The sequence below is a fragment of the Mixophyes fleayi genome, chromosome 7 (genome assembly GCF_038048845.1).
Source record: "Mixophyes fleayi isolate aMixFle1 chromosome 7, aMixFle1.hap1, whole genome shotgun sequence".
Taxonomy (NCBI): Eukaryota; Metazoa; Chordata; class Amphibia; order Anura; family Limnodynastidae; genus Mixophyes; species Mixophyes fleayi.
The window spans coordinates 8,238,875-8,310,963 of NC_134408.1; the positions used below are offsets into that span (position 1 = coordinate 8,238,875).

The 72,089-nt window shown below is 44.6% G+C and overlaps 4 protein-coding genes across 6 annotated transcripts in view; 1 reads left to right on the forward strand and 3 right to left on the reverse strand.

Moving 5' to 3' along the window:
- The first annotated feature begins 7,915 nt into the window (after positions 1-7,915).
- LOC142097231 (beta-2-microglobulin-like) lies at positions 7,916-14,487 on the forward strand. The gene is made up of 4 exons (XM_075178898.1): positions 7,916-8,049; positions 11,845-12,120; positions 12,541-12,566; positions 13,261-14,487. The coding sequence occupies exons 1-3, from the start codon at positions 7,980-7,982 to the stop codon at positions 12,552-12,554; spliced, it is 360 nt and encodes a 119-aa protein (XP_075034999.1). The 5' UTR covers positions 7,916-7,979; the 3' UTR covers positions 12,555-12,566; positions 13,261-14,487.
- Positions 14,488-26,471: 11,984 nt separating this feature from the next.
- TNFRSF12A (TNF receptor superfamily member 12A) lies at positions 26,472-35,832 on the reverse strand. Of its 3 annotated transcripts, none has more exons than XM_075178900.1 (6): positions 35,578-35,832; positions 34,863-35,426; positions 28,498-28,596; positions 27,912-28,049; positions 27,512-27,566; positions 26,472-26,963 (listed from the first exon to the last, which is right to left on the reverse strand). In XM_075178900.1, exons 2-5 carry the CDS (start codon positions 34,936-34,938, stop codon positions 27,514-27,516), a joined length of 366 nt encoding a protein of 121 aa, XP_075035001.1. In that variant the 5' UTR covers positions 34,939-35,426; positions 35,578-35,832; the 3' UTR covers positions 26,472-26,963; positions 27,512-27,513. The 3 variants fall into 3 exon arrangements, with proteins under 3 accessions (XP_075035001.1, XP_075035002.1, XP_075035000.1); XM_075178901.1 differs by having other exon boundaries at positions 34,863-35,455; positions 35,740-35,812; XM_075178899.1 differs by having other exon boundaries at positions 34,863-35,832.
- Positions 35,833-50,217: 14,385 nt separating this feature from the next.
- On the reverse strand, positions 50,218-53,690 carry LOC142098597 (gap junction beta-3 protein-like). Its single transcript, XM_075181430.1, has 3 exons — positions 53,189-53,690; positions 51,043-51,916; positions 50,218-50,886 (listed from the first exon to the last, which is right to left on the reverse strand). Exon 2 carries the CDS (start codon positions 51,914-51,916, stop codon positions 51,191-51,193), a length of 726 nt encoding a protein of 241 aa, XP_075037531.1. The 5' UTR covers positions 53,189-53,690; the 3' UTR covers positions 50,218-50,886; positions 51,043-51,190.
- Positions 53,691-70,899: 17,209 nt separating this feature from the next.
- LOC142097234 (uncharacterized) overlaps positions 70,900-72,089 on the reverse strand; it is a 2,556-nt gene continuing 1,366 nt past the window's right edge. The window contains exon 1 of the mRNA XM_075178902.1: positions 70,900-72,089. This exon is cut by the window's right edge and continues 1,366 nt beyond it. The gene's annotated coding sequence lies outside the window, so the exon portion shown is untranslated.

A 72,089-nucleotide genomic window follows, 5' to 3' on the forward strand; every position in this document is an offset into this window, starting at 1 on the left:
TCCTTCTCCCCAACCTTAGCCCCAAATTAAATTGATAGCCCCAAAACCAGCGCAGCATTAAATTAAAGGTCCAATCAACTCACTTTGAATTAATAGGCCCCAGCTCAATGTCGGTGATCTTCAAATTTAGTGCCGTATCTGTCACGCCTGCCGGGGGTTGCTGACTCCTGATCTGGATGATGAGACCTGCAGCCTACTCAGGGCACCCAGGATTTTTCCACTTTAATTTTTGTTATCTTGCAATATCCAAGTCTAAAGCTACTGAAAGATTCAACCTAAGGAGCAAGTGTATCAAGAAATGACACATAAAACATATTCCTCTGTATTACTGAACAGAAATAGTATACATGAAATATGTATACAAACTAAACATGTCTAGCATGCTGTATGTCCGTATTCACACACTAATATGACACACAGTACCATGACACACAGTACCATCACGCACAGTACCATGACGCTCAATACCATTACACACAGTAACATGATGCACAGTATCAGGACACACAGTAACATGACACACAGTACCATGATGCACAGTATCAGGACACACAGTAACATGATGCACAGTAACATGACACACAGTAACATGACACACAGTACCATGATGCACAGTACCATGACGCTCAATACCATTACACACAGTAACATGATGCACAGTATCAGGACACACAGTAACATGACACACAGTACCATGATGCACAGTATCAGGACACACAGTAACATGACACACAGTACCATGATGCACAGTACCATGACACACAGTAACATGATGCACAGTATCAGGACACACAGTACCATGATGCACAGTACCATGACACACAGTAACATGATGCACAGTATCAGGACACACAGTACCATGATGCACAGTACCATGACGCTCAATACCATTACACACAGTAACATGATGCACAGTATCAGGACACACAGTAACATGACACACAGTACCATGATGCACAGTATCAGGACACACAGTAACATGACACACAGTACCATGATGCACAGTACCATGACACACAGTAACATGATGCACAGTATCAGGACACACAGTACCATGATGCACAGTACCATGACGCTCAATACCATTACACACAGTAACATGATGCACAGTATCAGGACACACAGTACAAATTATTTTATTCTAGTGACTCTCGCATGAAGTAGTAGATCGCATCCTCCTCCTTCTCCTGGGATGTCCATGTAACAGTGTGTACAACCACCTACCTCATACATCACCTCTCTGTGTGAACTCACTCAACCACTTGGCCTCCAATACCACCTCTATGCTGATGACACGCAAATCTATTATTTTCCCCTGACCTCTCTCCCGCCGTCCTAACCCAGGTATCTCTGCTGTAACTACCTGGATGTCACAGCGCTTCCTGAAACTCAACATCTCCAAATCCATCATCTTTCCTCCTGGCGATGTTGTTGTCCCTCTCAATATCTCCCTCTTGGTTGACAACATCACTCTTTCTTCTATCACCCAAGTTCGCTGCCTTGGAGTCACCCTTGACTCAGTCCTCAGCTTTACCCCTCATATCCAGTCCTTCACCAAATCCTGCCACTTCTGCCTCCGTAACATTACGAAAATCAGTCCCTTCCTCTCTCATGAAGCAACCAAAATCCTGGTTCATTCACTCTTCATGTCTCATTTCGACTACTGCAACCTCCTCCTCACTGGTCTTCCTCACTCTCACACTTCTGACCTTCAATCCATACAGGATGCTGCGTTAGGCTCATCTTCCTCTCCCACCGCACCTCTTCCGCTCCTCCTCTGTGTAAATCCCTTCATTGGCTCCTTATCTGTTTCAGAATTCAGTTCAAGCTCCTTACCCTCACTTACAAAGCCCCTACTGACTCTTCTCCCCCTTACATCTCTGACCTTGTCTCCAAATACATACCTACCTGGCCACTCTGCTCCGCCTCTGACCTCCACCTCAATTCACCTCTCATTACCTCCTCCCATGCTCACCTCCAAGACTTCTGCCGTGCTGCCCCTAATCTTTCTAACTCCCTACCCTGTCTGCCCCGACTCTGCCCCAACCTTCAGTCCTTCAAACGCTCACTCAAAACTCACCTTTTCAAGCTCTTCTATCCTACCACCTCCTGACCATTCTATCCATCACCCACACTCGTCTGTCATCTCCATTTTCTCCCAGTTGGTCCTACTATCTCTCACCACCCCTCCCTCTAGAATGTAAGCTCTGGGGGGCAGGGTCCTCTCTACCTATTGTCCCACGTCTGTCTGCTGTCTGACTCCCTCGTACGTCCTGTCATGTCTTTTGCTGCACTCTGTGTGAGTCCCCGTAGCATTATTCACACTCATCTGTGCTATTCATGTGTATTATCTCATCTATTTGTTACTGGCTTCTGTATCCGGTGTTATGGAATCTATGGCGCCTTCTAAATAAATAATAATAATACTGCACACCTGTACAACATTACACACACACAGACAACAACGTCTAAAGTACACAATAGCGTCTGTAGCAGGTTACAGGTGAGTAGATAGCTCCTCCTCTCTCTAGACTGTAGAATCAGCAATTGGACATATGGAACCATGTGACATTCGAGGGCAGTGGCTTCTGGTAGTTGTAGTTACATTGCTGGTAGTTCCTGATGGACACTGGCAGTGTGATAAACTACACAATAAGTTTCTTGAGCCCTCTTGAAACATAGATTACAACTGCACAAGCAAAAGAATGGGATCCCCAAATGACAGGGGATCCGATCCACAGGCTGACGGCGGCGGGGGGCACTCGGAGAAAGAAGGGCCTGGGGCACATACCCCACCCTAATCCAGCCATGGCTAAATATAGTATTAACAGCACTATAATGGAAACTACTGAGGAGGAAAGGGATCTAGGAGTCACTACTTCAGGTGACTTAAAGGCAGGTAAGCAATGTAACAAAGCAATGAGAAAGGCAAGTCAGATTCTTGGTTGCATAGGCAAACCGAGGGGGGGGGTTATGGTGCCTGGAAACCCCCCTTCAAGCCTGGGGCACTGTATAATTGAGGTTGCCGGACCCTGCCCCTGCTTCACATGGCTCTGCAGTGCATGCAGCTTTGCCCATGTATATTATAGGGATAGGAATGGTTAGAGAGCATCCAAGCACTAATATTAATGCCTTGCCCCCATGCATGCTGGCTACGCCCACTGATGGCGTGGTGTGGAAACCCCCCTCTACAAATCCTGTGTTTGCCCCTGATAGGGAGAGGAATCAGTAGAAGAAAGAAAGAAGTAATAATACCACTGTATAGGTCATTGGTACGGCCTCATCTAGATACTGTGCTCAGTTCTGGAGGCCATATCTCCAGAAGGATATATATACATTAGAGACTGTACAAAGAAGGGCAACTAAAATGGTGCATGGCCTACATCACAAAACTTACCCGGAGAGACTAAAAGATCTTAATATGTAATATGTATAGTTTGTAGCAGAGAAGAGAAAGAGGGGACATGATAGAAACTTTCACATATATCAAGGGTCATAACAAGGTACAGGAGGGAAACATTCTACAAAGGAAGAGAAGTATTAGAACACGAGGACATGCACTGACACTGGGGGGAAGTAGGTTCAGGGAAAAAACTATTTCACAGAAAGGGTAGTGGATAAGTGGAATAGCCGCCCATTAGAGGTGGTAGAGGCTGATGCAGTAGAGGAATTTAAACAAGCTTGGGATAGACATAAGGATAACCTTACACAGAACTAATCATCAAATAAGGTTTGAGTTTAAAAAATGGGCAGACTAGATGGGCCAAGTGGTTCTTATCTGCCGTGAAATTCTATGTTTCTATGCGGTAGAACTATGCAGATGGGGTGTTTTTTAATGGGAATTTTTGGTAGGTTTTTGGACTGTCTGATCAAGACAAAGACAGAATAAAAAAAATATTATATGTTTTTCACAAATTGGTGAACGAGGATTTTACTTAATTATAATTTATCTGAAAATTGTGTGTGTGGCATTTTTGAAAACTTTTTTTGTTTAGTGAGCAGCAGTCTTAGAGACCACTGTCTGTTATACTGAGGCCACATGGGTTCCAATCTTCTTAATTACCCCAGTCCTCACTGCATAACCCTCTGGGAGGGGCAGCGTGGTACCAAGGGAATAGTTTTTATTGCGGCAGGGGGCACAACGCACGTGGTCTACTTGTTATAGTGGAAACCAGCCCAGGTTGGCCATCGGTGCGGCTGGCTGTAGATGCAAAACCAAGGCGATTTACGGTGTGCATTCTTCATAAGTGACCTCTGCGACTAAACCAGTTTGATAACACCTTAACCAGCCTGTCCCTCGTTTCTCACAAAATGTGAATTATAGCATGTACTTTTTATAGCCCTGGTTTTTGTTCCCCAGCTCAACAGACTACAACTACAGTGTCTAATTACATGTGGATAAGGAGACATTGTAGCTCATTGTAAATATGTATATTGTTTAATGTATATTGTTGATATTGCAGTGAAGCTGTTATTCATTGTTCTTAAAGTAAAGCCAGGAGGGGTTTGCCCAGGGAGATGAAAACACTGTGGAAATTTGACCCTAGATATAAGGAGCTATTCCAGGGAGGGAGGAGAGATGCATTCTGAGGATTGATCCTGGAAGGTACAAGGTCTGGTGTTGAGTTGCCATTCTCTACCAGTGGCTACATCTGCAGATCCATGGGTCTTCAAGTCAGAACAGCCAGGGGACTGTTACTACTTAAGCTAGTAGGTTAAGGGACAGATAATGTGGTAAACCTGCCTGGCATTTATTTACTGTATGTATATAATATTCTACTGATTGTATTACAATAAATGCACTGTTTTATTTCTCTAACTGCATTTGCCTGAGTGAAGGAGAACCCTAGAAGGTACTGGGTAGGCTTCCCTGGCATAGTAAGGCAACCCTGGGTGGGCAGCCAGCGTGAAGTGGGTAGATTTGAGCCAGATAAACCTGGTATCTTCACAACCTCCGTTTTGCCGGTTGTTATATGATGGATCAAATGTCTGATATACTGCAGACATCACAAATGCTGTTTAGTGCAGAAACACAAGCTGTCATGCTTGCTTACAGGTCACAGTGCGCAAGTGTAGAGCCGTCTGCAACAGCTGAAAAGAAACTAGATACATTAATATGCAAATATGACACCTATTACAAACCAAGCGGAACCCTCTGATACCGCGCAAGTTGTTGTATGACGCAGATAAAAAGTCAGATGAGCCAATATAGGAGAGGCAGCTGACTGGGGTCTATTTACTAATATTGCTCCGGGCGAGTAGACCCAAGAGACCTAAATCATAATGGGAGAGCTCTAGAAACAACCAACACTGGATGACGTATCACAAAAAACGTTCCTCTGTGTTCTTGACGCCAGGTTGGGAAACTGGCAAAATAGAGATTAGTAAATTAACCACTTTTCCCCACCACGTGTGAGATGTGCACACATACCATTTCGGATCAAATCCGCACATAAAATAATATGGGTGTAGAAGTAATAAGTGGTGATATTCGGATGTATGGGAAAGTCAGGGGTGGACAAGATTCAAAACCTGCAAACACTAACACAGAAACTGAAACATAATCCTGCCAAGTTGCAGATAGGGGAACTAGAGGAGACATATTGTGGGCACGTCATAAGCCTTGCGGGTATCTTGTTCTGCAGTTAAGCATCGGTCATTCAGTCAGGGATGTCATCCTTGGTTTAGTGAATTCTGGGCCAGTCAACCATCCACTGACTTTGGTTTAGTGTTAGTCTGCTTAGTTGAACTCGCATTTTGCTTTCTCTGCTACCCTATTCAATTATAATTAAAATTGTGACCTTTTTTGCCAAATGCATATCTGTGTCCGTGTGTTTATTTCATTATTATGGGGGGATCCAATTGGCCGCTTTACTCGTGAGAGTAACGCTGCCCGCGCACTATTTCCGTTAGTAAGGTAATTTCAACGCTGATTTTTGCTCGCAGCTCTAAAAGAGCAGAAAACCGCGTTAAAATTACAGCAGTAACGGTAATAGTGCTCGGGCCGCGTTGTGTTCACGAGTAACGTGGCCAATTGAATTCCCTCCTTAGAGTGATAAGTTTAACGTTACACAAGAGGTTTAGAACCAAGAACCAAACAAGAACAATACTATGAGGCCATTTATCATTCATTTAATTTCTAAGGTGATTAGAGCGTATTTGTGCATTTGTAGGAGGCTCTGCCGGATTGTGAATGTACGGTGGGTGCTGAGAAACCAAACTCGTGTGGATTTTTTTTTTTGTCATAGTTTGAAAAATGATTTGTTGTGTATAAATCTTTTGCTATTACTGGTCTACTGGTCATTATGTGTAATTCTTATACCGCCGATCGCAGTACACTTATATCTGAAGATGGAAATAAAGAACAAAGAAAAAATATGTTGATATTCAATATTGTGCGTGGAATAGTATAAACATATAATCAAATTCGATATCGTGTGTGGAATAGTATAATCAAATGCATTATAAGCTCAGCAAAAATAGTTAACGTTTATTTAAAAAAAATGTGTTAAAACCTTCATGCATTCAAACATTTCTTTATTCGTAGCATTTTTTTAATGATATTATTCTGTGTGATAACAGAACAGGTAAAAACATTGTTGCAATGTGCGCGGCACGATGTCTGCGCGGCACGATGTCTGCGCGGCACGATGTCTGCGCGGCGCGATGTCTGCGCGGCACGATGTCTGCGCGGCACGATGTCTGCGCGGCACGATGTCTGCGCGGCACGATGTCTGCGCGGCACATCGCCGCCGATGTAATCTCCCCCACAGAACTGATTGTGGATCAAGGATATCAAACGAATATTCATAGTCACTATGATTTGTCACGTTGAATACAAGTCTATGTCGTGAATATGCAGTTTCCAGATTTCTGGCAAATAACATGGAAATAATGTTCCTAAGTGAAGAATAAGCAACATAAGTGTAGGACTATCCAGGAACTAGTCATGGAAAATACATATAATTTTAACTTGTGAAGAAAGTCCTCGCCTGCAGGCTTGCAATCTAATAGACGCTGCATTGGTCGGGGGGTTGGGAGGGGGAGGGGGGGGAGGCTGTGACATTGTTGGGGTGCGGAAGTTTGTAGAGTACATAAGGGACTTTCCATAGGGGAGGAGGTTATGTTCAGACCAGGCTGACAGACACACCCATACAGAATGAAAGTGAAAGCAGAAAGCTCACAATAAAACACTATTATAGCTGCTGCGTCACAGTCAGACCGGTTACTGGATGACATTAGGCTGTTGTTGGGTATCTGCTGCGGGGTTTAACCCCTTAACTACTGTAAATACCCCCCCCTCCTACCCCAAAATGAGTCACCCCTTTATCTTCTGCTGTATATAGTTGTCATTCCCAGTCTCCCCCCTCAGTGATCTGTTATATGATCATTTGTAATATTTAATATGTCAGGGTGAAATGACTAGCCTGCCCTATTATTACTACTATTATTATTATTATTATTATTATTATTATTATTATTATTATTATGTTTATTATAACATTCTGCAGTGCTGGACAGTGGGGAAATGCTCAATAAATAGAATAGTTCCAACAAGCAAAGACAAAATGCAAAACATTCAGGAAACATAAACAACAAGAAATGCAGCATATTATGTAAGACGTAATAAGCAAGGTATGGGACAAATATAAGCTGAGAGCTTACAATCTAATTTGGCATTTGGATGTATATAAATCTGGTAATAATACATGCTGTGTATAGTGCTATCTCTGAGATGATCAGGGTGACTGATGAGGGGATATAATATATCAATAAGTTAGTGTTAGATACATCATGGTAACAAAACACAGAGTATAGGGGCTGCGCATGCGCACTGCTCGTAGCTAGAACCTAGGAGATGCCCTCCTGCCCGGTGACAGGTGACGCGCAGCCGTTCTCCTTCTGTGATTGGTCGTTGGGGAAGCCTGATATATAGGAGCGGTGACAGCGCGGAGTCATAGAGCGGCTGCAGGGAGAAGATGAAGGTGTCCTGGACTCTGTCTGCTGTGGTCCTGGCCCTGGTGGTGAGCCTGGCACTGGCTGAAATCAGTGAGTACTGAGCCTCCCCCATCTCCTCTCACTCATTCAGTGTTTCATATAGATCAGTGTCCCAAATAGTACTCTCATGTCACTTATAGATCAGTGTCCCATATAGTACTCTCATGTCACTTATAGATCAGTGTCCCATATAGTACTCTCATGTCACTTATAGATCAGTGTCCCATATAGTACTCTCATGTCACTTATAGATCAGTGTCCCATATAGTACTCTCATGTCTCTTATAGCTCTCTCATGTCTCTTATAGTACTCTCATGTCCTTTCTAGTACTCTCATGTCTCTTATAGAACACTCATGTCCCTTATAGTACTCTCATGTCACTTATAGATCAGTGTCCCATATAGCACTCTCATGTCATTTATAGAACTCTCATGTCCCTTATAGAACTCTCATGTCTCTTATAGAACTCTCATGTCTCGTATAGAACTCCAATGTCCCTTATAGAACTCTCATGTCTCTTATAGAACTCTCATGTCTCTTATAGAACTCTCATGTCCCTTATAGAACTCTCATGTCCCTTATAGAACTCTCATGTCCCTTATAGAACTCTCATGTCTGTATAGAACCCTCATGTCTCTTATAGAACTCTCATGTCTCTTATAGAACTCTCATGTACCTTAAAGAACTCTCATGTCTCTTATAGAACTCTCATGTCCCTTATAGACCTCTCATGTCCCTTATAGAACTCTCATGTCGCTTATAGTACTCTCATGTCCCTTATAGAGCTCTCATGTCCCGTATAGAGCTCTCATGTCCCGTATAGAGCTCCCATGTCCCGTATAGAACTCTCATGTCCCGTATAGAGTTCTCATGTCCCGTATAGAGCTTTCATGTCCCTTATAGCTCAGTGTCTCATATAGCTCTCTAATGAATCTTATAGCATTCTCATGTCTCTCATAGCCCATGTTTCTCATGTCTCTCATAGCCCATGTGTCTTATAGCACCCTCATGTCACTTACAGCGCTTAATTTCCCATATAGCTCTCTATAGTGTCAAGTTCAAACTTTTTGTCTTATATTTTGTTACTTTGTACCTTTTTCTCTGTCTCTCTCTCCCTTTCTCTCTCTCTCACTGTCTCTTTGGTCTCTCTCCCTTTCTCTCTCTCTCACTGTCTCTTTGGTCTCTCTCCCTTTCTCTCTCTCTCACTGTCTCTTTGGTCTCTCTCCCCCTATCTCTCATTATTTACTTACTCCCATGGTCAGGTTCAATCCCCGCAGCCCCCCTCACCTCTGTTATATTTACTTTCTTTTTCCCTTCCTAAGTGTGACTGGTCTTTCCCCAGCGCCCCCACCCCACATATTGCTGTAATATGTCTCCCCTTAGTCTCACTTTCACTTTAGCAGCTCACGCCCCAACGTCTCTCCTTTGTCTCTCATTAACATCTTGTTTTCAAATCACATCCGTTCTTGTATTTACTTGTCCTCGTTGCTGTGTACGAGGGACCCTGCTGGGCTGTAGGATTTGGCCTCGGACCTGCGGCTTCACCTGTGAATTATTAACTTATTGACGTTTAATGACATTACAGTGGTCTATTTTTATTTATATGCAGTAGTACATACTGGATCTGCAGGAATGTTGTTGGAGACCTATACGAAATGATACGGGGCCCCTAAGGACCTCTGCTGTGTATATATTGCTCTGACGTGCAGCGTACCAAGAGCTTACAATTTGGAGGGCACTTATGAAGTGCGGATTGTGCCCACCGTGTGTTACTCTTTGCCACAGTGTATCTACATTTCTGTCCTGGTGCATATGTAATTGGAGCAAGGCAGCCACGTTTGCGGTGGAGCAGTATAGACGCGGTGACGGTATCCTAGGGCAGAAACAAGGTTTCAGTTTGTGGATATTATTGTAATAAGATAGAGGAGTGACTAGGGCACTTTTTTATGGGGGCAATTTCCATTCCTCAAAAGGACTTGAATTTGGCACCAGCTCAGATGTATTGGGGTCCAATGTGTGTAATGGGACCTGTTTCATGTTAATCATAGTACTGTAGGAAGTAGGTTTATAATGTACACATACAGATCACACGCAGGATGAGTTTGCACAGTTTGTTGCTGTAGGGACTTTCCACAAGGACGTTTTATGACACCTACATCTCTGCTATCCCAGTGATCACTGTATATACTGGCAGCTGTAAGCACGGGCCGCGTTAGATTCAAACGCAATGTGAGCGCAACCTGGGTTTAAAAAAATCGGACAAAATTTGCACATTCACCTGGTTTCAAGTACAAGCGGAACTCGGAAAACGTTTCCATTTGAATCCGGGTGTAAGTCGTGTGCTCTGAACCACTCTTATTATCATAAATAAAAATATTACATTTTTTTACATGAAATACATAATTCATGATGTCCTCTCTAGTTTCTCTCGCAGTATCTGTGCTCTCTAGTGGCACCCACGCGTGTCGTCATCTCTGTCAGTCGGCGCTCACACCCGTCCTGTGGCTGGGGCAAGTGATACGGCTAAAAGTCACGCACCCGAGTGATGCCTTGGACTTGAATTGGTCGAAGGCGCTCTCCCTCGGCACGCCCTTCTGTACATCGTTTACGTCTCTCTAGAATTACCCCCCCCCCTTCCCCGTAGACTGTTTCTATAAGATATCCGAGTGCAGTGTCCATGATTGACTGCTAAATGGTGGCTTGGGGGAATTCCCGATCTGTTCACATGGCGCTAGTGACACTTGGAGAAAGTTACATCTGGATATAGACGGCTACATCACCATGTAATACCCTAATAGGGAAATAGAACAATATTCATTGTGACAGGTGTTGTTTACAGCATTTATCAAACACCAACACAAGGGCAGAGCACATTTGTGCCATCAGTCTCTGTCTCCTGTTTTCTGTGTGTCTTTAATTTGAACTGGTAATGACCTTTAGCCAATCAGATCAGCGAAGTAAGCAAAGATGTAAATAGGGGAATGGAGGCAGCAGGAAGCCACAGACTGAGAGTTATATAGTGGAAGGAGCAGGGTCCCCCAGCAGCACAGAGTATATCAGGAGATGAGTGATGTGTTACTGAGAACAGGGCTGCATGTGACAGGGGCAGTGACATGATGTGAGGAGGGGAATGGAGGCGGCAGGAAGCCACAGACTGAGAGTTATATAGTGGAAGGAGCAGGGTCCCCAGCAGCACAGAGTATATCAGGAGATCAGTGATGTGTTAGTGAGGACAGGGCTGCATGTGACAGCAGCAGTGACATGATGTGAGGAGGTGAATGGAGGCAGCAGGTAGCCACAGACTGAGAGTTATATAGTGGAATGAGCAGGGTCCCCCAGCAGCACAGAGTATATCAGGAGATGAGTGATGTGTTAGTGAGGCCAGGGCTGCATGTGACAGTGGCAGTGACATGATATGAGGAGGGGAATGGAGGCAGCAGGAAGCCACAGACTGAGAGTTATATAGTGGAATGAGCAGGGTCCCCCAGCAGCACAGAGTATATCAGGATATTAGTGATGTGTCAGTGAGGACAGGGCTATATGTGACAGGGGCAGTGACATGATGTGAGTAGGATGGAGGCAGCAGGAAGCCACAGACTGAGAGTTATATAGTGGAAGGAGCAGGGTCCCCAGCAGCACAGAGTATATCAGGATATTAGTGATGTGTCAGTGAGGACAGGGCTATATGTGACAGGGGCAGTGACATGATGTGAGTAGGATGGAGGCAGCAGGAAGCCACAGACTGAGAGTTATATAGTAGAGATATGAGGCACCTGAGAAATTGTGATGCCAGACCCCGTCTGTATCTAATGACTTCCATATATCCAACTTGTTTTCTTCCCCAGGACCACCAACCGTGTATGTCTACACTCGCAAGCCAGTGAAGGATGGAGAACCAAATCAGCTGATCTGCTACGCCAACTCCTTCCATCCACCACGTATTAGCATGATTTTGAGGAGAAACGGAGAAAAATTTAAGGACATCCAAGAAAGTGACCTCTCCTTCCAACAGGACTGGAGCTACCACAAGACTGTGCATGTCCCCTTCACTCCTCTTGATGGTGAAAAGTATGACTGTGCGGTCATGCACGATGATCAGGCATCAAAGATTTACCAGCTTGGTATGTTACCCCGGGGACATACCAGAAATAGCCGGGCAGATTAAAGCTAGGGTTATCTGTTTGTTTATGGGGTTTTTTGCTGTTGTTTAACCTTCAATCCACCCAACCCCAGGGGGCAGAACTGGAGGTGCCGTTTTTTTTGAGAGCCCTGGAGCTCCCTAGATATTGTCCCCCGTCTCAGTTTGAGGGGGGTGTCTGTTGTGCATGTTATTTAATGAATCAAAAGTAAAAAAGAGTTATACTTCTTGCATAGCTGGATGAATGGGGTGGTAGGGGGTTGTAGAAAAGGCTGGAGAAGATAGTGGTGCCCTCATAGGCATAACTAGAGCAGATCACTGCGGAATCAGTGGCGCTATATAAATAAATGGTGATGATGATGATCACTAAGTTTATCTTATTTTTATGTCTTTGCTCTTTCAGATGTTGCGATGTAAGAAGCTCGGGCGGTAAGTGTTGCATTTGTCTCCTCGGTGCTCCACAAAGCATTGGTGACCCTTATTGGTGCAGAGAATAGGGGTCACCTAGTACTGTATTAGGGGGAAGTGACACCAATGGCAAGATAGAGGATTTCATATTGATATGGCCAGGATGCCACCTAGTGGTGGGCAGGGGAAGTGTCTCCCATACCAAAGATAGAAATTCCTCATATTTGCAGTTGAATAGCGCAGTTCAGCTAAAGGCAATTACTATTTGTCTTGTCAATTTTTGCAATTGAAACAGCCACCAGATCTATACATTCTTTGTTCAAGTGATGTTCCCACCACCTACCAGCTGAGCAGTCCGCCCTAATTGGTCCATCTTCCTAATAACATGTCTTTCATTCAATCCAAAATCCTGGCTCAGGAATTCTATTCCCGGAGAGTCGTCCTATTTATGAATGAAACAAGGATTTATCATTAAACGTGGGACATAAGGTGCTGTTATCCAGTGTAGCCTCAGTCTATCGTTACTTATTGATAGGTAGAGAGTATAATTAATTCACGTAGTGTGATGATATATTTAATGCAGGATGGTCCACCAGGGGGCGACAGTGTTCTTTATCAGGGTGTCACATATAAATAGTTGATAATGTCACTAGTCAGATATAACATGAAGAAGGAAGGGTGGAAATCTTACAATTTTATTCTCTTCATCTTTTAGCCAATCACAGGGGATTGCGAGTCACATCGGACCACTCACCAGACCGTAATCACAAATTGTTACCCCTGTCAATGACTACAATCCATTTCTATACAATTCCTACCGAAGGATTACACATCAATTAATGGGTTACTTCCCTGAATTTATCTGTCTCTCCTCTATCCCTCATTAATTGTAACCAGAGTGCTATCTTGAGTGTGACATTTATACTTTATATCTGTAATGTGGTCTTGTGAGGCTGCCACGGCTGATTGATATTATTGTTATAAGTAATACGTGTGTTCAAGATTCAGGTCAACGTGCGCCAATCTGCCTGCTCGTCTTAAAGCACCACTACGATTAACATACAAGTAAAAAAAAAAAAAAGCTACAGATCACACACACGCGTGTGTATTGTATGTAAAACCTTTCCTTTAATGTCCTATTAAAAGACACAGCAAGCCGCCTCCCATAGCAAGAGCAGAATGACGCTGACTCCGGTGTATGGCCAATGGCAATAGTGTTCTGTCAAGGTGTGGAAACATTTACATATATATTTGTGAATGTTATTAGTGGAGTTTTTTTTTTGTTTTTTGTTTCTACAAGACAATTGTATGTTAGTTTTAGTGGTCCTTGAAAACAAGAGTTTCATGTAGTGCTCTGCACAGCAAGGTCACAACTTACACGAATTAAGGGGAAGTGACACCATCCAAAGGATAGAAGCCACAAAATGTATCTAGGCATTATTCAGAATTTAGTGTTTATACATTTCCGGATCACTAGGCTTCCGCGCGTGCACTGATGATTGAAGACGTGATATACTCTGATATATGGCATCAATGAGCTATATGGTGGGCCTGTATTGATACCAATCTTGCGCATTGTGTCAAATACGTATCGCATACATTTAATGCTTTTTATTAAATTTTACCCTCTGAATATGCGTGATCGCGTTGAGAGAGAAAACTAACATTTTGCGAATGAAAACCAAGCCCTTTAATTCCCCTCTGACAGCTTAACCTCAATGAGTACTTTCCTACAATCACAAGTAATGCTTAACTTTACATAGATTTACTGATAATAATCATATAACTGCCTTCATCATAACGCTTTAGGGTATGTGGGACACTTTTTAAAATATTGGGGGGTGGGTTATATCAAGCTTATTGTTTTTGCATTCCTTCTTAATAAATGATGAATCTGCATAAATTGTGTGTATGGGTTGGTTAATAAAACCTTTTCCAACAACAGGTGCATCTCTGGTTTTGTTTAATAATGTTAGATTTCAGAGTGTCATCAGCTCATCCGATATAAAAGCCAGACACATAATTGCATTTTACAACATTTGGGTGTAAATTTTCTAATAAACCTGAACATCAATCCAATGTAAATCGGGACAATTTGGAATTGAGGGTCATACCCAGCCTTATGCCCATGTCCCCTCCACTGACCCATGGCCACCATTGAGGCATCATCTACGGACATCAATGGTTCTAGAATCCCCAGCCGGACATTGGCCGGATGGTATGGGGGGCTGGACATGTCTAAAAAGGACTTTATACGATCCTCCTTACCCCAAACAGAACATAGCAAAGTGGAACTTCATTCTTTAAAGCATTTTTTTTACTTTAAATGAGAGGGGGACCTGTCCTGTCACTAATAACAGCAAACATTTACGATGGTGTGAGGGGGATCTGACCATTGCCTTTACTGGCAAACCCCCCTTCCCACCCAGAACCGGTCCGATTTGGTGACTTAAATCATTTCCCTACCTTAACGTTTACTGTGATAATTAGTGGTCAAACCTCCCCAGTTTGTAGAGGGAGAAGCACTGAGATGACCAGTACACAGTACCACTTCCCGGGCCTTGCATGCCGAGCTAAGGCCCATTTGCAGCATGGTTTGTATTTAGTGAAATGAGTCTTATTGGCTGGAACACATACAGATGTCAGGGGCTTGTATTGCGAATCATCAGTGTCCTGTAGATTCTAGGGGAGCTGTGGCAGAGCAACTGCACAGTATCATTTAAATAGTTATATTAATAAATTTTACAGCAACATTTAATCATCATAGAGTTTAAAAATACTGGACAGCAATAAGCAAAACACAAAACTAGCTGCTGTCTGCGACACATGTAAGAAGTCACATAGTTGCACCCCTGTGGTGTCCTTTTAGTATTTACACACTTCTTAGTGGTCTCCGGGGGTCCGGTCTTGTTCCTGGGATCTTCACTTCCATCTTTTGTGGCCCCTGGTCTGTATCTCTCTCATCCCTATCCCCACCTCATTACTGTACTACCTGTACATGGTCCTTTGGCCGGGAACAAATGACTAGACATTGGCTTATTGGTCGAAAGACCCGAAATAGGGGCTTCTTGCAAAGTCAAAGCTTCACTCTCGTATGATACGGGGATGACGTCCGGGTAAGCTGAAGAGACTTCAGGGCAGTTTGTAACTTGGTGACACCAGTTGTGTGAGTCGGTGAAATACCGTGCTCTATTGTACTATAATATTCTTTGTGCGCCCTAATTATATACATATCAGTTGATACGAAAAAACACAAAATCTGGGTGTTAGGATTGCAAGCACCACCATTAATGAGTGTTCGATAACATCATTCATAAAATCACATGACTAATGACATCATTAGAAATGTCACTGATGACATCTCAGAGTGGTTCAATCATTATTACATCACATAACATCCCCTATGACATCAGCAATAACCAATGAAACAAGTCTCACTAATAAACCAGTAAAATGTGTACAATGTCGCCACAGACGGGTGTAACGCTACATTCCTGGGCCCGATAACTAAATTTCGGCTTCCCTGCGCATGCTCTCAGATGATACTGGGTGCAGGTCGTAGCAGAACTATCGCCCGTGTAGGGAGTGTGCGCCCCTCACTTCAGTTCCTTAGCCCTAGTGACAGAAGCAGCTTCACTGACGACAGAGATGCAACGGGAGGGGAAACACAAGCCGTAGATATGGTCCTACACTGATGCCTCGTTCTCACCCAGACACAGGTTTTATTAATACAAAGAAGGGTAAGGGACAGCCCTGCTAAATATAGATTCAGGCCTATTGCTGAAATGTCAGTTTCGTGTCGGGGCTATTTTAGTAACCTAAAATCTTCTACGGAGATGGTCACAGAGACCTTGCAGCCCTGGTACTGAATGCCATCTATCTCGCTGGTAACAAGATGACCCCTTAGTGCTCAAATAGCAGGGAAATGTAAACAAGATATAATTGTATTCATTTATCCAGCAATACTTATTTTAAAATTTCATTATGATCATGCGTAAGTTGGGTAACCTTAACAGATTAATTTCCTGTGTTTCTTTTTAGTATTGGACCAAAGTCTAACTGACTTCAAAAAGAAAAATTGTCTATTATGTTCCTGCTCTTTTCTTAAAGTAAACGTGTAAAAAAAATATATAGTAGCATTACTTCAATGCCAACTTTTCAAATTTAAACCACACAACATAAACAATCAGTCCTTGGCTTAGAAAGCTGGTTAATAATGCACCCCTCCCCCCCGTCACCCCACCCCCGTCACGTTCCTTCTCTACTAAAGATAAACCAATCAAAACATTGAAAATCATAGGGGCTCTGATGCTTGTGGTTGGGAGACCCCAAACATTGACAATAATACAACCCCCGACATTACCTCCGTATGACGGATTATCCTTGACTCAAAGCCAGTACTAGGGGGTGCGGGGCTGGTAACTGGGTCCCCAAAAACTATTACGCCACATACCCTGAGGAAGATTTTGCTTAGTTTAAGAAATTAAGTTTGTGGAGACCTGGAATATGGGGTGTCCTCTAATCAAAGTGACTGATCGGAGTTGGGGGTCACTGTTTCAGAAGAGGTGGACACCTAAATAAATTCCAGTCTACCCACATAACTGAAAAAGTAGATGCCCTTTCTAGGCACATTGCTACCTATGGTGACTATGGAGTGGAGACCCCCCCCCCCCCCCCCAAGATGTGGCAATTAATCCACCTCTATTGAATCCCTATTTCATGGACCACCTGCCTATTAATCCACAACTCCAGTGATATCCAATCTGGGTTGTCTTATCGTGGTTTTTTGGACCACGTTGCCTCAATCACAGAAGCCAACAGGCCGCCCAGTTTTTATTAGGGGGGCACCAAACACAAGAGAAAGACGACCCCTGGCAAATTACAACCAACTCTACTACTGAAAAGTGCAGAAGCTCATCGGCTAGGATGAGAAAGGGACCCCCAAATGGACAGCTAGGGTAAGAAAAGGAACATAAGACAATGCACAACTAACCACACAAAATACAAATTTATTGCTCACCCCTCGAATTAAAACATCTTTTGAATTTCTTCTTTCTTCAGAGTTTCTTAGATTACTATCAGAGAGCTTTAACCAGTCAGAGTGGAGGGAATAATTCAAATATCTGTCCCTCCACTTCTTCTGTATCTGGGGAGAAGATATGTGATCTGAATGGTTCAACCAACCAGAGTCCAGAGGTCGGTTTATATAATAGTGGGAGATACTAGGATGATCAATCGAGATACACTGGATTCCATGTTTGCTACGTTATTATTTTTTCCATTCTGGTAGGTTCAGCTAACCTGTGGCACTGTTGTCCGACAACAGCCGGGGAGCTACAGGAAGCCGAAACCTAAACATCCCCAGTGGCATTGCCCTAGGTAATATGTTCTGTCCCCCACCTAGCACCAAAGTTGGATGGGTGGTTGGTATGCATTGGGCTGTGGGCCATTTGTCTGCCCCGACGCCAACCACTCCTTGGGGAATGGGAATGTCCCACCTAAAAGGACACTGTCTGTCTATATAACCCCAACCCCACACTGCGTTAGAAGATTCCAGGAACAGCCCGGCCTCAAGGGCTCTGTGGGTTGAACCGAGCAGGTGAATATATAAAAATATGAATAATGCCCCACACTGACCCACCCAGTAGAAGTAGTGGCAGGTGCAATTGCCGTCCAGCCGTTTGCCTGGTGGGGGCAATCTGCGGAGGCAGGTGCAACTTAGCTCTCAGCTGGTAGATGAGCGCCAGCAACTAGCGTTCTCCCTGTTTCTGGCCGGCGTCAAGCCGGTTGCCAGGCAGCAGAAGCTTCCATAGCTGTGTGTTTTCATTAATGCAAATATTTTCTAATATTTTCTGTCAATACTTCTTATTAACTGTTGCCTGCCCTGAACATGGCCTGATTACTGGACTTGTTATTAACTGTTGTCTGTGCTGACCGTGGCCTGATTACTGGACTTGTTATTAACTGTTGTCTGTGCTGACCGTGGCCTGATTACTGGACTTGTTATTAACTGTTGTCTGTGCTGACTGTGGCCTGATTACTGGACTTGTTATTAACTGTTGTCTGCGCTGACCGTGGCCTGATTACTGGACTTGTTATTAACTGTTGTCTGTGCTGACCGTGGCCTGATTACTGGACTTGTTATTAACTGTTGTCTGTGCTGACTGTGGCCTGATTACTGGACTTGTTATTAACTGTTGTCTGCGCTGACCGTGGCCTGATTACTGGGCTTGTTTTGACCTGTTGCCTGCCCTGACCTTGGCCTGATTACTGGGCTTGTTATTAACTGTTGTCTGTGCTGACTGTGGCCTGATTACTGGACTTGTTATTAACTGTTGTCTGTGCTGACTGTGGCCTGATTACTGGACTTGTTATTAACTGTTGTCTGCGCTGACCGTGGCCTGATTACTGGGCTTGTTTTGACCTGTTGCCTGCCCTGACCTTGGCCTGATTACTGGGCTTGTGACCTGTTGCCTGCCCTGACCTTGGCCTGATTACTGGACTTTGCTGTTGCAATCTTTTCTGATCTCAGCTTGTTTCTCGGATTCAGAAAGTCACCATCTGCCTCCTACTGTGTCCTGTCCACCAAACTTACCAATATCTAGATTTAATAAGCCATTACTACCATGAGTTAAGACCTGAGGGCAACTGAGTACTCTGAAAGATATTGCATTCCTTGTAAAGATTGCTGCTATAGAAAGTGGTTCTATCTCATTTGGCATTGCCATAACATAATATAAAGCATCAATAAAAAATACCATAAAAAGAAGTACAACCAAAAGGAAAACACTGAAATTGATTCAATCAAAAATAAAGAAAGTCATAAACACCAAACAAAATGTATCACTAAGATACAAAAAAAAATTCATAAGGATTTGCATAAAAATAAATTATAGGACATAGAAAACCTCACCGTAAAATTGTAAACGAAAATAATGCTCTGAAATAAATGTTGAGGGGACAAACTGATACAAGATGACACCTGTCACCTATAAAATGTTTGGACCACTATCTAGCAAACAGACAAACTAGGAGAAGCATTGAACAATCCTAAAGTTATTAAAACAGCAATAAATATAGTTGAAACTACTAAAATACAATGACACAACTGAATAACAACAACACCATCAAAGACGATAAAGAACACTTTCTAGAACACAAGGGACACTGCCCCCTTTTAAAACATGATATTTAAATTGGTTGGCATTGCATGCTATTACTTAGTCTATAAACTCTATTGCCTGGTGAAATTATAGTGACAATTCGAAGCTTGTGTCCCAGGCACCAGGCATTAGCTTGTTAGGCTCATTTGAACAGAGAAACCGTGGCTGAGAATGGTGTGTACCGCAGAATATAAAACCTCATGTTCTATAAAACAAAATGAAAAATCCTGCTCAACACATGGGACATGTAGTAAATCAGAAATATTGTAGCAACTCCTGGTGGAAACTCAAGTTACTGCAAGTATATTGCAGGACAGTGCATTGGTTTTATCTAAAGCTGGTTGTCTTTGGCAGTACGTGTGTGCAAACAGTGCAACTGAGAGTCATTTTTTATTTTTCATTTTCAAATATTTTATTTATGTCTCTAAATATTTGCAGGTATTTACAGAGCAGGTTTCTTTGTGGCCACATATGAAGGTGAAGTCAACCCAACCTCTAGGTGCAACCTCTAAAGCCATTGTATAAAGGTAGATTTAATATAAAACTTTTTGCTATGTTAAATGGGTCCTCTGAGCTGTTAATTCTCCATTTATCACCTTTGTCTTTACGTTAATACATCTCTCTCCCTTTTTCTTAGCCCTGGTACCATTAGTTCTCAATTCGGAAGCTGTAAACATATAATTAGGGATTTTGTTTTCTAGTTTTAAATACCAAGAAAGCCAGAAATCTGATTCATCTGAGACTAAGGGGTAGATTTAATAAAAAAAAACATGATTGGCAGTAGTTTGAAACCACCGCACATCCCCACAAATTTCTGGCGGTTTTGTGCTCCAAACCACCATATTTACTACAGGGCGCTTTGAGGCTTGAATGTCAAAACCGAAAAAAGAAAAAGCCTTTTTAATACCTGCTTCTGATAGGCTTGTTAGCTCGGACATTCTGTTTGAGCTCTATTGCCATTCATAACATAAGAGGAGGCACCAGTGACATATGAATTATTGTGATAATCAATATTTATTGATTATGGGCACAAAATTAGTTTATAATTAACTTATGGGGCAATTTGTTTTTATAACTTTGAAGGGGGCAATATTATTGTATTATTATATTATGGGGGCAATATGAATATATATATTAAGGGTGAAATAATATTTTATTGGTAACGGGGGCAATAATTATTTATGATGGGGAAACACTTTTTAAAACTGCCGGAAAAAAAAACCGCTGAAACCTGGTAGTGTCATCAAAACGGCTTTAGTAGAATTAGTAGATTTAATAAAGTTTCTAAAAAGAAAAGTGGAGGTGTTGCTCATAGCAACCAATCAGATTGTAGCTATCGTTTTTTGGAATGTACTAGATAAATGGTAGCTAGAATCTGATTGGTTGCTCTGGGAAACACCTCCACTTTTTAGAAGCTTTAGTAAAACTAGCCCTTAGTGTTGAATGAACCTGTGCGAGCGGCGGAGCAGCGCAGGTAGTCGCCCGTGCCAGCTGGGCCATAACTATAGGGCGCAGTGAGGTTCCTGAGTCAATTCACCGCTCACAGTCTCTCTTCATCACCATCACCATTTATTTATATAGCGCCACTGATTCCGCAGCGCTGTACAGAGAACTCACTCACATCAGTCCCTGCCCCATTGGAGCTTAGTCTAAATTCTCTAACACACACAGACACACACAGACACACAGAGAGAGACTAGGGTCAATTTTAATAGCAGCCAATTAACCTACTAGTATGTTTTTGGAGTGTGGGAGGAAACCGGAGCACCCGGAGGAAACCCACACAAACACGGGGAGAACACAGAAACTCTGCGCAGATAAGGCCATGGTCAGGAATTGAACTCATGACCACAGTGCTGTGAGACAGAAGTGCTAACCACTGAGTCACCGTGGTGCCCATGGCTCTTCAAAAGTCACAGAGCAAAGCCGCATCTCTGCAAGTCTTCAACGTAAGTGGTTCATCGGCCTCCCTCCCTCTCCCGTCAGCCATTCTGCCACCCTTCCCTGGCACCCTCTCCTATGCCACCCTGTCACCTGCCCACTAGGACCATGTCATTCCTGCTCACCCGCCTCTGTATCTGAACAGTGAGTCAATGAGCAGCTCCGTTCCCTCAGCTTAGTCCTTCCACTTGCAGCAGATTCCCCCTACATTATTACTATATGTATACGATGTCTCAGGGGAACGACAGTGATGCTTGTGGGAGCCTATTAGACGTTCAGTGCCCTCCTCGTGGGGTTGGTGATTGTAGTCCCAGGGTGACGAGAAATTATGTCTCTTATTTACTTCTCAAGATTTGTTTCCAATAAAAACAACATAAACACCTAATTATATGGAGTTGTCATTTTTTTTTATGTTATATCTCTTTCATTAACACTGAAATACACTCAATACCCCACAAAAAGTACTGCAGGAAACCCAATATATATTATATATTTTCCATGTATATATTATTACAGTAGCCACAGACTTCCCCCACCAGCTACTAATGTTATTCTGCTGCCTTATTTACCAGATCTTAGATTGTAAGCTCATTTGGGCAGAGCCATCGTTACCGTCTGTTTCATGTCATTGTATGTGATTTATTTGTATCATGATATCCTCGGTGTACAGAGCTGGGTACTAAGTATTACGTTGTACTTTATAAGTAAAAGATAATAACAATCATTAATTCATGTTTGTCTTCTGATTAGTAGGAGTGGCTGGATACGACACAGAAGTGCTCTGCGGATACAATGTTATCCACTGCACAGAGTATGGCTGATCTGTCGTATCCAAGGGCAGTGAAAAGCATATCAATAAGTAAATAATCTCACCGATGCTTTATAAATAAGACATGTAGCACTATTTAGGAAAAGCTTCATAAATGTAGTGAGTAGATAGCAGGGAATGGGTAGATCTTGGACATGACATTACCTGTTCCTTGCAGGCTCATTATGTTTACATAGAAAGGTTACACAGCCATACTAATAAATGTCTGTTCAATGAGACTGAGTCTTATCAGATTAATGCACAATTCAATATATACATAGTAACTTGATCTGTGTTCAGGTAAATAGTCAGTCAGGTATGTTCTCAATTAAACGTGTCATGAGATTAATGCTCATCTATTAAATTAGTACATTGCTAATTTGAAAATATAATTAGATCAGTTAGATCTAAATAAATTATAATCTAAGTCTTATTGGAAACAATTCTAGCATTTGGTCAGTAAGTCGCAGTGTTATCGTTTTGATGCATTTTGAAAGTTTCAGAAAAATCCTAACGAAAAAGAAAGCTGAAAATCGACCTGGTCCACTTTTCTGTAAGGTCTTATTCACATTGATATAACATTATAAATGTGATGAGTTATAAGCAGTGTAGTGACCTAGGACTCCACCAGAGGGGGCACTTCCTATATATATGCATGGTGAAGAATAGTTCTGTTATGAGTAGTGCAGTGACCTTATACTCCACCAGAGGGGGCACTTCCTATAGCTATGCATGGTAGAGAACAGGAGTACTGTTATAAGCAGTGCAGTGACCTTAGACTCCACCAGAGGGGGCACTTCCTATAGATATGCATGGTGGAGAATAGGAGTTCTGTTATGAGTAGTGCAGTGACCTTAGACTCCACCAGAGGGGGCACTTCCTATAGATATGCATGGTGGAGAACAGGAGTGGTGTTATAAGAAGTGCAGTGACCTTAGACTCCACCAGAGGGGGCACTTCCTATAGAGGTGCATGGTGGGGAACACGACTTTGTAAATGTGATGTTATCTGCAGCGCAATGACCTAGGACTCCACTAGAGGGCAGTGGACGACAACCTTTCTTCTTCCCAGTAAATTGTATGGTGGAGAATAATTAGTAGCGGTCGGCACTGAGCACTAGAGCTCCTGAGATTTGTTGCACATGTAGTATTAAGGTTTAGCCTTTAGGCATCATGGGAGCTGCCATAGTGGAAACGATCAAACTCAGAAGTCCCTGTAATAAACACAGAGCTCTGGCATTAAGGGCAATATATGTGAAGGTGTGGCCCATAGTTTGGTTATAGCAGAAACTTTTATCTGTTTGTTGAAGTTGCATTCCTTACAGTCAATAGTTGCCAGTGCATGCTGGGACATGTAGTTCCACAATAGCGAAAGTAAACCCACAAATTTTAAAAGAAAGTTTAGTTGATTAAAGCACTCAGAGAATTCACCACTTTAATATAAAATAAAATCTTCTGGTAACCTAATGAAAAATATTTCTGTATTTGTAATCCGATAGGGTTAATACCTGGCGCCAGAGGGGTTAGACCCCAGAGCTAGGGGATGTAAAAATGTATTAAAGGGAATGTTTATTAATTTAAATGTATATAATTAATGTATGGGCCCTGTGGCGCCAGTTAGTAACCGTCGTGTAGCGCCGTAGAGGTTTAGCGCTGGGCGTGTAAATGCATTTAGTTTCATATTGGCCATGTATTGATTTATTATGAGATTTTGGAGGAAATATGTTTCTGCAACTGTCTGAGGAAAGGATCCCATGCTAATTAATTCTTTTCATGTAAGTGACCAACACTTGCTTAGCCTAAATACACAACAGGGGGGCCGTTATCTTTTTTTCCTGTGTGGCTTTTCGTCCTGTATCATAGAACCTGTCTGAACAATGCAACCAGCAAGTAATTTAGGAAATCACAGATTGGTGTGAATTGTGCAAATTAAATTGCGTTAAATGCAAGATCAGAGAATATATTACATCCTGATGGTAAACATTCAATGTAAAATCTTAGACTCTATGGTGCCGAATAGCATCATGGGGGCTGGGTTACCCCCTGCCAACATGTATGTCAGAAAGAGCCCTGTTTTACCATCTAACATATTATTTCATCTGTAACTTCTGGAAGATCGCTAGTACCTCAAATTAGCATGTAACTGTCCTTATTAGGACTACTTGAGCTAATAAAACATCACTGATTCAAGATCCTGCTTTGATGACTACTTACCTGCTGTGACCTACAGATTAGACCAATCTAATCCGTTATCCGGCTGCTCTCAGGTAGGGACCCAGCTCCTAGTACCAACGCTCTGCCTGCTACCTTGCAGCTCTGGCCAGTGTAATAGGGCAGGGAGAACCATCCACAGCAACCCTGATCTGAAGGCAAGAGGTCAGGGGTACCAGCCCAGATGCCCAGCAAGGAGGTACACTAGCAGCGAGAGTTACCTAGAAGAACATGGTTCTAGGTGCCAGTGAAGGAGCCTAGTGGTGGCAGCAGAGACCCTCCTACTCTGTTAATAGGGGCGTAATTGTGATAAAGAAAAGCGACAGTGGCAAGGTAAGCCCAGCCGGTCCCCAGCTGCACGGACAACAGCCATCTGTGACTTCTCAGCCAATCACAAGCAACCAGCCTGGGGGAACCGGCCAATGGGACTGTGACAGGATGGACCGCCTATGCCACCCTGTCTGTTGTTGCTGGGAACCGGCTGGGCTTAATTTGCAACCATTCCCTTTTGATATCCCAATTGCACCCTTTCACTGCAGTAGAAGGGGCTTACAAATGCTGCCACCACTGAACTACTTACCGGCATCCAGTACCGGGTTTCTTCTGGGTAACTGTCGCTGCTAGTGTACCCCTTTACTGGTGTACATGGGCTGGTACTCCTGACCTCTTTTTATGGATCAGGGTTGCTGTGGATGGATCCCCCCTGGCCTATGACACTGGCCACAGCTGCAGGGGGGTAGCGGCAGAGCGGTGGCGCTGGGAAGCTGGGTCCAAACTTCAGACAGCCGGGTACGGATTCCAAGCAGGTCTTTGCAGCAAGTGATGTTTATTTGCTCACACTGATTAAAGAAGACATTTCTTTTTATACAGGGTTGGACACAGCCTCACAGGCTATTTTTAGAATCAGGATGCAATTTGTTCACCCAGACATGGATTTACAAGCAATGCAAAGCTAACAGTATTTACACTTCTCTGTTATGTGCTAAAACTTGGTGCTTGCATTATCTAAGATCCAATAATGCCAGACAGCCAGGCAGCGACCCCCTGCTGGGTATACAGGCTAAACAGGTGTTTGTCACTTCACATAAAGACTTACTTAACATTTCCTGCTACCAACAAACAGACTTCCTCTAGTAAAGATACAAACCCTAACAATGACACATCCCAGGTCACAGCGGTGGGGGCGCGTAGATTGAACAGTTACGTTGGTTTTTATGGGGATGGGGGGATGAGGTTTCTCCCATTGGGTGACAAAGACAGAAAGACTTTCCCATTGGACGCTCTCTGATCAAGAACAAAGAAAGTATTTGATAATAAATTGGTAAACGAAGCTCTACTGAGTGTTTTATTAATTTAAATATTATTTCAAAATATGTGTCTGTCTATTTACTTTTGTAAATAACTTTATACTCCAGATTCCAATCAGTTTTCAGCACTGTGCACCCACAGCCCGTCAGCGGAGGGGTGGGGGTGGTGGGCGCGTAAAGCTGGTTCTTGTTGTTGGGGGAGGGGGGGGGCATGCTGTGTTTTTTCTTATCCCCCTGTTTCATCCAGGTAACAGCACATTTTATAATAACAGTGGGTTTAGGAATATATCAAATAACATACAGTAGTTATGGATGGCAGTAGTGTGAAGCTCAGTTTTCCATACACAGCTCAGCTAACGTTACTGTTTTTGTAATAACTTTCACTAAGACACATCCGACACTGTCGGCAATTGCTGGGCAGACATCGGCCACCCCCGTTCTGTAATACCAGCATTATAATTCCCCTCTCGCCCCTAAAGGAGACAACGAAAACACAGTTGCAAAAAAAGATGTCCACGTTTTATTTCCCTGCGGTCCCCACAAGGCACATTGTGGTCTACAAGAAGGGTGTCTCCTGACCCGCAGAGCTTACATTCAGTGAGTTGGGTGGAATGTGTGTTGTGGTGATGGTAACTGTGAACCGGTGGCGTCCTTGCAGGAAGTGCGGTCAGATTCTCATGAGGGTGGAAAACAAAAACGTGGGTGGAAAACAAAAACGTGGGTGGAAAACTGGGTGCAGGAAGCACGATTAACCCCTTGCTTGCCAGAGGGGAGAGCGACGCAGTGCCCTGCAGAGCATCCCAACCCCTTGCGGTGTTAAAAAAATAATGACATCATATTCTGCGTCCGGCGCAGGAATTATTATAGATACATATATATATATATAGATATATATACACCCTCTATACATATATATATATACACATAGCCCAGGTAGCAGCTTCCTTCCTGTTTTCAGAGGGGGGGTAGGAAGATCCCACAATGGTAATCTAGGAGAAAAATAGATACTGTCATTAAGGGCAACAAAAGACTGCAGAACATTTCACTGGTCAGCACTACACTGCAGAACATCTCACTGAGCTATGTTGATTAAACCCGTACGCAGAGTGTCTAATTGATATATTGCCTCTGAACATTTCTGCAGAACATCACACTGAAACCAGCAAATGACTAATCTGCAGAGCGTCTCACCGAGACATTTAACTCCTGCTTATCTGCAGAGCCTCTCACTAAGGCCTTATTCGCACAAAATCAGCACCTGTTAACATCACATTTCATGCATGTCTGCAGAGCATCGCCACCCGATGACACTCACAATACTCACATGTCTGCAGAGCATCTTACCCTGATATTAAGGACATTTACAAGAGTGCAAAGCATCATGACCTGTTCTATCTACCAATTACATTTCTGCAGATCATTGCCAGCCAAGGACTACTCATGTGTCATATGTCTGCAGAGCGTTACACCTTCTGACCAGTAATTGTAACAGATGTATCATCTCATGCACCCTATTGTCCATAGCAGAGCATCTCACCTTCAATGTATGAGCAATTCCTCAGCAGAGTGGGCTCCGGTCTCTTCTATGGGGGCTGTGGAGAGAGTAGCACATATATATATTTATAATGTAGACTATGTCTGTCCCATCCCTTTGCTGACAGCTTCACACAATTTTGAGAAAGATGTTGAGTAGTGAGATCTAATTGGGTCCCAATTTAAAAGTAAGAACAGATTGGTGCTTTCACTTATCAACATGGCAGTTATATTACTGTAAATGGAACTGGGAATAACTGACATGCTAAGAGCTGCTGTTTCAGCTTTTTGACCCAAGTTAGCACTCCCCTCTGAATGTTTGCTAATAGCTGAATATGTTTCTGTTTGTGATAGGGCAGACGGATAGACAGACAGATTGATAAACAGACAGTTCTGGTACTCACTGGTAAATTTGCTTTTCCTGCGGAATCGAGTCATGTAAATGGTGAGGCCCAGGACGAAGGAAAAGATGACGACGACGCTACCTGTAGCACATCCTACAATCAGCCAGGGAAAGACTGCTCCTTTCTCTGTGCTTTCACCTGAGGTAGATGATAAGACTCGATCAGTGTGATACTGCGCTACTGCTGACGCAGGATCCAAACCCCCACTTTGTACTGACACCTCTACCACCGCCCTAGCACTCACGCAGAGTCGGAACAGTCTCCTCATAAGGACAACTCTCAGACAAGCTCTACATCTTTGGCGGTCTCCTCATTTCTTAATCACGGCCCTCTATGTCTCTTTCTGTCTCCAAATATTATAATAAGAATGTGTCACTGTCTCTTACTGTTATAATGACACTCCCTGTTATCCCCGGCTGTCTCGTATTAGTATAATCATGCTCTCAGGCTATACCTCTCGTTGTCTCTCAGCATTGGTAACTAATCGTTCACACAGGCTCTCTCAGTATTATCATCAGCACTCTCACAGTAACACAGACCGCTGCGGTCTCTTGCACTCTCTCAGAGCTCCGGTGCTGTCTCTTACATGTCTGACAGAAGTCGTCCTTGCTGTAGGCCTCGCAGAGGGTGCAATCCTTACACTTCCCAAGGTCAGGGCTCCACTCCCAACCTTTCGGACACAGATCTATAGGATGGATAAAGGAAGACATCGTTAATTATAACCGGTGACATCGTCGCTCATAGCTGGCGGGCGACAACAAACACCCATCCAGGATTAAGAAGGGTAACACGTTCTCTTAGGGGAGACCATGTCACAAGTCGCCTTGGAGTCACGCCATCTGAAAGCCAACACCGGGCTGCCTCAGGGGATTGTGATACCCTTAAAATGTCGAGTATAATTTCCATAGAGCATAAAGCGGAAAAACCAGACTGAGGCCATTTAAAATGTTAAAAGGTTAATGTCATATTTAGTCCCTGTCCTCCTCCCGGTTATTAGAGAGAGGCAGAACACACGACTGCATAAAGATCCGCAGGCCGGGACAGAATCAATCTGGCCACCTGATTGGATGCAGGATCCGTCCAATCATTCTCTACTTTCGCTCAACAGCAATATTTGTCCACTGGGATTTTTGTCTGGGGTGTCCTAGGTTTCGGAGCCCGGGGAGGGCGTTAAATGCCTCTGTTCTAGCAGCAGAGGAGGCAGGACCCAACATGGCTGCTATCCGGGCATGCTGACATTAATTAGTAGTTGTGAATTAAGCTGTAAATAACGATTTCTCTAGAACAACCATAAACACTAGTCCGTCCCCCCCAACCCCGCTCCTCTGCTAAAGTGTCTTGTTCCTAATATCTGCATAAAGTGCCATTAGCCGTAGAGACGGCCTAGAGAGTTACATGAGATAAATAACACACAAACGTAAAATATTTGGAAAACATAAAACAGGTTTTACAATAAAAATAATATATAATAATAAATAAAACATAATAAAAAAAAAACAGTTTTATTTCATGTTACTTAGGATCAGTATACGGAGCATCTGGTACAGATATCGGGGCTGATTTAGTGTTGGGTGCAGATTTAGCAGATGAACAAACCATACTCACTGTAACGGGGGCTGATGTTATTTAGGTGCAGGGGAAATACAGCCAGTACTCTATGCTGTGTGTTATGTGTATCACTGTACTTACATCACTGTGTATATATAATATGATGACGTGTGTTTGTTTACCTGGTGATGTCACAGGACAATCTGGGTGAATGTGGTCACAGGACAGATGCTGAAATATAATCTACTATTTATATATAGAGGGGTCAGGTCAGCGAGTCTGTGAGAACATGACAGGTCAGCAGTGTATCATATGATCATGTAATAGGTCACCATCGCTCTGTCAGTGAATCCCTAGTTCTGAGAGGTGTCATAATATCACTGTAAAAGAAGTTATGATCTTTATAATTAAGCAACGTATAGCTTGCATAGAAAGTTAATGTAGAAGCCAATTAGTTAAAAATGATTAAGGTACAGACCTACATAGCTAAAGGAGTTCCAATTAGATTAATGACCTATGTGTCAAGGGTGAGAGGTTTACTTCCAAACCCCTAGAAATAACTCATTTATAGAGATAAGAGAGAGAGACAAGAACACAGGACAAGTCTGGAGAGAAAGATTTACAGATGTCTTTGTACAATTGATTGATGGTCATAACTACAATCTAAAGGATTGTGTTAATTATTATACTATGTAACCACAAGAGGGTATTGCTGTATTTTCTGTATAAATATTAGTATACCAGTTTCAGTAAAACAGAATTGATGATTCCAGACAACTGTGTGTGTCTCAGATTAATTCTCCAGTGCGCACTGTATACCTGAATTAGAAGGGATTTTACAGGTGGCAAAAGGTCTATTGGCTTTAACACTGACCTATCCCTGAGATGTGATGTTACTGAAAGGGGTAATTACATATGTCTGCACAATATATACTGCTGACCCTCTCCCCCATATACTCACTATCAGTGTACAGTATATACTGCTGACCTTCTCCTCCATATACTCACTGTCAGTGTACAGTATATACTGCTGACCTTCTCCTCCATATACCCACTGTCAGTGTACAGTATATACTGCTGACCCTCTCCTCCATATACCCACTGTCAGTGTATAGTATATACTGCTGACCCTCTCCTCCATATACCCACTGTCAGTGTACAGTATATACTGCTGACCCTCTCCTCCATATACTCACTGTCAGTGTACAGTTTATACTGCTGACCCTCTCCTCCATATACCCACTGTCAGTGTATAGTATATACTGCTGACCCTCTCCTCCATATACTCACTATCAGTGTACAGTATATACTGCTGACCCTCTCCGCCATATACTGTCAGTGTACAGTATATACTGCTGACTCTCTCCTCCATTTACTCACTGTCAGTGTACAGTATATACTCACTGCTGACCCTCTCCTCCATATACTCACATAATGCAGCTTATCATCATCCCCATTTATTTATGTAGCACCACCAATTCCACAGCGCTGTACAGGGAATATTTGTCATTCAAATCAATTACAGCCTAAATTCCCTAACACACACACAGTCTATTGTTTATTTAACATATCAGTATGTTTTTGGAATGTGGGAGGAAATCAAAGCACCCGGAGGAAACCCACGCAAACACGGTGAGAACATACAAACTCCACACAGATAAGGCCACGGTCAGGAATCGAACTCATGACCCCAGTGCTGTGAGGCAGAAGTGCTAACCACTGAGCCACCGTGCTGCCCAGTCTACGTACCGAGCAGTCTCTTCTCTACAGTCTGTGTGTGAGGTCTCTGTGTAATCTCACACTGTCTCCCGCTCCCACACACACACATACCAACCTGAGGAATCACTGGTCAAGTGACTCATAGGGGAGGGGGACGGATCCTGTGCTGGGAGGAGGGAGAGGACACCCCCAACCCTCCCTCACCCCCTCCCTCACCCCGAGCTGAGTCACTCAGGTCTCATACTGAGCTGGTGAGGTCAGGAGCTAAACTGGGACAGACAGGGGCAGGAGGGGGGGTAACAGGAGGGAGGGTGCACACACCGCAGATCACTATATATATATATATACTGTACATACACTGTACATACAGCGTGCTGCTAGCCTCGTGAGTAAGTTAGAGGTGTCGGTGGTTTGGGTGGAGTAACCCTATAATCCCCAGTCTCCTGTACATACAGCTGCTACCCTCATGTGTGTAATTTGGGGCCGGTTGAAAGAAAGTGATTCTAGGTGCAGACGCTTTATTTCTGCAACCAGGTATCTGGTTACTGGACACTTATATATTATATTACTACACACTTATGGGGGAGTTGTATATTTCCAGCCTACTGCAAAAGTCCTATTGTGTCTTCTATGAAAATCAGACCCCACAGAGCTGACACTCGGGGGGACCCCTACTAAGGAGCGGACTCCCCCTTTAATTCGCCTAAATGATTACATTTGGGAAATAAATGGGGCATTTAAGATCACTCTCCATATTAGAGGTATATATCATCATCAACATTTATTTATATAGCGCCAGCAGATTCCGTAGCGCTTTACAATTGGGAACAAACATTAATACAACAATAATGGGTAATACATACAGACAGAGAGGTAAGAGGGCCCTGCTCGCAAGCTGACAATCTATATAAGTGACTGATCACTGGGGGGACACTGTCCGTATTAGATGTATATAAGTGGCACCTATATAAGTGCCCACTCACACTCATTACCCCCATGGGCACCTATGTAAGTGCCCACTCACACTCATTACCTCCCGTGGGCACCTATGTAAGTGCCCACTCATTACCCCCCACGGGTACCTATGTAAGTGCCCACTCACACTCATTACCCCCACGGGCACCTATGTAAGTGCCCGCTCACACCCCTTTATTCATGTCAGCCCCTTACATGTGTCTCCTGATATACAGCTGGATGTATCCTCATTTATTTAATCCTGAGAGTGAGAGGACATCGGGACGTCTCTATCTGACACCTTCCTGTGTTCATGGTTTTATTACAATGCATCTAGAAATGTCCTTACCCGTATAAAATCCTACCTCCCAACTGTCCCTACTTTTACTGGACAGTCCCAGCTTTTTAGAGATTGTCCCAAGAAATGTCCCCATTTTACCTAAATATAGAAGATTTCAATTCATATTTTTCAGACTTTTTAAATTAATATTTGAGATCCAGAAGTAGATTGTAATTGAGGTGAATAAAGATGACATGATGGGGTTGTAGTGCGTCCAAGGTCGGCAGAGACAGTATCTTGGATGCTGTGGCACGGTGTGGCCTTCTGTGGGGCGATAAGTGCCCTGCTTCCTCCCCCTCCCCCTCTGCACTGCTTACAGACATGTCACATGTACGGTGGCAGGACATGTTGTATGTTGTATGTACAGGTCCGCACATCCCTTCTGTCCTGTGTGAGGCACCGGATTGGTCAGAGCTCAGTGTTCCTTTGTTGCTATTGGTTACTGCACTCCGCAGATTACATCCACTCAGGAGGTATTTCTAGTGGGTGGTGTTGGAGATTGATGTGACCATATAAAGGTAGATCGGTGGGTCACAGAACTGACATATTATAAATGATGACATCATTACAGCCCGGAGTGTCTGTGTACGGGATACGAATGCCAGAAGCTGAGCTTACTGTGTGCTGGAACGGACATCATAGGTCCTGGTTCACAGCTAGGAGTAAGGTGACATTCTGCACCTGGGCAAAACCATGTTGCACCGAGTGTGGGGGGGGGATATAAAATACAGGTAGATTTATAGTTGGGAGAGGACATTTCTCTGCACAACTCTAAATTATCCTGGTTTGTCCAGGTGCAGCTACAAAACATTATACTGATATAATCTGCACCAGTCTTACATTTGGAGGGAATTGGACTAATCCCAGGAGTCCTGACGTCTCACAGACTATATATTGGCTGCAATTTTTGTGATAATTCATGTAGAAATCAATGTATGTAGCTGTCCATTGTCTGTATCATCATAACTTCCAGCCCCATTCCACCCAGCCGTCTGCTCCTGATCTTCCCACTTCTTTTCCACCTACTTGCACATGGCCTGAACTAATCTGTTCATATTAAAACACTTTTATTATTAATCTGACCCAACTAGAAAAGAAATTGGAAAAGCAGGAACAAAGCTTTGTTATACTACACAGACAGGCAACCTGTGCCTTTGACGGCAGTGGAACTACAAGTCACAGCATGCCTTGCCCCCACTGGTAAGCCACAGACTGAGAGGTATATAGGATGACGTGTGTCAGGCTGGAAGTCCTGATATTATTGTACGCAGCAGTGTGAATAGACAAAATATCACATTTATTTATATGTGTGGAAACTGGAGCACGGGAAAAGGTGCTGTAATACATTCTCTTTTATTTTCCAAACATTGATTGGTTGTTATGAGTTACACCAACTTTCCCCTGTGCACCAGGTCTTGTTTCCTACTTTCCATCTCAATAAACCTGCGCTGGGGAAATATAAACCATGTTTAAACGCTGCTAATTTCATAAAATGCTAAATTATACAGTGAATAGAATAAGTCTGGATCAGGATAACATGAGGTCTATAGATTTACTGCTAAGTGACTGACTGTAATACAAAGGAACAGCCAATACTGGCAGTATTCACTGACTGACCTGAGGGAGGGGATCTGCAGTAAATCTATTAACAGATAAATAAACAGAATAATACTTAGTATATAAAACAACCATCATATCACCGACACTGAGAGGAGGAAAGTACAGAGATTAGGAAAGTACAGGGAGGAGGAGCCTGGGCCTTTAAGGCTCTATTAAAAGTAACATTCCTTTGTGTATGATATCATCACCCGGAAGCCAATCAGAGGAGAGCAGGGGTGGGACTCCCACCAGCTTGTGAACTTGTTCATTCATAAAAAAGGAGTAGGGCAAATTCTGCAGAGCATCTCACCTCTGCAGAACGTCTAACATAGATCTTGCACTGCAAATACCCACATTATATTGTAGATAGAACCATGAGACTAATTTTATATATATATATATATATATATATATATATATATATATATATATAGGTATATACCTATATATATATACATGTTACATAGATACATATTGGATATTAGTTTGCATTCCTCTTATTATTATCCCACTTGCTCTGTAGAACAGGTAAGTAATAGATCCCCCTGTTATTTCCTGTATTAATACTTGATATAGGATATAAGTGTCCTGGATTCCCGGTACTGTTGCACATTAGGTTGAACACCGCCGCTCCCCCCCCCCTTGTGACATCACACATTGCAACACTCCGCACTTTCCCTCATTCAGATTTTCTTTCTCCTCTTTCCTGGTGTCAGATAATAGATGAGCTACAGGCAGTGACTAATACAAACATGCCCCAGCCATTATTAACCCCTTCTCCCCTTCCTTACCTGTTGCTTCTTCTCTGCTCATCTCCACCAGGAGCAGCAACAGGAGGGACTGCAACACATTCCAGACTTTCATCATGTCTCTTAGGGTCTCGCCTGTCTGATAATGACCACTTGCCAGCGTCTGGTCTGTCTCTATAGTCTGTAGCCAGCAGTCTCAGGTCTGGTGATTGCCTGTCTCTAGCTCCCAGATGCTGTCCTGTCTCTTTAGTCTCTGGCCGGTGAGAGTTTGCAGTCAGTGGCCCCTTTCCTGCTGCCCACTTGCCACGTGTTGGGATAGGTGACCAGGTACCAGTGCCAGCTCTGCTCCAGAGGTCTCTCCTCTCCTCATTCCCTCTCTTTCTTCCAGGGAATAAATGAGTCACTTTCCTAACTCCTGGCACACGTCTCTGAACTGTCTGCCTCTCTCTAGCTGTCTGAAGGAATGAGTGAGTCACACACAGACCCCCCTATGTCTCTGCCCAGCTAGGCTCCCTGTGTATCCACTTTCCCACTTGTTAGACTAACTTTTCCCAGTCTTATCTCTCCTGTGCTTTCTCTGGGCAACTTATCCTTTCCCTTTCTGCCCTCTCTCTCTCTTCTGCCCTCTCTCTCTTCTGCTTTTACTCTCTCCTGCCCTCTCTCTCTTTTCTGTCCTCTCTCTCTCTCTCTCTCTCTTTCTCTCTCTCTCTCTCCCTCTCGTTTGTCCTCTCACTGTTCTGCTCTCTCTCTCTTCTACCCTCTCTCTCTCTCTTCTGTCCTCTCTCTCTCTCTCTCTCTCTCTCTCTCTCTCTTCTACCCTCTCTCTCTCTCTTCTGTCCTCTCTCTCTCTCTCTCTTCTGTCCTCTCTCTCTTCTGCCCTCTCTTTCTCTTCTGCCCTCTCTCTCTTCTGTCCTCTCACTGTTCTGCCCTCTCTCTCTCTCTTCTGCCCTCTCTCTCTCTCTTCTGTCCTGTCTCTCTTCTGCCCCCCTGTCTGTCTCCGGCTCCCTGTACAGGAATGAATGACTCAGTCTCAGTATCCTGAATCCATAAGCATTGGGTCTCTCCCATTTCCTCCATCCGCCCCCAGACCTGTGACGAGCAGAGGGGGAGGGAACAGGAGAGGGAGGGGAGGGGGGAAGAGTGCAGGAGAAAAGAGAGGAAAGTAAATTTAGCAGCAGTCAGTAAAAAATCACCTGTCAGTAAGTAAAAAGATATTCTCCAGTTACTACAGCAATACACACAGTAGTATAACACCAGTTGTTGTGTTGTGTAGGGTTGTGATATAATTCCTTGTGATACTTTTACTATAACTGCTTCTCCTGTTTTTAGTTTTGGATTTATAACAATGTATCAGTAAGACACACTGCTAGTGTTTCTATTTATAAAATTACCAGTAAAATAGAGTCAAGTTTTGGCAACCAGGGTAAGGGACTGAGAGAGGACAGTTAAAATATAGGACAGGAGAGGCTGGACCGAGCTTATAAATCCCGCTGGATGTGCACTGAAAAACTTGGTTTTAGCACCATTCTGCCAAACGGACGGTTAGCGTGCGTCCAGGTGCTGAATGATCTCCTAGAAGTGTGTCCAGGTGCTGAATGATCTCCTAGAAGTGCGTCCAGGTGCGCCACTACTCAATGATCTCCTAGAAGTGTGTCCAGGTGCGCCACTACTCAATGATCTCCTAGAAGTGTGTCCAGGTGCGCCACTACTCAATGATCTCATAGAAGTGTGTCCAGGTGCGCCACTACTCAATGATCTCCTAGAAGTGTGTCCAGGTGCGCCACTACTCAATGATCTCCTAGAAGTGCTTCCAGGTGCGCCACTACTCAATGATCTCCTAGAAGTGCGTCCAGGTGCGACACTACTCAATGATCTCCTAGAAGTGTGTCCAGGTGCGCCACTACTCAATGATCTCCTAGAAGTGCTTCCAGGTGCGCCACTACTCAATGATCTCCTAGAAGTGTGTCCAGGTGCGCCACTACTCAATGATCTCCTAGAAGTGTGTCCAGGTGCGCCACTACTCAATGATCTCCTAGAAGTGCTTCCAGGTGCGCCACTACTCAATGATCTCCTAGAAGTGTGTCCAGGTGCGCCACTACTCAATGATCTCCTAGAAGTGTGTCCAGGTGCGCCACTACTCAATGATCTCCTAGAAGTGCGTCCAGGTGCGCCACTACTCAATGATCTCCTAGAAGTGCGTCCAGGTGCGCCACTACTGAATGATCTCCTAGAAGTGTGTCCAGGTGCGCCACTACTCAATGATCTCATAGAAGTGTGTCTAGGTGCGCCACTACTCAATGATCTCCTAGAAGAGCGTCCAGGTGCGCCACTACTCAATGATCTCCTAGAAGTGCTTCCAGGTGCGCCACTACTGAATGATCTCCTAGAAGTGTGTCCAGGTGCGCCACTACTCAATGATCTCCTAGAAGTGCGTCCAGGTGCGCCACTACTGAATGATCTCCTAGAAGTGTGTCCAGGTGCGCCACTACTCAATGATCTCATAGAAGTGTGTCTAGGTGCGCCACTACTCAATGATCTCCTAGAAGTGCTTCCAGGTGCGCCACTACTCAACGATCTACTAGAAGAGCGTCCAGGTGCACCACTACTCAATGATCTCCTAGAAGTGCTTCCAGGTGCGCCACTACTCAATGATCTCCTAGAAGAGCGTCCAGGTGCGCCGCTACTCAATGATCTCCTAGAAGTGCTTCCAGGTGCGCCACTACTCAATGATCTCCTACAAGTGCGTCCAGGTGCGCCACTACTCAATGATCTCCTAGAAGTGCTTCCAGGTGCGCCACTACTCAATGATCTCCTAGAAGTGCTTCCAGGTGCGCCACTACTCAATGATCTCCTAGAAGTGCTTCCAGGTGCGCCACTACTCAATGATCTCCTAGAAGTGCTTCCAGGTGCGCCACTACTCAATGATCTCATAGAAGTGTGTCCAGGTGCGCCACTACTCAATGATCTCCTAGAAGTGCTTCCAGGTGCGCCACTACTCAATGATCTCCTAGAAGTGCTTCCAGGTGCGCCACTACTCAATGATCTCCTAGAAGTGCTTCCAGGTGCGCCACTACTCAATGATCTCCTAGAAGTGCGCCCAGGTGCGCCGCTACTCAATGATCTCCTAGAAGTGCGCCCAGGTGCGTCACTACTCAATGATCTCCTACTAGTGCATCCAGGTGCGCCACTACTCAATGATCTCCTAGAAGTGCGCCGCTACTCAATGATCTCCTAGAAGTGCGCCCAGGTGCGCCACTACTCAATGATCTCCTAGAAGAGCGTCCAGGTGCACCACTACTCAATGATCTCCTACTAGTGCATCCAGGTGCGCCACTACTCAACGATCTACTAGAAGTGTGTCCAGGTGCGCGACTACTCAACGATCTACTAGAAGAGCATCCAGGTGCACCACTACTCAATGATCTCCTAGAAGAGCGTCCAGGTGCACCACTACTCAATGATCTCCTACAAGTGCGTCCAGGTGCGCCACTACTCAATGATCTCCTAGAAGTGCGTCCAGGTGCGACACTACTCAATGATCTCCTAGAAGTGTGTCCAGGTGCGACACTACTCAATGATCTCCTAGAAGTGTGTCCAGGTGCGCCACTACTCAACGATCTACTAGAAATGTGTCCAGGTGCGCCACTACTCAACGATCTACAAGAAGAGCGTCCAGGTGCGCCACTACTCAATGATCTACTAGAAGAGCGTCCAGGTGCACCACTACTCAATGATCTCCTAGAAGAGCGTCCAGGTGCACCACTACTCAATGATCTCCTACAAGTGCGTCCAGGTGCGCCACTACTCAATGATCTCCTACAAGTGCGTCCAGGTGCGCCACTACTCAATGATCTCCTAGAAGTGCTTCCAGGTGCGCCACTACTCAATGATCTCCTAGAAGTGCTTCCAGGTGCGCCACTACTCAATGATCTCCTAGAAGTGCTTCCAGGTGCGCCACTACTCAATGATCTCCTAGAAGTGCTTCCAGGTGCGCCACTACTCAATGATCTCATAGAAGTGTGTCCAGGTGCGCCACTACTCAATGATCTCCTAGAAGTGCTTCCAGGTGCGCCACTACTCAATGATCTCCTAGAAGTGCTTCCAGGTGCGCCACTACTCAATGATCTCCTAGAAGTGCTTCCAGGTGCGCCACTACTCAATGATCTCCTAGAAGTGCGCCCAGGTGCGCCGCTACTCAATGATCTCCTAGAAGTGCGCCCAGGTGCGTCACTACTCAATGATCTCCTACTAGTGCATCCAGGTGCGCCACTACTCAATGATCTCCTAGAAGTGCGCCGCTACTCAATGATCTCCTAGAAGTGCGCCCAGGTGCGCCACTACTCAATGATCTCCTAGAAGAGCGTCCAGGTGCACCACTACTCAATGATCTCCTACTAGTGCATCCAGGTGCGCCACTACTCAACGATCTACTAGAAGTGTGTCCAGGTGCGCGACTACTCAACGATCTACTAGAAGAGCATCCAGGTGCACCACTACTCAATGATCTCCTAGAAGAGCGTCCAGGTGCACCACTACTCAATGATCTCCTACAAGTGCGTCCAGGTGCGCCACTACTCAATGATCTCCTAGAAGTGCGTCCAGGTGCGACACTACTCAATGATCTCCTAGAAGTGTGTCCAGGTGCGACACTACTCAATGATCTCCTAGAAGTGTGTCCAGGTGCGCCACTACTCAACGATCTACTAGAAATGTGTCCAGGTGCGCCACTACTCAACGATCTACAAGAAGAGCGTCCAGGTGCGCCACTACTCAATGATCTACTAGAAGAGCGTCCAGGTGCACCACTACTCAATGATCTCCTAGAAGAGCGTCCAGGTGCACCACTACTCAATGATCTCCTACAAGTGCGTCCAGGTGCGCCACTACTCAATGATCTCCTAGAAGTGCGTCCAGGTGAGACACTACTCAATGATCTCCTAGAAGTGCGTCCAGGTGCGACACTACTCAACGATCTACTAGAAGAGCGTCCAGGTGCACCACTACTCAATGATCTCCTAGAAGAGCGTCCAGGTGCACCACTACTCAATGATCTCCTACAAGTGCGTCCAGGTGCGCCACTACTCAATGATCTCCTAGAAGTGCGTCCAGGTGAGACACTACTCAATGATCTCCTAGAAGTGCGTCCAGGTGCGACACTACTCAATGATCTCCTAGAAGTGTGTCCAGGTGCGCCACTACTCAACGATCTACAAGAAGAGCGTCCAGGTGCGCCACTACTCAATGATCTCCTAGAAGTGCGTCCAGGTGCGCCACTACTCAATGATCTCCTAGAAGTGCGTCCAGGTGCGCCACTACTCAATGATCTCCTAGAAGTATATCCAGGTGCGCCACTACTCAACGATCTCCTAGAAGTGTGTCCAGGTGCGCCACTACTCAATGATCTCCTAGAAGAGCGTCCAGGTGCGCCACTACTCAATGATCTCCTAGAAGTGCGTCCAGGTGCGCCACTACTCAATGATCTCCTAGAAGTGCATCCAGGTGCGCCACTACTCAATGATCTCCTAGAAGTGCGTCCAGGTCCGTTGAGGTGTCAGCAGAGGGGAAAAAATGTTACAGTGGGGCTGGTGCAGGGTTTTGCGTAACCTATGTTGTTTATAATTGCTCTGCACAGTGTATGCGCCGATACAGACTTATGAGATTGCGCAACGTGTGGCCAACTCTGCCTCAAGACGAGGGACGAGATTATTCTATCGTTGGCCGAGTGCATTAAAGGAGGAGACCTGCAGAAACACGCACATACGTCTGATTGGAGATGTATATTTTGCACCTGTTACAGAGCAAATTATGATAATAAGTACAGGGTGGAAATCCGCTGTGAGGCAGCTCTGAGACAATGGAAAACTTAAGCCCTGTTGCAGAGTTTAAAATGGTCATAGGCCCCTCCAGCTACTTACCACATTATTCGATATTCTCACCTTGTAAAACTACGGGCATCATTGCGCCAACTCCATACTAAGCAAGTAACGGCCTCTCTCCACCCAACTCCTCCTATTGGATAGTGCAAGCTTTTACACCTCCTCGAATGCCACCATCTTGCGTCGCAAACCCAGGCACTTTGGCGGATATCATGGGTATAAGATTTGTGATGGCGGCTTTTTTCAGTCAGAAAACAAGGATGGAAGACTCACTTCACAATCTGCGGAAGTGGAGGCACCCGACACCTCTTTATTTGCGCAAGTGTGGGTTCAGTCTCAAATCCTGGAAAATCTGTGTCTATTTTTGCGCGATTGTCAGTCCGACTGGAAATATCCATGGAGGAAAGCGTGAAAATGTCACATCAATGTCTAATATACCATAACGGCTGAGTTTAGCTAATCTGATGTCTTAAATCAATAGTGAGAGTGAGGGGACATCAGGACTTTTGTGTGTTTGAAAGTTTTTAATACTAGAAATGGAAGGTGCAAATTACCGCCATCCCGGCACACAAATCCAGGCGCTCACCTATAAAAATGGACATTTGTGCAAAAATAGGCGTCTGATGACATAAAACAGCGTTTACAAATGAGCCTGAATGGAGAGAAAGTCATAGAAAAAAAAAGCGGGACTCATTTACAAAGTGCACGTAATGGGCTCTGCAAAACCCCTTAGGCTATGTACACACTGGCCCGATGATTGCATGAAAAATCTCCAATCAGCCGACATCCGACTGTTCGGTCAGATATCGTGTGAGTGTGTATAGGGACACAATGATCTACAGTTGTCCCAAAGTGCCGATCATCGTTTCATTTGATTGGTCGTACTGTTTAATATTTTCCGACCAATCACCTTCCGATCCTGCGGTGTGTATACACTCATGCTCATGATCTCCATAGAGGTTACAGAGTCGGGCTCTTTTCAGCCGATGCTAGCGATGAATGTCCTGGTGAATAAATGTAGAGAGCGCTGTAGAAGGAATAATTCATTTGTTTGTTATGAGACAGAATGTTTCGTTTCAGAGTCACAGAAGCTAACGAAATTCGTTAGGACATGTGGATGGCTATAACAAGGCGGTTTAATCAGTGTGACAGTAATGAATGAATATTGTGCTGTCATTCTCTGAAGACGAGAGGACCAGATGAAGAGCACAGATCTGAAGGTAAATGGTGTCAGTGTGTATGGATGAATCATCAGACTGATCGGACCTTCATTCGTAGGTACAATTGTTTGAGATAACAGGTCGGTTGGAACTGTGTACCTAGCCTAAGGTGTGCACCAATGCCCCTGAATGGTAAGCACACAAGTTTCAAGGTTTTTGTGGAGTGGAAAAAGCTGTGTGCCCCTCTCCGTGTGACAAGGAATCCTCCTAAAATGTTCCCTCTCCACCGCTATACATCAATATTCTCAATCTGCAAAAAGAAATCCTATTTCTGTGCTGCTCCACCATACGAGGAAGGTCCACACGCAGTCCTGCCCGCCCTCTGTCTGCAAACCCCTGCTTGTCCGCAAAGTGTGCCATCTGTCTGTGCAAACCTGCGCACTTTGGAGGAAATCTACGCACACCTGTCTCAGAGGGACCAATGCTGATGTGCCAATTGTAAAGCGCTACGGAATCTGCTGGCGCTATATAAATGAATGATGATTCTGATGTTACATGGCGTACCAGACATTTTGCACTTGGTGATTGACCCAGTTACTGTGCCAAGCAGAAGGATCCTGATGCCAATGGATCCCCAAAAATTCAGAATATAAGTAACCCAATGGTACCAGTTTTACAATGATAAACTGAGGAGCCCTTATTACGAGTTGGCTAAATCTCCAGAAGATATGCGCGTTACCCCACCACGCTCCATGGGGATAAACCACTTTACCAAGTGTATGCGGCCGTAATTAATCTGATTTATTACTTACTGATGCTGATGGTCTTTATGATTTCACATGATGTCCTATAGAAACTTGTAGTGAACATAAACTGGAGAGGAGCTGTTGGATTCAGATAGGGATCCTTCTATGCAAATGGACCTTATCATCATCATCATCATCTATTAATATAGCGCCACTAATTCCGCAGCGCTGTACAGAGAACACTCTCACATCAGTCCCTATAGAGTCCAATAGAGCTTACAGTCTAAATTCCCTAACATACAGACAGAGAGACAGACTAGGGTCAATTTGTTAGCAGCCAATTAACCTACTAGTATGTTTTTGGAGTGTGGGAGGAAACCGGAGCACCCGGAGGAAACCCATGCAAACACGGGGAGAACATACAAACTCCTCACAGATAAGGCCATGGTCGGGAATTGAACTCATGACCCCAGTGCTGTGAGACAGAAGTGCTAACCACTTAGTCACCCTGCTGCTCTCATGAGCCCCCTTATGGTCTAATCTTTCTTCTTTTCCTTTTTTTAAACACTATTTTATATTTCAATTAACAACATGAACAGCTTGTACAATTATATACAAAATACAGAATAAAGAACAGTTTGAAATATATCAATGAGTGTTTCTTCTCTATGTCATTTTTTATTTGTAAACAAGATTTAGTGACGATAGGAGGGAGAAAGGGAAATAACATAGACACAAATAAAGAAGGAGGTGATAGAGAGGGCGGTGAGGGGGTCCTGAAAACAATGTTATTGTCATGTGTCAATGTTTCTGTTTTGTGGCCATATTCATAAACACTGAGATCCAGTTTTGTGAATATGGTTTATGTAGCTCAAAATGTCATGTAAAGTTTCTGATAATTGTAAATATTAGCTGAATATGGAGGTCGGCATAGCAGTACCTGGTCCTATATGAGACCTGGCTGCCAGTAGCAGCCTTGCTGTGGATTTATAGCCAGTTTATAGCCACTCACTTACTTTACATAGCGTTGAAAGATAATGAGTTGCAACTCAAAATATATATCCATTGGGTTTATGTGTGTACAGAACATGGATTAGCTGTGTTGTCTTCCTGTCTGCAGGAGCTGTAGCTCCCTCTGGTGGATAAAGGCGGCTTCTGCAGGCTGATTAACCTGTTCATTTGATCTTAAAGCTGCGTTACCATCTATGGAGAATATTGTACCAGTTAGCTCAACAAGCACCAGCAATGCCTGTCAGTGCATGCTGGAACCTGTAGTGTACTATCGGCAATAACAGCTGGGGAATCAGCGCAATACTCTTAGCTTAGTGTCCAACTTTCCTGAACGCTAGAACCATACCTCCCAACGTGCAAGTACCCAGCATTGGGACATGGGGCAGGCTACGTCACGATGGGGGCAGGCCATGTCACAAGGGGTGCAGGCAACGTCACGATGGGGGCAGGCCATGTCACGATATGGGCAGGCAATGTCACGATGGGGGCAGGCCATGTCACGATGGCGGCAGTGCACGTCACGATGGGGGCAGGCCATGTCAGGATGGGGGCAGGCCATGTCACGATGGGGGCAGGCCATGTCACAAGGGGTGCAGGCAACGTCACGATGGGGGTAGGCCATGTCACGATATGGGCAGGCAATGTCACGATGGGGGCAGGCCATGTCACGATGGCGGCAGTGCACGTCACGATGGGGGCAGGCCATGTCACGATGGGGGCAGGCCATGACACAAGGGGTGCAGGCAACGTCACGATGGGGGCAGGCCACGTCAGGATGGGTGCAGGCAACGTCACGATGGGGGCAGGCCATGTCAGGATGGGTGCAGGCAACGTCACGATGGGGGTAGGCCATGTCACGATATGGGCAGGCAATGTCACGATGGGGGCAGGCCATGACACAAGGGGTGCAGTGCACATCACAATGGGGGCAGGCCATGTCACGATGGGGGCAGGCCATGTCACAAGGGGGGCAGTGCACATCACAATAAGAGCAGGCCATGTCATGATGGGGGCAGTGCACGTCACGATGGGGGCAGTGCACGTCACGATGGGGGCAGGCCATGTCACGATGGGGGCTGGCCATGACACAAGGGGTGCAGTGCACATCACAATGGGGCAGTCCATGTCACGATGGGGGCAGTCCATGTCACGATGGGGACAGTGCACGTCACGATGGGGACAGGCCACGTCACAATGGGGACAGGCCACATCACCTCGGAAGTTAGGCTTTTTGCTCCGATACTTCCAGCTAGACATTCAGAGAGATGGACGCACTGTCTACAACTGCGTACCATTGCTCATATAAGTCCCACAAAAGCATTTAATAGGTCACCGGAGGCTCCTTATAATCACTAAGGAAGTCTGTGCCACATCGCAACATAAACTGCACGGCTGTATATCTGCATAAGAGCGCATCACCAACTGCATATCTACAAGAGTGTGTAAGCCTATACAAGTAGTGCATACAATCTGTATTGCCTGATTGCTGCAACTGTTGTTATTACTGAATACTGCTGTACTACAAGCAACTGTGAGTAACTGCATTAATCTGCTGTTATCATCTGTAAATAAACAGCAACCTGTTTAAGGTACAATAGTGTTGTGGCTAAACATCCACATTAACACCGCTGACACCTTTAGTAACATCAGAGGGTATAACCATCATAACCCCCCACGTTTCACATGGGATCCAGCGAGCAGACACTTCCATCCAATTGGGTACAATAATTGGAACCTTGGGGCGTGAAAGTCCCACCAGATTAAATTGCCGCTCAGCCCGGCATGCTGTAATTTTTAGTTCCACATTAGCGTCTGGTTGCTACCTCACTTACCTCAGCTAGAATTAGGAACGAGGTAACAGTAAAAAGTATAGGAAGTGTCATCGGCACTGTTACAATTAAACTAGGAAGCGTTTGGGCCAACGGCAGAGGTGTAGCTGTACCTGGTGACGCTGGCATTGGAGTGTATCAGACCTCACAATATATCGGGATAGACAAAGCTGTACCTTCGGCCCGAACCACAACCCTTTCCTGTAGGCTGTACCCCTGTAACATGAAGCCCAGGACTCTGGGGAGGGACCTGTGGGGACATTATTTATATACCAATCGCCACCATGACCTGGTCACAGAATATGGCATAATGTTAGTTTGTGGTATATTACCCGTTGGTGAGAGGGTGCTGGGAGAACAGAGCAGCCTACCGGCCCGATGACACAGAGAGGTGAGCTCTTAGAAACAGCGAACCACTCCACACCTGCACCAAGCGAACCCTTAAAGATTTGCTGCTGTCCAATCAGAGGCCGCCGCTTGCAAACCAATCCTGGCTCATCCCGTCATCACCCGGCCACCTCGCTACGGCCATCTCTTGGTTTGATTTTATATTTAATAAAGTAGGATTTTTCTGAAGTTGTTTATTTAAATAAAGTGTATTTGAACATTGTGCGTGTGTGTTTTTTTTTAATCTTTTTGCTCTTTCGGTATAATAAGCGGGGGTCTTAGGAATTCTATAATACAGGGATCACTGGGATCCTGATGTCCTTTCACTCTCGACATTTATTTAAACCATCGATGAGGCTAAACCGAGCGGTATATTAGGAGAAAAACAGGAAAATTTACTCGACTGACAGCTGGTGGTACATAAGGGGTCTGAGGTTAATGTAACATTCACGGTTTGCCTCCTAATGATTATTCGGCCGCAGAGAGGGGGCTGTACCGCTTGATGTGCGCTGAGTGGACCAATAACCAGAAGGTTTAGGCCGCCTTGCGTGCGCCAATTCAGCTCAGGAGGGGCCACAGTTTGCTGTGGGGCCCGGCCACGTTCTGCCCCTGACGGGTACACTTTATAAATCACCGCAGTGTAAGAGGCCGACACGTCTGTGTGTTTAGGGGGAGTGTATAAGAGTTTGCTCTGCTTTGTGTCATCAGACAATTCCTAGAGGTCACACAGCACTAAATATACCGCTACAGTCATAGAGCAAACAGTCTGCGTTCTGTGTTCTTATCTAATTACCTATAGCAAGGAAAATAAACAGCGCTAACATCAACACAAGAGGAAGCCAGGAAGATTATGCAATGTAGTTATTAAACGCTGCTGGGAATATGTGCAAATCAACAGATGAAAGGACAAGGAAATGACTTTGGGGCACATTTATCAGACCTTTGAAAAAAGGAAAAGTGGAGATATTGCCTATAGCGACCAATCAGATTCTAGCTATCATTTATCTAGTGCAGTGTTGGCTAACCTGTGACACTCCAGGTGTTGTGAAACTACAAGTCCCAGCATGCTTTACCAATATATAGCAGCTTATTGCTGGAAGGGAATGCTGGGACTTGTAGTTTTACAACACCTGGAGTGTCACAGGTTAGCCAACACTGACCTAGTGCATTCTGGACAATTATAGTTAGGCTCTGATTGGTTGCTATGGGCAACACCTCCAGTTTTCCTCTTTTGAAGATGTAGTAAGACTCCTCCCTATATAACACTGTGTATTGCTGAGCAGTATAATATACATGAAATAACTGGAGTTTTACACCTCAGTAGATTAGTAGATCAGGCTCTCAGAAGTAAGGGGCCGTGTCAGGTGGGAGGGGCTTCTCTAAGCAGACAAAGGGGGGAATTCAATTGGCCGTGTTACTGTCAAAAGTAACGCGGTCTGCGCACTACTACCGATATTACGGTAATAGTGCGCATAATTACCGTCAATACGGTAATTTCAACGCCGGCTTTTTGCTTGCGGATCCCTGGGTGCCATAAATCACTGCTGCTCACCACATTATACCACTTTCATTTTACACACTCTTCTTCCTTTTGCCACGGCTTAATGGCTGAGCGGGAATTTTTTTTTTAATAGCCCAGTCATGGCGCTGGGGCCCTAACCACTCGGGACTTTTTTATTTTTCTATTTATTACACAATTGTCACTTTCACTTGTCTGTTTCTTTTTCACGGATTGTAGGGGAGCGGCTAGACCCTCATGGGCTCTGTATCCCCGATGATCTAGGGGGGACTGTGTAGCCCATAGGTTTCGGCCCCCCTGATACCTATTGTTGCCCATCCTTCCGGGGTGATCCACTTATCGAGCCCTCGGCGGATCCCAGGGGTTAAAGGGTCCCCCTAGCCTTGCGGTGAAGGGGGTCTGAACACCCTTGCCCCCTAAGAGACCTTTTGGTACCGGGGATCGGGGACTAGGGCCCTTCCTCCCGTGTACCGCACCCTTGTGAACGTTTTTACATTTTTACACTTTTTTTTCGAGCACTAGGGCAGAAGAGCACTGTTCTCAGGCTTTCAATAAAAATAATAAATATAGCGATCTAACAGTTTACTTCCTAGAAGGTACAGATAGTGGTACCCTCTAATCAGTATCTATAGAGGTTAGTAGGCAGCCAGTAATAGAATAGCTGTTAGCTAGTATCATCATCATCATCATTTATTTATATAGAGCTGCTCATTCCGCAGCGCTGTACAGAGAACTCATTCACATCAGTCCCTGCCCCATTGGAGCTTACAGTCTGAATTCCCTAACACAGACATAGACAGGCACACAGACTAGGGTCAATTTTGATAGCAGCCAATTAATCTATCAGTATGTTTTTGGAGTGTGGGAGGAAACCCACGCAAACACGGGAAGAACATACAAACTCCACACACAGATAAGGCCATGGTCGGGAATTGAACTCATGACCCCAGTGCTGTGAGGCAGAAGTGCTAACCACTGAGCCACCGTGCTGCCCTAGTATGCAATATAGATCTGTTAGACAGCTATTAATACAGCACTGATATCAGTACTAAGATAACATTCTTTTATGGCTAGTTCTGCTGCCTATATAACTAATCCAATAACCTGTCTAAGTGAGTATGTATTTAGTATGAATTTACTATGTATTTAGTAGCTATCGAGCGGTGCATTGATTGCACAAGTCTGTTAGGCCGCTATCAGTAAGTCACTGCTACCAGTAGACTGTCTAGGAGAGTGTGTGCTTAAATTGTTATCAAGTGGCGCAGCAAATGGCATGCAGCATAAGCCTACCAATAAGTCACTGTTGGCCCGGTCACACTGGGTGTTGCTGGCTAACCTCCTGCCTATTCTAAGCCCTCTCTAGATCAATGATTCAACCATAAGTTAACATAATAGTGAGCTGTACAACTGATGGAGCAAAACGCCAACGAGCGATTCGCTATATAGGGGGGAAGACAGGAGACTGAATGTGACTCGCCCCCCCTAATTTGGAAGGGGTTATATGGTCTATGACCTACGCGCTACAGGAGCCTGAGTACAGCAGCGGCAAACGCAGGATTTGTAGAGGGGGTTTCCACACCACGCCGCCAGTGGGCGTGACCAACATGCATGGGGGTGTGGCTATAAATTTAGACAGTGCTTGGCTGCTCTCCAACTCTTCCTATCCCTATAATATACATGGGCAATGCTGCGTGCACTACAGTTCTCTCTTTTGAAGCAGAGCTGTGTGAAGCGGGGGCAGGGTCCAGGCACCTCAATTATACAGTGCCCCAGGCTTGGAGGGGGTTTCCAGGCACTAGAAATCCCCACCCCCTCGGTTTGCCTATGTACAGGTTACCTATTATATTATCATGGTAAAAACTGATCGAGGCTGCGGAGAACGTTGTGTGAACAGATTGCGCAGTTCCTGAGGTCTACGTTCTGCTTTCACATCACTATTCCGGACTGTAGTAGTAAATTTGCATTTTGAACAATTTATGGTCTATTAACAGAGAAGAAGGAGAGCAGACTAATCATTCTGCTGTGGTAGGAGGGGGAGGGGGAGAATGTGTTGCAGAACACTTAAAAAAGTGTTGTGAAATAAGGTTGGAGACTTATTCTTTCAACATTTAAAAAAAAAAAAAAAAGCTACAAAAAATGTTCTTTTCTTTATTAATAAAGAAATATGATTTATACAGTTGGAAAAAAAACAAAGCAACACTTTATTCCAAGAATAAATCATTTTGTAAGTAGCAAATATACAGAAACATGTTCTATAAGTACAAATGAAAAAATCACATAAATACATGTAGGTACGAGGTACATGAGACGTAGGGCAGGTAGGACACACATCGCGGAAGTACAAGCCCCAGCCGTGATATCTGATAAATAGCCCCCCCATGTATTTGCAGAGATTATCACTGATGGGAGCCAGCAATTCTTTGCAGTAGATTTAGGGCTGCAGTACCAACTAAGGTCAGCAGGTGGTGACATTCTTGACCATTTTTCCGCACCCTGGAAAACAGTTTCAGTAAACTGTAAACTTAAATCATTATAGACTAAGATTACTAGATGTTGTAGACATTTATGGGTTGTGTTTGCATTTACTGCTCACGTATAAGAAGTGTAATGTTATAGCTTTTATTTGAGAAACTGCTAAGGTAGAATCACTCCCATAATATACAGATAATACTAGCCCCTTACCACCCTTGTGGTCTGACCAGAGCTGCCATCAGCGGGATAGAGCTGTAAGGGGTCTGGGCAGTCCGTCTGTTCCGGCCCCCTAGTCTGACCGCTGTGATGGGAGGGCATGTACTGTGATGGGGGGCATGTACTGTGACGAGGAGGGGGCATGTACGTGATGAGGGGGGGCATGTACTGTGATGGGGGGCATGTACTGTGGTGGGCATGTACTGTGATGGGGGGCATGTACTGTGGTGGGCATGTACTGTGATAAGGGGGGGCATGTACTAAGATGAGGGGCATGTACTGTGATGGGGGGCATGTACTGTGATGGGCATGTACTGTGATGGGGGGCATGTACTGTGATGGGCATGTACTGTGATGAGGGGCATGTACTGTGGTGGGCATGTACTGTGATAAGGGGGGGCATGTACTAAGATGAGGGGCATGTACTGTGATGGGGGGCATGTACTGTGATGGGGGGCATGTACTGTGATGGGGGGCATGTACTGTGGTGGGCATGTACTGTGATAAGGGGGGGCATGTACTAAGATGAGGGGCATGTACTGTGATGGGCATGTACTGTGATGAGGGGCATGTACTGTGATGAGGGGGGCATGTACTGTGATGAGGGGGGCATGTACTGTGATGAGGGGGGGCATAAACTGTGATGAGGGGGGGGGGCTGCCTGCCATATTATTTTGTACTGGGCCCCACAGTAGCTATAAATAGCAGCCCTGAGTCTGACCGACCATAGATCCTAATAGAAGGACGTTTGTGATTTCAGCTTTATAGGATCTTTAGAGTTTATAAATGTTATATGAAATGGTTAATATAACAATATATCTCCATACGATGGAGCCTATGATCCCTACAGCTTCCCTATAATGCAGGGGTAGGCAACCTGCGGCTCTCCAGGTGTTGTGAAACTACAAATCCCAGCATGCCTTACCACTTATCTGCTGGTTATCTACTGGCAAAGCATGCTGGGACTTGTAGTTTCACAACACCTGGAGAGCCGCAGGTTGCCTACCCCTGCTATAATGGATCCGTTAGTAAAGTGCTTCTGGTCGTTGGACAGAAGATCGTTGGGGGATTCCTACTGCTACATATGCAAAATTTGACCAGTATGTAAACAAAGACTTTCTGTGTCCCCCGGCTGAGCGTGGATTTGTAGAGTATCACACGCACTCATCATGGTGCCTTCGACATGCGGCCAAGTAGTGGCAGATACTGTACAGTCCAAACACAATGCACACCAGGGACAAGGTGATGGAGAGCATGCCTAGAAGGTAGAGGGACATCCGCTTCTCCGCTGGGAATCTCACCAGACAGGTATACGGCCCAGGACACAGGTCTGTGGAGCATTCGTAGGAGTTGCTGGACACCAGCGGTAGATGCCACCAAAACAAGATGTACAAGAACATCAGTTCACCCACTAGCCGCATCAGGATACAAAACAGGTAGAGGACAAGTAAGGTTCTCTGGTGGTGGAAGTCCAACACCAAATCTTTGTGAGCCAAGTCTGAAGCCCATGTCCCGATCAAGGGTCCATCGGGATGGTCGGCTTTCTTTTTAACGGTTGCCTTGGTGAGGTTGTGCCGGAGCTGCGAGGTGAAAAGCTCCATGATGAGCACAGAAGCCACGAAGAACACGTAGGCACTGTTCCACAGGGACACGATCGGCACGTTAAAGTGGTTGCTGAAACAAGACTTCCGGCAAAACTCTGAGGTGTCGTTGCCACGACATTCAAAGTCCAGATCCAGCTTACCCCAGGGCATTTCGGATACGTATAGAGCCAGCAGACGGACCACAGCAAAACCAAACCACATTGTCCTCCCGGCATAGTCCGTGGTGGCCTCTAGAGCCGTGCGGAGGATCGGGATGAGACCGGTGACCATCGCCATCTATGAGAAAATAAGTGTGTTAATGGGACGATACGATGCTCAGTGAGCGAAACACTGATCTGTTTCATTATTAACATGGTACATATAGCGCACACATAGCAGTCACATTCCTGCCAACATTTGCAAAGGAAATATCAAGACAAAATAATAATGCCCAGACACGTCCACTCAATTGTCATGAAGCTCCTCCCACATCAGTGGGTGTATACAACCATTCAGAAATTATCAGTGGGACGTAGTGTGAGCTGCTCATAATTGCCTACCGTCCCTAGAACAGTATAGCTGCTACAGCGCCTCTTTGATGTTGGCTGGCTGGTAGCTTCTGACCACTTACTATGAATCAGGACTGCTGGGTAGCGGGCAGAGCGTTGGCACAGTGATGCAGGGTTCAACACAGGACAGCCGGGGAACAGATTAGAGTGTAAGCTCTTATCTGTTGGTCATAGGATACAGAAGGCAGTAGGTGTCAGGCAGAATCTTCAAGCAGTGATGTTTATTGCTCAAGGGTCATGATAAGGACCTTTACACACTAGTTAGAGGTACTAGTGATCTCCAGAAGTTCTGATGGTATAATACAGTGAAAATACAAAATACAGCTCTTATATACAGTTTCTGACACAGGTGTTGGCAGTGGGTAACCCAGTCCCCTTCCTTATCTGGCACCGCAAAGTCTGAGATATTATATTCAATGTTTTAGCATCCGGATGCAAGAAAAGACTTAATTAGCATGGAACTTCCTTTAGATATACATTAAATACACTCAGTCATTACATTTACAATGATATACAGAGGCGCACTGCACCACTAACTGAAATAGATTTATACAATAAGTGATCTAGCGGCACACGCCTCTACTCTAGCCGACCTGCGTCTGCACATTCCTTCCCTCCCCCGTCTGCCTCTCCAGGAGTCACACAAGTCAGACGCGAGCAGGTCTCCATTGACGCAACATACGTCTGTGCTCTTTGTGGGCTCGCGCACTGCGAATTTGCGTAATTCACGCTGCGTAAACTGCATAAGTTTAACTCGGCCTCTGGCCCTGTGTGCAGTATTACAGTGTTGGGATAGAATATATTCACACACGTAACTATAATGTTGCAGTGATCTGTGATCAGTATAAACAGACTGAGCCAAGCAGTGTGATCGCAGCCTTAGTTGATGTTTGTATAGAAAGCAGAGTGTGACAGTATGTGCTGCCCAGGGCTTTGCACGACGCTTGTGAATGAAGCTGTGATCATTCACATAAATATATGTGGTACCACAAGGACTCACCTTTTCTGGTAGTAGTTAAAGCTTAAATGAATGGAACTTGACCCACAGAAACTCCACACAGCGAGCAGAGACTGTCAGTTCTCCGGGTTAGGATCACAGAAAGTGTCAGGTCCCAATTTCAGGATACTGAAGATTTGTAGCTTGTCCAAGGAAGAATGTCACACGGTAGACTCTGTGAATTAGACTGTTAGCTCCCTAGGTCAGGATCTTGTAGTTCCAGTATAAGCTGACTGAGCCGGCAGTTTCAGCACTAATGCTCCGTCCAGGTGAGAATCCCAGTAGTGTCAACAGCAAATAATGTTCAATAAAGATAAAATGTCAGCTCTGCAGGTCAGCATCTGATATCACGAAAAATAGTGTCAGCTGTACTCCGGGATAGACTTCTGTATAGTTGTTCCTTGTAGCTAGGATGGGTCAGTACCTTAGGTGTGTCCTGTGCTGATAGAGTGTCTGCTCTGCAGGTCAGAGTCATACAAGATGCAATATAGACCAGCTCACGACTTTCTTAGATTCACCCTTAGATGTGGCTGGGATGTCCCAGGGGCGGGCGTTGCTTCCTCGTATACAAGAAAAATGTTGTCTTTCAAGTTTCCATGGTGCATTAACCATATGTTCCCTGTAAGGCAGTCATATCATACCTGCCCTTAACCTTAAACCTTTCTGCCTATCTATTATCATTTTTATTATTATCGTACATTTGTAAGGCGCCACAGTGCTCCGCAGCGCCGTATTGTAGGGAAAACAGGGACATACATAAAACAGGGACATACAGCGCAGACAAAATAAATGCAGACATGAATACAAAGGGTATGAAGGACCCTGCTCACTACAGAGCTTACATTCTACATAAGTCCATCTCAGCACATCTATATTCTGCTTGTAGTGTCCACCTTTCTGTGGCCACGTCAACCACGTCACAGTTAAATTGAACCGATACTATCCTTTCTTATGACACAGGGAGAGTTGTTCTTGCAATTTTTCCACCAGGAGACCCCACCCAGGTCTTAGAAAGTAGCTGTGGATTCCAGCCTAGAGCCCTTGCAGGATTCTGATTGGCTGTAACCCGGGATGCGGGATGATTCAGGATTCCTGGTCACAGGTGAGAAGCCGGAGATCAGGTTACCTGTGCTGGTGGCTCTTCTGTAATCCATACCTAGGGCCGGTCTCTACAGAGCTCACCTATATTATAAGTGTCACGTTACGTTGTGCAGAGCTCTCTGTAGAGACAGGGTCATTAAATGATATATTGCCATATATAACTACATAATTGCAGAAGTGCACGTAGGTCTGTTTTTTTTTTATTTTGCTCTGTGTGTTCCACTTGAAGAATCCGTATTGAGACTATTTAATCCTGTGATAGAGCAGCAGATAACTCTGTCTCCACCGAGGGGAACAAAACATCACAGACGACTGGAGGGAAAAAGCCACAAGACTGGTTTCATGGCCGCGTACTATTTTTATACTGTGCTTCAGAAAGTTACGTGTTTCACAACATGGGCACACGACTAAAAACTTCATGGTCCCGATTCAACAAGACTCGTATCTGCCGGTATTCAGCGTATCGTGCGCAAAATCACTCTGTCATTGCCCAGATCCGGGACATACGGCCGCGATCGCATCCCTCACGCACGCGCAACCACTTCCGAATAAAGCTCTGGGTAACGCAAAGTTACTTGTCCTTATGCCGTATATCTTGCTCCAGCTACAGGACTAGTCAAAAAAAAGTGCAAAAATGTATTTTATGTTCAGTAGACATTGAGATCAGCCTAATAAATGTGTTTCATGGCAAAAAAAAAAGCCTGAAACAACCCCACTTTTTTTCATTAATACCTATATTATTACCAGGTGACATTATTTCAATATTTTTTTTCCTGTACTTACGTATCCTACAGTGTCTTGTATTGTAGAGTCGGACAGACCTACACCCGAATTCAAAACCACACCTATCTTCAGATCCGCACCTTGATGAAGGGGCGCAAAACTGAAATACGTGCGTATAATACTATACGCAGGTTCCTCTCAGTACGCCTTGGTGGATCGGGTCCTATATGTCAGTAATACGACAGTGTGATACCATATGCACCACAGATCGCCGGGCACCGCAGAGATACTCACCACCCACTGTATTCACCTGGCACAAGAGCCTGGAAAACTGTGAAAATCAGTGGGATTAAGCGGCCTATTAGTCATTGGAGCCCCAATTGTGAGCTGAGTCAGATTGTTATATTTCACCCCAATAAAGAAATGTAGACAGTTATTGCTGTAGTGATTTAACAGCAAAAGGCAAATAAAAGTGTATAAAATAATCTGGCTGAGGCACCTCAGACACTTGGCAGCACACGGTATTACTGGCCAGCAGTGCCGGTAGGTCGGTGGCCTCAGCGGGCCGTCTAATGTCTTTTCTAAGGTTAAATTTTTTTTTATGCAGAGCGCACAGCTTCCGCCAGAATAGATGCTGGGGGGCGTGCAGAGGGTGCTGCCCCTCCTCCTGCACCGGCCATCTTCCTTTCTGTGGTGGCCGCGGATCTGTTCCCGTCCCGCTCCTCCTCCCCTTACCTCTGTGGCCGGCTGCAGTCTACCTACAGAGGTCACATGTGTACAGAGAGGAGTCTCCACAGCAGCTGCAACAAGGTGTGATGGAGAGCAGAGGGGGGCTGTAATGTGTGGTGGAGGGCAGAGGGGGGCTGTTATGTGTGATGGAGGGCAGAGGGGGGCTGTAATGTGTGGTGGAGGGCAGAGGGGGGCTGTTATGTGTGATGGAGGGCAGAGGGGGGCTGTAATGTGTGATGGAGGGCAGAGGGGGGCTGTTATGTGTGATGGAGGGCAGAGGGGGGCTGTAATGTGTGATGGAGGGCAGAGGGGGGCTGTTATGTGTGATGGAGGGCAGAGGGGGGCTGTAATGTGAGCAGGAGGGCAGAGGGGGGCTGTAATGTGTGATGGAGGGCAGAGTGGGGGCCTGTAATGTGTGATGGAGGGCAGAGGGGGGCTGTAATGTGTGATGGAGGGCAGAGGGGGCCTGTAATGTGTGATGGAGGGCAGAGTGGGGGCCTGTAATGTGTGATGGAGGGCAGAGGGGGGCTGTAATGTGTGATGGAGGGCAGAGGGGGGCTGTAATGTGTGATGGAGGGCAGAGGGGGCCTGTAATGTGTGATGGAGGGCAGAGTGGGGGCCTGTAATGTGTGATGGAGGGCAGAGGGGGGCTGTAATGTGTGATGGAGGGCAGAGGGGGGCTGTAATGTGTGATGGAGGGCAGAGGGGGGCTGTAATGTGTGATGGAGGGCAGAGGGGGGCTGTTATGTGTGATGGAGGGCAGAGGGGGGCTGTAATGTGTGATGGAGGGCAGAGGGGGGCTGTTATGTGTGATGGAGGGCAGAGGGGGGCTGTTATGTGAGCAGGAGGGCAGAGGGGGGCTGTAATGTGTGATGGAGGGCAGAGTGGGGGCCTGTAATGTGTGATGGAGGGCAGAGGGGGGCTGTAATGTGTGATGGAGGGCAGAGTGGGGGCCTGTAATGTGTGATGGAGGGCAGAGTGGGGGGCTGTTAGGTGTGATGGAGGGCAGAGGGGGGGCTGTTAGGTGTGATGGAGGGCAGAGTGGGGGCTGTTATGTGTGATGGAGGGCAGAGTGGGGGCCTGTAATGTGTGATGGAGGGCAGAGGGGGGCTGTTATGTGTGATGGAGGGCAGAGTGGGGGCCTATAATGTGTGATGGAGGGCAGAGGGGGCTGTTATGTGAGCAGGAGAGCAGAGGGGGGCTGTAATGTGTGATGGAGGGCAGAGGGGGGCTGTAATGTGTGGTGGAGGGCAGAGGGGGGCTGTTATGTGTGATGGAGGGCAGAGTGGGGGCCTGTAATGTGTGATGGAGGGCAGAGGGGGGGCCTATAATGTGTGATGGAGGGCAGAGGGGGCTGTTATGTGTGATGGAGGGCAGAGTGGGGGGCTGTTATGTGTGATGGAGGGCAGAGTGGGGGGCTATAATGTGTGGTGGAGAGCAGAGGGGGGCTGTTAGGTGTGATGGAGGGCAGAGGGGGGGCTGTTAGGTGTGATGGAGGGCAGAGTGGGGGCTGTTATGTGTGATGGAGGGCAGAGTGGGGGCCTGTAATGTGTGATGGAGGGCAGAGTGGGGGGCTGTAATGTGTGATGGAGGGCAGGGGGGGCTGTTATGTGTGATGGAGGGCAGAGTGGGGGGCTGTTATGTGTGATGGAGGCAGAGTGGGGGCCTGTAATGTGTGATGGAGGGCAGAGGGGGGCTGTTATGTGTGATGGAGGGCAGAGTGGGGGGCTGTAATGTGTGGTGGAGAGCAGAGGGGGGCTGTTAGGTGTGATGGAGGGCAGAGGGGGGCTGTTGTGTGATGGAGGGCAGAGTGGGGGGCTGTAATGTGTGATGGAGGGCAGAGGGGGGCTGTTATATGTGATGGAGGGCAGAGTGGGGGGCTGTAATGTGTGGTGGAGAGCAGAGGGGGGCTGTAATGTGTGGTGGAGGGCAGAGTGGGGGGCTGTTATGTGTGATGGAGGGCAGAGTGGGGGGCTGTAATGTGTGATGGAGGGCAGAGGGGGGCTGTAATGTGTGATGGAGGGCAGAGGGGGGCTGTTATGTGTGATGGAGGGCAGAGGGGGGCTGTTATGTGTGATGGAGAGCAGAGGGGGGCTGTTATGTGAGCAGGGGGGCAGAGGGGGGGCTGTTATGTGTGATGGAGGGCGCTGTTGTGTGAGGGAGTGGAGGGAGGTCTTAATATATTGTGTGATATGAGGGAAGGGAGGGAGGTTATCTTAATAGTAGATGGGTGGGAGGTAGGTAGGTATTAATTAATGGTGGAATTTAAAATTTAATGGGTGCTATTTTATTTGTGGGCTGGTGGCGGGGCAATTTTATTTATTGGTGGGGCTTTTTAATGCTGGAGTATTAAATTTAGATGAGGTGACGGGACCTTTAATTTAATGCTGGGTAATTTGCGGCTATTAATTGAATGTGTGGCAGAGTTTGGGGAGGAAGGCTATTAATTAAAGATGAATATTACTTATTAATACTGGGAATGGTTGTGGGAAATGGTTATATTAAGCGTAAATGCTATTAAGTTATTGTTTGGAGGGAGGGAAAGCACAGTGGCCTAGTGGTTAGCACTTGTGCTTCACAGCACTGGGGTCATGAGTTAGATTCCCGACCATGGCCTTGTCTGTGTAGAGTTTGTGTTTGCGTGGGTTTCCTCCGGGTGCTCCGGTTTCCTCCCACACTCCAAAAACATACTGGTAGGTTAATTGGCTGTTATCAAAAATTGACCCTAGTCTGTCTGTATGTATATGTCTATGTGTGTGAGTGTGTGTCTATATTTGGGAATTTAGACTGTAAGCTCCAATGGGGCAGGGACTGATGTGAATGAGTTCTCTGTACAGTGCTGCGGAATTAGTGGCGCTATATAAATAAATGATGATGATGATGAGGGAAATAGGTTTATTTTTTAAATGGGAATACTATTACTTTAACATTTGGGTTGGTTGTAGCGAAATAGGTCTATTTATTAAATGTCTATATTATTAATTTAATGTCAGGGCTGGTTGGAGGGAAATAGATCTATTTATCAAATGTGAGTACTATGATTTTAATGTTGGGGCTGTAGGGAGGCCTAATTATTAAATGTGGGTGCTATTTTGATTTAATACCAGGGCTGGTTGGAGTTTTCTTAATTTCATGTACCCATTTTCTTTACCAAATAGGGCCCCCAACATTCCAGGATCCAGACAAGCAGCAACCAGTCTAAAGAAAGCAGCAGCCACAGGTGGTGAAAGTGACAAGAACAGGTAGGAGAGAGCAGAACAGTCTGCCAACTGTCCAGAATCTTATGGGACAGTCCTGAATTTGGGTGTCTGTCTCGCTTAGATTTGGTCCGACAACAAGGACAGTTGGGAGGTATGTCCCGCTTCACACTGTACTGCTGGTGACGGCAGAGCTGCGTGTACCTAACAGTAGTGCACACAGTTTTGCCTGTGTCTTTGTCTAATATGCATTTAAAATAACCCAGTGTCTTAAGTGCCCCGGGCCCCCCAGAGCCTTATTCCAGCTCTGGTGATACTTTAGTGGTTCTTATATTGATACCATTGCACAATATCATTAATCCTTCCTCCTTTGCACTTACTATATTACCAGCAAGGCCTTGGATTAGCTCTCCCCTTCACTTATACCATTGTCTGCCACCCCTCCCTGCACTGTTATTAATTCAAACCACCCCCAATCACTGGGCACATTTAGGGCTCATACACAATTGTTAAAAAAAGAAATATTTTCTTACAGATGCTTGAAGTATTTCACCTTTGTGGTGATCGCACTGGATAGCCATTTATTATAAGGTTTATTTTTAATGCACTTTTTAAAACACACAGTACACATTATTATATATTAAAGAGAGACGTTTGGCTGGTAGTTTGCATCTCATGACATCAGGGGAAGATGCAACAGTGCGGTGAGGTCTCATATGCTGCTCTATGTTTTGCAATAGTTAAACTTATCAAACAAAGTCAGATATGTTTCTATGAAGGGAATTTTGGAAGGATGTGTTAGTAGGTAACACATCGCAGATGTAAAAAGATTCATGTATTTTGTATAACACAGAACTAGCAGCTTTTTCCCTGCATTGCTTTAGATATGACCCACTGTGTTTTAAGTCATCACATTTAGGTTTTCCTCAATGTTACTACAACCAAATTCTAGTAGTTCTAAACCCCGCCTACTTTTGTGTTGGCCCCACCTACAATTGATTTGGTCCCGCCCACATGAGGCCACGTCAGGAATTTTTTCCAGGGCCACTTTAAGTTCCCCATCCTCCCCTGCGTGCGCATGCGTGATCCGGCATCCCAGCATGCAGAGCGGAACCGAGAGCTTAGATTTGGGATTCCGCTAATGTGAGAGAAAAAAAAGACATAGCTAATAAATAGATTTTATTTATTTTAAAAATTAAAAGAACATTTTAAAACATTAATGGATTAAAAAAAAAAATCTATATATTTATTTTGAGAATAAAGTATTTTTTGTAATGCTTTGGCTGCGTTATCGTCATACTGAGATACTTGTTAATTAGGGGATGGGGAAGAGTTCTCCACCGAAACAGCCGGCAATGAGCTTATTACTGCGAGTCATCCATTATTGTGTGATCCAGAGCGCAAACACCCCTTATCACCAGTCTATTTGCCCCTTTGATAAATCTGCCCCATAACCAGGGGGTAGAAGCTGCCTTTCTACCCACATTGGAGATTAGAGCGTGAGACGTTGGACGGGGAATATCTGTGTGACAAAGTGTCTCTGTTCTACGCATTAGATGGGGATTTATGTAAACAAGCAAAACCCCCCAAAACTGAAGTTCTCTTTTAACAATAACTACAGGACTTGTGTTATACGGCCGGAGAGAGAAAGGGAAGTCACACAGATATTTTTATCTCTATGGCAAAATGGTTGAACCGGGGTTATCACAATCTGCCGAGTGCAACGCTGGATACCTGCCTACTCTCCCGGAATTCCCGGGAGGCTCCCAAATTTCGGGGCGTCCTCCCGGACTCCCGGAAGAGTAGGTAAAACTCCCGAAATTTGGCGAAAGTCACGTTAGTGAATGGGGGGGGCGGGCTTAATTGTGTCATTAAGCTCCACCCCCTCCATTCAATGCCGTAAAATTTGGCTTTCCTATAGTGGGGGCGAGGCTATGGTGACGCGAAATGTCACCACGCCCTCCTCCTAGCCCATGTCACATGACTTCTCCCCCGGATCTCCCAGGGGAGAAATCTTAAAAGTGGGCATGTATGAAATAATAGCTTGAAGTATTGGTACTCATTCATATTAAAATCTAACTTTTATTAATTGTCTAAGCAAGAATAAAATTTGTTAAAACCAGAAAAATAAATTAGTGAGTGATTAGTGATTTAAAATAGCTGTCTCAATCTCCATTGCAATAAAGTATATATTTTATTCCCCATTTGGACTAAGTTCTTATTGGTCTAACAATACAAATCACTGCATACTGAAATTACAGCTAATAGTAATGTTCCTATCTGCTGAGTATTCTGATCAAGTCTATTAGGCTTCTGTGATAGCATAATCTCTCATTATGGACATTCTAGTGCTGTCCTAAAATAATAGACAGGGGTTAATACCTTCTCCCTGTTAAACATAGGTGACGGGATGATTTGCTTAACTACCTAACATACGCTAGCTTTGGGGTTGGGCAGAGATGTCCAAGTATTGTAGTTTGAGTTGCGAATTTTTGTCCAAATATAGCAGAATTATTATTATAATGTGGCAAGGAGAGAGACAGATGCTGGTGGATGGTGAGATATGGCAGTGTGCAGGAGGGTCGGGACAGACTCCTAGAAAGGGATCACGATGGATTCGGCAGATAGTTTATAACAGTTGGGGAGTCAGTGAGTGAAAAGAGGAGAGATAGGAGGGGGTTATAGGGGGTTATCTGGGTATATTTCATGTGCCTGGACACCTAGGCATTTGGAAAATAGGGATAGTTTTGGATGGGACTGATGAAGTCCTAATAAGGACACTTACAAGTCAGTTTGAGGTACTAGCGATTATCCACAAGTTACAGATGCAATGATACATTACATGGTCAAACAGGGTTTTTATTATATCGATTTTGACACACATGTTGGCAGGATATAACCCATCTCTCTGATCCTAGATGGCACCACAATGTCTGAGATATTACTTCTGATGTTAACCATCAGGATGTAATATTCTCTAGACTTGGAGATAATGCAATTTTAAACAAAATTGACACCATTGTGTGATTTCCTAAATTACTTGCTGTTACATTATTCAGACAGGTTCTAATACACAGGATGAAAACTACACAGCATGGAAAGGTAATGACCCTCATCCTGTGCATTCAAGCTAAAAGAGGTCTTGGTCATTGAGATGAAAAGACTTAATTAGTATGCAATTAGCCTGCTTTTAGCAGTTGCAAAACTGATTTCCTCCAACATATTATTACTACATCAGAAATCAATACATTTCCAATACAGAAATACAACGCAATATCAAAAATCAGTATATATGCAATGATATACAGCGTTGCACTGCGCTACTAATTAAAATAAATTTATTTAATAAGTTATCCGGCCACAACCAACAATTCTCCCGCGCTGTACAGTGAATATTTGTCATGCCCCACTGGAGCTTACAGTCTAAATTTGCTATCACGCACATACAGCTGTCTGTAGTCAGGATAAAGAGACTTGTACTAATTTGACTAAGGAAATTTTGCCATTTAATACAAAGCCCTAAATGAACGGCAATTCATCTGTATTCAGCTTGTTGTGGAAAATGTTCCCGTTTCAACTACACTACCAAATCTGTTGATCTGATGGTTATTAGTTAAGAAATAATGACATTAAAATAGCCAACTGTGTCAACGAATGATAGGCAACTCGTTTGGTTGTGCAGACAACAGTCAATTTAATACAGTGGAAGAGGACATGATACCAAATTGGTGCGTAATGGGTATAAAGTAAAGGGATAGACTGAACATAGAAAATCGTCATGTGAGCCAACGATCAACCGGTCGCACAAATCATCATCATCATTTATTTAAATAGCGCCACTGATTCCGCAGCGCTGAATTCACATCAGTCCCTGCCCCATTGGAGCTTACAGTCTAAATCCCCTAACATACACACACACACACACACACACATACACACACACTAGGGTCAATTTTGATAGCAGCCAATTAACCGACCAGTATGTTTTTGGAGTGTGGGAGGAAACGGGAGCACCCGGAGGAAACCCACGCAAACACGGAGAGAACATACAAACTCCACACAGATAAGGCTATGGTTGGGAAATGAACTCATGACCCCAGTGCTGTGAGGCAGAAGTGCTAACCACTAGGCCACCATGCACCAATTGTGTGATATACGAGCGGTTTATGTTCCTTTATGAACTTATACATTTACGGAATGAAATATTAAGGGGGAAAGTGCAGTAGTGGTCGCCCGATATAGTGAAAGGGTAAAGTATAATTTTAAGGTGTTAGAAATGTGTATTGTCTCCAGCATGTTATATGTAAGCTAGCGGTCTTCTTTCCCGTGACAAACAGTCGAGATGATCTCTCAGCAATGCCCACTACAGGCAGCCATTTTGTGAGCGGGACCAATTTTCAGCCTATTTATTCACTAGCATCTATAGATATAATCTAGGCATGAGGCGCTTAGTGCCTCGTGGCTCAGTGATGTCACTAACTTCTAGTGGGTTGGTAGGCTGCATTCCAAAATATATTGGTTCAGGACACAAAATGGCTGCCTCCACCGACAGGTGACGTGTACACGGTAATAACACGCCAGACACTCAGCCAGCAAATGAGCTTTTCTTGGAAGTTAATAGAAAGTTTATTGTCTTCTGACAAAGTCGTTTTCCTGTTTCTCTCACTGACACGTTATCCGGCTGCGGAGAAAGTTTATTTCTTCCTCCTCATTTTGTCCTTGAGGATATATTGTTCTGCGTCTTCCTGCACACGTCCTTCATGATGTACGTCTCCGTCTGTGAGGAGAAATGTTACACGAGGTCATGAAAATTAGGAACCTGTTTTCTGCTCAGCCCCCCCCCCCTGATTCCTACCTCTCCCATTGCACAATTGTGTGACCTGCAGATTATTATCATACAGTGATGTAACTAGATGTAAATAACAGATAATGATCATGTAGCACTAATTTGCATCCAGCCTGAGTGACAGGTGTTACACAGAGTGAGTGGCGGGTGGAGGGGGGCAAGATAGAGAGGGGGGGGGGCAATATCATATTGGATAATAGAACCATGTGGAGCAGGGGGCAGAAGTAAAAATAAAAAATAAATACAATAAAAAAATAGCAATGGAGCTGGCAACATGATTGCACAACGAAGGGGTAGTGTGCTCAGTGTCTGCATTATTCTGTATATATGGTCACCGGCTTAGTAGCCTCGAGTGACCCAGCGTGGTGAAAAGTGGGCGTGTCATAGTGAAAACAGGCGTGGCCTAAATTGTGTAAAGTGATCATTTCCAAAACTCAGAGCCCAGGGCACCAAAATCCCTGGTCACATCTCTGCCGAACGGGGTGCGGTGAAGGTACCGCGTGTTATATGGAAGAATCCGAGGACACGTGTTGTGTGAACTATATACATTTATTACAAAGGTTGTACAAAATAAAATGTTCACCTTTATGGCCCACCTCTCAAATAAGTGCTGCTCTGATGTGCCCACTGCAGCCCCACCCAGTATCCAACAGGCCACGCCCCTTTAGGGTCTGAGACTAGGGGCTACGTTCATGCCTCAGTGATGTCACTGGCTCCTAGCGATGTGATAGGCTGCATGCTCATGAATGTTGGTCCAGACCACAAAATGGCCTCTCCCACTGTGACAAAGTGGTCCTGCAATCTCACAAAGTTGACTCCTATTCCTATTTTTGTAAACCTACAGTGGCCGGGGCCATATCTTATCTCATTTAAAATACACTTCATTGTTTCAATATTATGTTTTTTAAGGGGAAACAGGTTTTCAAATATTTATTTTTTACATATCTTTTTTCAAACTATTGTTACATTTTTTTATTTATTTACTTGTTTATGTATTTTATGGGGATTTTTCACAAGTGGCTTGGAAAGCCCATATCTGCCAAATATCCACAGAGGCTGCCGGGGCGAGGCGGAGAGTTAACCCTTACCGATCTGCGCCAGAATCGATGGTGGGCGGCTGACCGTCGCTCGGCTTCCCCAGTGACAAGTTCTTTATAATACTTTTTTAATAAATTGCAACAATAAGAGATTTTATTATCCCCACTGAAGGAGACCCTTTGATAAATAGTAGATTTGAATAGATATTTGTTGATTGTAAATAGACCTGTTTCGTGTCAGTCACCGGCTACAACAGGCCCAGAGCCGCCTGTGGCCCCCACTGGGCTCCATATCTCCCTTTAGTCTCTCTTAGGAAATACATCTAGGAGTCACTACTTCAGTGACATAAAGGCAGGTAAGTAATGTAACAAAGCAATGAGGAAGGCAAGTCAGATGCTTGGTTACATAGGGAGAGGAATCAGTAGCAGAAATACAGAATTAATAATGTCATTAATTTTTTTAGGATCCGGGAGTTGCGTCTACTCTTCCGGGAGGACTCCCCGAAATTCGGGAGTCTCCCTGACATACCCAGAGAGTTGGCAAGTACGATATAAATACATTAGAGACTGTACAAAGATGGGCAACTAAATTGGTGTATGGCCTACAGCACATAACTTACCCGGAGAGACTTAAAGAACTTAATATGGATAGTTTGGAGCAGAGAAGGGAAAGGGGGACATGATAGAAACTGTCATATATATCAGGGGTTATAACAAGGTGCAGGAGGGAAACATTCTACAAAGGAAGAGAAGTATTAGAACACGAGGACATGCACTGACACTGGGGGGAAGAGAAGTATTAGAACACGAGGACATGCACTGACACTGGGGGGAAGAGAAGTATTAGAACACGAGGACATGCACTGACACTGGGGGGAAGAGAAGTATTAGAACACGAGGACATGTACTGACACTTGGGGGAAGAGAAGTATTAGAACACGAGGACATGTACTGACACTGGGGGGAAGAGAAGTATTAGAACACGAGGACATGTACTGACACTGGGGGGGGAAGAGAAGTATTAGAACACAAGGACATGTACTGACACTGGGGGGAAGAGAAGTATTAGGAACACAAGGACATGTACTGACACTGGGGGGAAGAGAAGTATTAGAACACGAGGACATGTACTGACACTGGGGGGAAGAGAAGTATTAGAACACGAGGACATGCACTGACACTGGAGGGAAGAGAAGTATTAGAACACGAGGACATGTACTGACACTGGGGGGAAGAGAAGTATTAGAACACGAGGACATGTACTGACACTGGGGGGAAGAGAAGTATTAGAACACGAGGACATGTACTGACACTGGGGGGAAGAGAAGTATTAGAACACGAGGACATGTACTGACACTGGGGGGAAGAGAAGTATTAGAACACGAGGACATGCACTGACACTGGGGGGAAGAGAAGTATTAGAACACGAGGACATGCACTGACACTGGGGGGAAGAGAAGTATTATAACACGAGGACATGTACTGACACTGGGGGGAAGAGAAGTATTAGAACACAAGGACATGCACTGACACTGGGGGGAAGAGAAGTATTAGAACACGAGGACATGTACTGACACTGGGGGGGAAGAGAAGTATTAGAACACGAGGACATGTACTGACACTGGGGGGAGAGAAGTATTAGAACACGAGGACATGTACTGACACTGGGGGGAAGAGAAGTATTAGAACACGAGGACATGTACTGACACTGGGGGGAAGAGAAGTATTAGAACACGAGGACATGTACTGACACTGGGGGGAAGGAGGTTCAGGGGAAATGTGAGGAAAAAGTACTTAGAAAGATTAGTGGATAAGTGGAATATCCTCCCATCAGAGGTGGTAGAGGCTAATACAGTAGAGCAATTTAAACATGCCTGGGATAGACATAATGATATCCTTACAAAGAACAAAGGATCAAATAGGGATTGAGGTTACAATAGGTTAATAAACGGGCAGACTAGATGGGCCAAGTGGTTCTTATCTGTCAAATCCTATGTTTCTATGTCTCCTGCTCATATACAGGTAATAAACCATAATGTACCGATGTTATTAGTGCTCATCTACGGGCTGTATATTTCCCCTCTGGTCTCCATACAGTAATATCCCTGGAGGTGTCTACGTTCAGCTCACAATGTATATGCAAACCTATCTCAGTGACGACTATTTTATGCAGACTAGAAACCTGGGGCCTGATTCCTTAAGGATCTTAAATAAAGAGGATTCTTATTTCAGTATCCTGGACAAAACCATGTTACAATGCAAGGAGTGCAAATTAGTATTCTGTTTTGCACATAAGTTAAATACTGACTGTTTTTTCATGTAGCACACAAATATCACCTTTCAATTTCAGTGTACAAATAAACTATCAAGTATTTGTGTGCTACATGAAAAAACAGGCAGTATTTAACTTATGTGCAAAACAGAACACTAATTTGCACCCCTTGTATTGTAACATGGTTTTGTCCAGGATACTGAAATAAGAATCCTCTTCATTTAAGATCCTTAATGAATCAGACCCCTGGTGACTGTTGCAAAAGGAGAAGCACAATTATTATTTCATCTGTTCCAACACCACGGGGAGATATCGCCACCGGCTGGCTATAGATGGTATTACACATGTACAGAAATCAGGGGTGTGACTATCATCATCATCATTTATTTATATAGCGCCACTAATTCTGCAGTGCTGTACAGAGAACTCATTCACATCAGTCCCTGCCCCATTGGAGCTTACAGTCTAAATTCCCTAATATCACACTCACACACATAGACATACAGACAGACTAGGGTCAATTTTTGATAACAGCCAATTAACCTACCAGTATGTTTTTGGAGTGTGGGAGGAAACCGGAGCACCCGGAGAAAACCCACGCAAACACGGGGAGAACATACAAACTCCACACAGATAAGGCCATTGTTGGGAATTGAACTCATGACCCCAGTGCTGTGTGGCAGAAGTGCTAACCACTAGGCCACTGTGCTGCCCACTATACACATAGCGGTACACTGGGAGCAGGTTAACCCTTCCTCTGCTGGTGTATTATGTAGTATTGCTCCTAGCTGTATGCTGTCATTGTGCCCAAGGAGTTGTATCATGAGTGTGGTTTGTTCTGCTTCTTGTGGGAATATTAAGGTCGCAGGCAAGAAATCTTTGCCAGCTAAGGGGTTAAATTAATTTAATTATACTGTGTGATGACAGAGGGGGTGGGGGCGGGCTTATGCTCCCTAGCTGCTGCAGAACTACAAGTCTCAGCCTGCCATGCAAGCTGTACGTTAAGCACAGGCTCTCCAGCTACAGGTCCCAGCATGCATTGCCAACATGCAAAGCGCTACGGAATTTTCTGGCGCTATATAAATAAATGATGATGACGATGATGATGATTGCCAGGCTCGGGCATGCTGGCATCTGTAGTTCAGCAGTAGCTGGAGAGCGGCCGGTGACTGAAGCACAGATCTGTCAGTAGACATAGTTGAGCAGAATATAACAGGCTGGGAGGAAATAAAACCGTCTCCACCTTCAATGTCCTCGGAAACCTGTAACCACATTATCCACCAGCGTACCGCCAACCTCTTCATCTTCCTTTCCTTTACACCCACCCCCCTCATCTGGTGATCAGTGCAAGAAACCAGACACATCCCCTCCCCAAGCTTACTGGGCCTGTGCCAGACTCTGGGAGAACCGCCCTTTATGCATTTTAATATTAGTGTATTTTGCTCATACACGTCCACGTATACCACATACATTACGGTTTCTTCTGTGATTTTCAGCGATGTATTTATATCATAGAACAGAGCTGTCTATTTCCTTGGCCCTACAATGTGATGCAGCCATATTCTCTCTGTGCATTACTTACTCTGTACAAGAAGCGGCGCTGGGCATTACATACAGTATGCAGAATCAGGGAAGTAGTACTGTGCATCTGTTGAATGGTAAAATTCAGGAACAATGGTTTTAATTTTTAAGGGACGGGGCAGCACAGTAGCTCAGTGGTTAGCACTTTAGTCTCACAGCACTGGGTCATTAGTTCGATTCCCGACCATCACTTCATCTGTGTGGAGTTTGTATGTTCTCCCCGTGTTTGCGTGGGTTTCCTCCGGGTGCTCCGGTTTCCTCCCACACTCCAAAAACATACTGGTAGGTTAATTGGCTGCTTTTGAAATTGACCCTAGTCTCTCTCTCTCTGTCTCTGTCTGTGTCTGTGTGTAAGTGTGTCTATATTAGGGAATTTAGACTGTAAGCTCCAATGGGGCAGGGACTGATGTGAATGAGTTCTCTGTACAGCGCTGCGGAATAGTGGCGCTATATAAATAAATAAATGATGATAATGATGATAGGGATGGATTTTCCTTCCCAATAACAGCAGGAGCCCTTTGAGATTCTCAGACGGAGATCTTTATGACAATACCTTTCAAAAAGCCTGATAATATGTTACATTATAATACATCATACAGCCCAACATTGCCACAGTGGGGAAGCGCAGATGAAAAGTGGGTGTGGCCATGCTGCGCTGGGGGCGGGGTTGCTATGTGTAAGGCGGCTGTGTCATGATGATGCGTTCCACAACTCCTGAGGGCCTGCCTACCACTTATGAAACACTAGGCCCCTCTCCCCTTCCTTAATATAGTCATACCCCCCAAATGTCCCAATTTGGAGGGAAAGTGTAAATATTATTTTTCTTTTTTTCACCAAAGTCCAAAATAGTTTTTGCCCAGACCTTTGATACGAATTTGAAACATAAGTGTTGCAACCCTGGGATATTGTTATAAGTTAATTATATACATCCTTTTGAAGTTTTACCTATAAATAAAATGTTTGCAGAATCTAAGGTTGTCCCAATCTGAAAAAAAGGCAAAATTGACCAATGTAATGTAAAAGTTTCCATACATTGAGGGGAATTATTATATAACTGAAAGCATGTGACTGTCCGCCATTATTAACCATGGTTGTGAAATGCGCTCTGCAGTGTCCTTCAGGATACAGTACTTACAGACCACAGTCTAGGTAGATAAATATTCTTCTCCCAGCCACCTTATGCAGTAGGGGGTAGATAACAGATAACAATCGCTTGCACTTAGCTACACACCAAATGTAAGTACAGAATAATGTATTTCAAGTTCTGGAACTTTTTGTGATTCGCACTTTTGTGTTATGCACACTGTGTTCACTTGGAGGCCAGCGGCAGTCCTGGTCCAACGATGGCTGCCTGCACTTGAGCACAGAGCTACCTTCAATAGGCTGCTGGGATTACTTGGAACCTTAACAGTGACTAACTGGAACCTCTCCTGAGAGCTGGAATCAACAGGGCCATTTACATGCCTATAAGGAGGTGGTTACAGAGTGTAACGGCCTATCACAGTGGCAGAGTTCTGATGAACTACAAGCCGCAGCTTTTGCAGTGTTTTCAGGCAGGTGAGAAGCTAATACCTGTCCCTGTTATATTATATTATATTATTGTGTGAGTGAATAATGGAGAACTAGTGCAGTGTGGAAACTGGGTCAGTTTTTCATTAGAAATCCGTGTCCCTCATAGTGCTTCTACTGTTCTGTGTAAGCTGACATTTCATTACAGCTATACATGGGAGATCATGAGAACGTTACCATTGGGGACAGCCCCCTGTGCTATTTCAGTCTAACGTCTAGCATTAAAGATCTGATCAAATAAGGAAACATGATGCAAACTTCACAGACATATTTTTAGTAAATTCTTATCTGGAGCTCTGTGGCATTAACATCTACTTTAAAATATCAACTTATCATAAGGATCCAACAAGTCTAGAAGTTCACGTCCTTTAATGATATTTAGTAAAACAATTAGGAAATGTTGTGTTTGCACAAACTATCACCACAGTCATCGTAAGTTAACCCATCGCAGTAAACCAGGCTTCTGTAGATGGAAATTTTCAATCTATTAAAACTGATTGCAACAACCCACCCAAAAAATGTCATGAAAACTCAACCCAAGAGGAAGTACTCAGGATGTGGGGTGACATAAATTATACTACACCTCCCTGTCCGAAAAGTCACATGACAGCGTGATTGCAATTAGGAGTGTGATAATAACCAACGAGGAGGACAGGGGATGGTGTTTTAATAGCAAAGAATTTATTTAATCAAAAAAACATCTAATTACAGGATCTATGTTTCATCTCTATACAAATAACATTCAGACTTAATTACTACGTAGGACTCACCAGCTCCTGTGAATCCTATCCATAAGGATAACTCCCCTGCAATATGATTTTATAGTTAAAAGCAATATGGTGGTTTCTACAGTTTGCTAGAATAACTCGGAGTTCTGAAAACAAACTGTCAACTACTTTAGGTGTTTCTGAGTTTTCAAATGTGATTTCAGGCTGAAGTCCTAGTTCAAATATCAAGATATATTCCAGTAAGTTACAGTAATGAATTTAATAAGGTAGAATAATTATTGAACGGAGGTATCTGCTACTCACATTACAGAGCAAAAGGCCAGTTCTGGTCTAGGTAAGATAATAGATGGAGTGAAGCAGAAATTCCTCGGATCTTCCTCCGATCTCTATGTAAATTACGAGGAATGCAAACTACATGAACAGAGTACAAGAGGATTCTGCATTATATAGTGATGCTGAGTACCTGTTAGGAGTGGACCAGGTACCACACCCATGCTGGGGGCCTTTTCTGTTGTAGCATGAACCAATATTCACCCAATCAATGGACTAGGAGCTAGCAACATCGCTGAGGCACTCAAAACCTCATGCCTCAACAGTGTCCCTAGTTCCTGAATATCGATTCAGCCTTCACTGAGTGCAAATGACTGGGGTCTGCTCCAACAATATGCTGAAGCGTAATGTGGACAAGCTGGGCTTTTAAAGGGGTCTAACATATAATGTACTGTAAATTATAAAGGTATTGAAATGTGCTAAGGAGACTTCTGTCGATTAGAGTTACTAATACTCCTGGTGGGAATTAGGCAGATTTGGGTTGAGTTACGGCAGGTATGGCTATTAAGGACATTAAGTGACATTAAATGAATATTTTATGCTAATGAAAAGTTGTATATACATACCAATAATGACCCCACTGCCATATATATATATATATATATATATATATATATATATATATATATATATATATATACTGTTGCTGAGTATTTCTGTATATATTCAATGCTAATGATAATTCTGCTATGTAGAGTAATACTGAGAACTTGTACACTGATAATGATATCAAGTACTGTAGGATATAATATAAGCTGCATCTGTTGTGTTGAAGTAATAACTATTTAGAA

Coding starts and splice junctions, on each gene's coding strand:
- LOC142097231 (XM_075178898.1), top strand. CDS start 7,980: ATGAAGGTGTCCTGGACTCTGTCTGCTGTGGTCCTGGCCCTGGTGGTG. Junction 8,050..11,844: donor CCTGGCACTGGCTGAAATCA/GTGAGTACTGAG, acceptor TTTCTTCCCCAG/GACCACCAACCGTGTATGTC.
- TNFRSF12A (XM_075178900.1), bottom strand. CDS start 34,938: ATGATGAAAGTCTGGAATGTGTTGCAGTCCCTCCTGTTGCTGCTCCTG. Junction 28,050..28,497: donor GGACGACTTCTGTCAGACAT/GTAAGAGACAGC, acceptor CATCTACCTCAG/GTGAAAGCACAGAGAAAGGA. Junction 27,567..27,911: donor CAGGAAAAGCAAATTTACCA/GTGAGTACCAGA, acceptor CTCTCTCCACAG/CCCCCATAGAAGAGACCGGA.
- LOC142098597 (XM_075181430.1), bottom strand. CDS start 51,916: ATGGCGATGGTCACCGGTCTCATCCCGATCCTCCGCACGGCTCTAGAG.